At 46.0% G+C, this 55,711-nt stretch overlaps 4 protein-coding genes across 4 annotated transcripts; all 4 read left to right on the forward strand.

Moving 5' to 3' along the window:
• The first annotated feature begins 1,536 nt into the window (after positions 1 to 1,536).
• On the forward strand, positions 1,537 to 5,683 carry LOC132321528 (hydrocephalus-inducing protein homolog). Its single transcript, XM_059835027.1, has 4 exons — positions 1,537 to 1,650; positions 3,051 to 3,194; positions 4,049 to 4,273; positions 5,576 to 5,683. Exons 1-4 carry the CDS (start codon positions 1,537 to 1,539, stop codon positions 5,681 to 5,683), a joined length of 591 nt encoding a protein of 196 aa, XP_059691010.1.
• An 8,807-nt stretch (positions 5,684 to 14,490) lies between these two features.
• Positions 14,491 to 17,442, forward strand: LOC132321529 (hydrocephalus-inducing protein homolog). Its single transcript, XM_059835028.1, has 4 exons — positions 14,491 to 14,546; positions 15,088 to 15,297; positions 16,188 to 16,325; positions 17,368 to 17,442. Exons 1-4 carry the CDS (start codon positions 14,502 to 14,504, stop codon positions 17,440 to 17,442), a joined length of 468 nt encoding a protein of 155 aa, XP_059691011.1. The 5' UTR covers positions 14,491 to 14,501.
• A 4,404-nt stretch (positions 17,443 to 21,846) lies between these two features.
• On the forward strand, positions 21,847 to 25,711 carry LOC132321530 (hydrocephalus-inducing protein homolog). Its single transcript, XM_059835029.1, has 6 exons — positions 21,847 to 21,960; positions 22,354 to 22,503; positions 23,651 to 23,890; positions 24,171 to 24,339; positions 24,897 to 25,094; positions 25,599 to 25,711. The coding sequence occupies exons 1-6, from the start codon at positions 21,892 to 21,894 to the stop codon at positions 25,709 to 25,711; spliced, it is 939 nt and encodes a 312-aa protein (XP_059691012.1). The 5' UTR covers positions 21,847 to 21,891.
• A 1,113-nt stretch (positions 25,712 to 26,824) lies between these two features.
• On the forward strand, positions 26,825 to 28,615 carry LOC132321531 (hydrocephalus-inducing protein homolog). The gene is made up of 4 exons (XM_059835030.1): positions 26,825 to 26,843; positions 27,390 to 27,489; positions 27,986 to 28,154; positions 28,427 to 28,615. The coding sequence occupies exons 1-4, from the start codon at positions 26,834 to 26,836 to the stop codon at positions 28,613 to 28,615; spliced, it is 468 nt and encodes a 155-aa protein (XP_059691013.1). The 5' UTR covers positions 26,825 to 26,833.
• Positions 28,616 to 55,711: the final 27,096 nt, after the last annotated feature.

The following is a 55,711-nucleotide window of genomic DNA, read 5'->3' on the forward strand; positions in this document are numbered from 1 at the left end:
TTGTTGCCGTTGGTGTCAGCTGCAGAACTGCCACCGAGTGAGCTGTGGTGGGACCCCGGTAACATCTCTGATGAGTTGGGCTTTCCCAGAGCCACAAATTCTGCATCTCCCCAGAGCTGCTCTGAGCTTTCATCCGTTGCTCTCCACAACACACACCATTTCATACTAAACTTGTAAACCTCATTATTTTTTTTTAACAGTCTGTTCCACAGACTTGTTTGTTCTATAGTATATGCTTGTGTGTTTGTATTTAGCTGCTTATGGCAGACATGCATTTTGTAAGCCACATGTTCTGTACCTTTCAAAAAGACAATAACTGTTCCAGGAACGCTTCATTTCCTGGTCATGCTCAGCTTTATAGAGGGTAAAATAATGACTCCAGACTAGCCTGCGGTTAGTGTTTCTTTACCTGAAGGAATCAATTTCCATTGAATATTCATCTGGCTTTATATCTAGCTCTAGTTATTCATCTCTGGTTGTCGCTCCGTTCCCTCAGCAGCCAGAGCTGGTCTTGCTGCTGTGTTCGTATTGAAGAGGGAAAAAGGTACTAGAAAGGAAGGAAAATGATCAGGGTGTTGGTGAGGGTGTCTTGCCCAGAAAGGCCAAAGGGGATCTGTGAGCTCAGCTGTGGCTGCCTGGTTCGTGCAGTCAAAGCCAAGACCCTGGGAGTGGTCTTTCCACCTTACTTGGGGTCTTGGGAACTTAATTCTCTTCCGGTTGGTCAGAAGCCCAACTGCCTGCACTGCATGTGCAACACAGATGATTTTGGAGGCTGTAGACTCCGAGGAGTTGTTGGGTTGTGGTGTTGTACCAGAGGGAAGAATGAGGAATGACGGGAGGAATTTGGGAAAGTGAAACCATGAGAAATCAGGAAAAAGTCTTGAACATAAGAGCATCCAGCTTCAGCAGAGGGTTTTTGTGTGGAGTGCAAGACATCTCTTTCCTAGGGCGATTTCTTTTCAAAGCAGCTCTAGTAGGGCACAGTACAGCCTAGGAATGAGTGATCCCCTCTTTACCTGAAGGCAGGCTGGCTATTTGGGTTTTTGCCATGTATCCTTTCTACTAAGCTTCCAAGGGAGGGTTTGCTGGCGTTGGCCCTTCTACCACTTGTTTCCCTTAATATAGTTATATATTTTTTTAATCAGTTCCTACAGCTTTCTGTAAGGATTATGCTTAGCGATGGGGCACATCAAAACAAGAATCATTTGGGGCAGGGATTATTACGATTGTAGACAGCACGTGACTCAAGTGCCTTTTGTGGATTATGGGGTGTAGCGGTATGGATGTTTGAGTGCAGCATAAATAGGGTGTAGCATAGAAAGAGAGAGGGCTGTTGAGGAGACAAGTGACTGTCACTTTAGGGCAGTAATACCTGTTGATGTTTGATGGCCAAGATCCCATGGCACAGTTTTTATCCAGGCTATTAAAATCCTTTATGTCCACGGTCGGGGGTTTTCTGGACGCCCTGCTAGCACCCGCTGGGTGACGTGTGACTCTTGCATGCAGGTAGTGAAGGAGCGGCTGCTGTGTCACGCCATGGTGGGGAGCAAGGCAGGGAAGGCACAGATCATGCAAGTGGACGTCACCTGTGAGTTCGTTGCTCCCATTCTGCAAATATCCTGCAGAGAAATCACTTTCCGGGTGGAGAAGGTAAGTCTGCGGATTGCATGCTGGCATTGAATAGCTTGGCTGATGACTGAGAGCCCGTGGGGTGTGTGTGCTTGTGTTCAAAGGGGGAAGTTAAATATCTTGTCCGAGTCCTCAGGGTTTTGACTATTGATTTGAGCAGGACCAAGCTTTTGCCATTAACATGGAGATCATTATTTCGCTCCTCTGGGCTTGTGGACAGTCTCACCAGCCTTTCTTGATGTGGATACAGAATTGAGCTGCTGAGCCAAGGGCACAGGGTGAGACGTGTGGGACCCACGAGAACAGCGTGGGCTTTGCGCAGCCCCCTCGTGTGCTGGGGCTGCAGGTGGGAGAGCAGAGAGCTGCAGGTGAGCGATGCTAAACCTGCTCCTCACCCCTCCTGAGGTGCTTTGTAAAGTAAGTGAGGATGTTTTTAGGGATGGGACTGGTTTTTAACTTCACCGAAGTAAAACTGAGATTACAGCTGCTCTGCTGAAGGGGGATCGTGGCCACTTGTAGAGAGACACCAGTTTCTGTACTCAGTATAAAGGGAGGTTTTTGAGGATCCTCCTTCAAGGCACAGTGAAGTCTGAACACTGATCCTGTAGGGGAGCTGAGAAAAACTGATTTAGCTGTCAAGTCCTCAGGCTGATGAGGAAAAACTGTCATCTCTTGTCTCTCTTTGCCTTCTCTGCTCTTGGTATGCTCTTTGCATTTCCCCAAGCCTCACTTTCTTCAAAGGACCTGCAGGTGTCCTTCAGCTGCAGCGATGGTAATATCAACACAAAGCAGGAGCCCTCTAGTCTCTGGATCCTGACTCCTGCATCATCTTTCTCTCTCCCGTGAGGTGTCTGAAAAAGAGAAGATACTTCATTATTTAGTTTCTGTGTTTTCAGGTCTCTCCTCTGGTTCCCAGGCTTCCAGAGAAGCACAAAACCCTGTGAGCAGGGAGTTCAGATTTAATTAGAAGCTTTTCAGCTCTGCCTGATGTCTGCCTGTGGTCTGCTTGATGCCACACGCTCTGATTTATTGAGTACTATGAAGCTGCAGCTGATTGATGTCAATACACCCCAAAGTAGTTTCCCAAAGCCTGTCTAGTTTATATAAACCACGCAGAGACAAAAGCTCTGGGTTCACTTTCTCTTTTGATCTTGTTCAAGCAGCTGCCTCCTCTCGGGGTCCTATCCCCCCATCTGTACGTGAGACTGTTTCCCTGTCCCCCGGGGGATGCTGTAGTTTCTAAAGATGAAAAGCATCTGATCTACTTCAAGGAAACCTTTCTAGAAGGGTAGAAGTGAATAAAAATAGTAAATAGAGATGTATGCTCTTTTGGGGTTGAAAACCTTGAAATGCATCAGAAAAGGGAAGGAGGTCCGTAGCCGCTTCAGGTTGTTTTTTTTCCTTGTCTCCTGTTTCTGTAGCAACCCAGTGATGTCCTAACTCTTCAGTACCAGCCTCTTTCATTAAAAAACATGTCCTCCCTGCCGCTCAGCGTTGTCCTGGCCTTGGAGCAACCCTTCGTGATCTGCGATGCGGACCGGCAGCCCCTCCCCGCAGATGTTCAGGTGAGCAGCCGTGGACCTTGGTGCTGGTGGGGTTTGAAGAGGGAGGAGAGTGGTGGTGCATTTAAGTTGGGAGGTCCTCTGGTAGAGAGGTTTGTTCTTTAGAATCAGCAGTAGACTGGCCTGAACTAAATTAGATTTGAAACGAGTTGCTGAAGGAAACGAAATATCATCTGAATTGGGGAAATGTGTCCTGGCTCTAAGCCATGAGGAGAGGGGAGCGTGCAACCAGGTCTGGGCACGCCATGTAGTAAAGGTGTCTCCTGGAAACCATCCTAGCTCTCCAGCAGCCATCCTTGGATAACCTCAAGAGCAGCTTGCTCCCTTCAAGGGCAGCCCTGCTTTCAGGAAGGTTGAGGATGCTCCTCCAGCTGCTCCCTGGCACCTGCCCCGTTGTTGGTGGAAGGTGTTGGGTATGGACTCTGCTAAACGTGTTGTGGTAGGCACGGCCACCATTTCTGTGCCATGCCAGTGACTAGCACCTGCAAGGGTGAGGCTGCAATGCCATTGCACTTGTGCTGTGAGGAAAAAGATGTTCCTCTAGAGTCGGGGCAAAAGGCCCTGGCTTGCCAGAGTGCTGGTTTGGTTATGTATTTAGTGTATAGCTTCTGTGGGTCCAGAATTCAGGAGGACAATATTTCTTTCCCTCTTGTATGGATGCAGAGCCCAGAGGCATGAGCCTGAGATAGTCTCAGACCAGAGTGTTGTGGTGCTTGCGGCCCGCACACACTGTAAAGAAAAGGAAGGATGAACTGAGAAGGCCACGTTGGGGTCACACGTTGAATATTTACATTTTCATGCCGTCAGACCTTGGGACTTCATCACACTGGTGGTTAATACTCTTCATCTCCTTGCAGCCCATGAAGCTGGAGATAGGAGAGGAACTTCATCTCTCCATCAGATTTAACCCTGCTTATGAAGAGGGTTTGAATATCTGGGTAGCAGAGAAGGCTCTGAAGATATGCTTTCTTGAGCACCCTCAGGAGGAGCAGGTCACCGTTCGGGGAGAAGTCTACTTCCCCAATCTCCATTTCCCGACCATGGCCGTGGACTTTGGGTGCCTCTTGAATGACACCGAAGCTGTGCGTTATGTCAGGATGACAAACTGCAGCCCACTTCCTGTCCGGTACCACTGGTCATTCCTGATGGACAGCCACGTGAACCAGATGAGGTATGTGCGCCTCTACCCTCTCCTTGAAGCTCTTCTTCCCGGTGTCCTGTTTGTACTTTGCAAAGACCAAGCTGTTTGCCTGGCATCCGACAAATTGCTTTCAACTTTCCCTTGTGGAAAGAACACCTACCAGTTGTGGTCAGGCTAGATGCACAGGGAATAGGTGATCTCCACCAGTTTGATGCTGGGAAAGAGGCAGCATTCTCCAGGAAAGCTGGTGTGGAAAGCTGCTTTCTCAGACCTTCGTGGCCTGAGGCAATTACCACCTTGGTGAAGTGAGTTTTCATCTGCTCAACTGCACGTTACATTCGCCAAACAGCTCTTTAGTGTTTTACAGCGAAATGGCAGGTTCTGCTGCAGGTTTGGGTACAGCTGTAGGTGTTGGTGGGAGGACTTGTCTGAACATCCCCTGGGAGCAGGGCCACCCAGCGCTGGTCTGTGGTTTCCAAGCCAATCGTGCAGTCCTGCTGGAGCAGATCTATAAACACATTTCTAGCAGTTCCTCCTGCTGTGGCCTCTCTACATAGTACAAAAGTCTAGTCTGGGCAGTTTTGATTACAGTAGCAAATGGGTTTTCCATAATGCCCTAGGAAACCGAGCAAAGTTAGCCATTGTGCATTGAAGTGCTGCTATTACAAATAGTAGAGATCCTCAATAAACAGTTTTGTTTAGGGCATTGGGATCTGTCTCAGAGGAGACAACCTACTGGGAAGTGGAAATTAGCTATGGTTATGAGGAGGGCTTGGGGGAGAAGACCTGGGCATTGGGGTAGCCCATTCACAGCTGGCTCTTGGCAAGTAACAAGAAGTCTTTAGTGTGGCCCTTCTTGATGCACGGCACCTTCAAGAACAGACCCTAAAATGCAGAGGAAAGTCTGCAAAAGCAGGTGGAGAGAGGTGGGCAGGGGAAGAGGAGCAGGGCTGTAAGCTCTGCTTGGAGGGCCCTGTCATCTCCTGGTAAATGAGGTTAGGGTTTAATTACCATCTAAAGGGAAAATCTAATTTTGATGATCGAACAATGCATGTATTTTATAGTAAGAGAAACAAACGTATTACAGCAAAGCCTGTGTGGAATTAATTTCCTCTGGAGCCACTTGTTGGCCGATTGCCTGTTTATCTTGACTCTTCTTTTTTTAGAACCAGTTTAGGTTTTTGGAAATGTAAACGCTGAATCAGTTTTCAGCTTTTAATTACCCCGGTCTCCACCTAAAAAGGCTTTGCTGGACCTGAGCCTGCAGGTGCTCATTCTTCCAGTGGACGTAGAGTCACTCAGCTCTGCTGAGTTGGTAGCCGTTGAGGGTCCGGACCATCTGGCGGGATAGCAGCCTTGGCTCCAAAGGGTTTGGCATAGCCCCTTTGCGGGCTCGTTAGCACTGTGGACATTACGACAGCTCCCTTTTCTGCTCTGCGTTTTAATTAAGCAGTAAAGTATTCTCTCTGGGTCCCTCAGCAGATACCATGTGATCCTCTGTGGCAGAGCTGGAAATGAAGACTGTCTCCAAGCTATTCACACCTCAAATTGCTCATGAAGAGCCCTGCAGAAGGGCAACATGTCAGATGTTATTTCTGGTCCACATTAAGCACTGTTGGTATTCTAAATTGTCTGATCAAGGTCACTCAGTCTGACACTGAGGGAATCAAACACGAGGTCCCATGAAGGTGAGATCAATAGAATTTAACCGTCCATACATCTAACCTTGCTGGAGCCGATCATCAGAGACTCCCAGCGTCAATCAGACACACACACACATTTATTTTGGCCAGGATAGAAAAGTGTTGTTTCTCTGCCTGGACAAGATGCTGTGTGCTTAGATCTCTTTTCTTTTTTCTTCTAATTGTTCAACCCATTTTTTCCTCCTTACTCTTCAGTCACTGCTGCTACTTTGAGCAGAGCAATCATAGAAGCAGCAGAGTCCAACCGTTGCTGTGTGGCTGGACATGCCCAACTCACACCAACCCATGCCCCTTCTCTGACACTGCTGAGCCATAAATCTCTCCTGGTTACTCTTCTTCTCTGTGGTTAGAGACAGAGTGAGAATAGGCTCTCCTTACCTCTTGGACCTTTGATAGCTCAAAGCTGAGTTAAGCCTTTGCACCAAGATGTTTTCTGCGGTGTTGGAAAGGATCTCCAGAATGGCCCAGCAGGAGATAATAGATCTGGAGTCAATTTCAAACATTCCATCATCTTTCTTATCTTAAAGGTTTCTTCTTGAAAGACAGATTTGTCCCCCTTTTTAAGGGCAGTACCCAGCTCCTCAGCTTTGTTTGGGATTCCCATCAAAAGGAAGACATTAAATCCAAGGGGTATACAAGGATTTTCTTAGAGACCTGTGACAAAGGCTGCCAAAGGCTCAACCCCAAACTTAGCTGTTCTCTAGAGTTTTTATCCTTTATTAAGGATCCATGCCTTGTCACTTCCTTTGAGCATTGCTGTTCCTGCATCACCTCTTTGTCCCCTTCACGCGAGCCATGTTCCCTCCCTGGGATAGAGCTAACACATGCCTTGCACTCCGTGTGCCAGGATGGATCAGCAGGGGCTCTGCACCTCCGTGGCACGTGTCAGGCCCCCTCCATGTGTTGATCTGACGTCTCTGGAGAGTGGGAGAGTCTTGGCTACAAATCCAGCATAATGAATTGCCAGTAGATTCTTTGGGGAAAGGGATTGTTGGGCTAAACATGTAGAAGATGACTCTTTCCTGTCCATCCAGGATTTTTCAGCCAATTTGTTTTGAACAAACCAGCAGTCTTTCTCCACCCAAGTGGATCTTTCTATAGCATTAGTAATTCCTCATGCCTCTGCCCTCTCTCCGTCCATGTCCCCTGGCAGGTTGCACTGCAGGGACCCTGCGAGCCAGCTCCCAGCCTTGTTACTGACAAAAAACCCCCACAACCCCAAGTCTGTGTTATACTTGATGAGTTTTTTTGCTTTGTTGTTGGTTTTATAAGAAGGAAGAAATGGAAAACATAGAGAATGAGAAACAGTGCAAGGCAAAAATCTGACAGCAGTGCTGTCAGCCACCGGAGGGGAGAGGTAGCAACATGAGCAGCGAGAATATGCATCCAAAATGCCTACGTCCACCGTGCCCCTGATGGCGGGGAGTCTGGGATGGGTGACAGTAGAGCATCCCCCCTTCTCACCCCGCAGTGCTATCAGCTCCTTGGGGCAGTATGTTTTGGGCTTTGGTAGCCCTATGGGTGCTCTTTCTCCTGCTTCAATCCCATGGGTAACTCAGAAAAGGAGGACTGAGTCGTGATGGAAGTGTGCTGCTGAAGGTGTCCTTCAGCTGCGTGTGGTTTGGCAGCAGCCGAGAAGTGGTTTGCTCGGTGTAACAGAGAAGTGGCCTCTTATTTTTTGGAGACGGAGTCTCTTGGAGCAAGGGCTGGGTGCCGCGCAGGCTTTACTTCTGGGGTGGCAGTCCGGCTGCCGTGAACGGCTTACGGAGAGGCTCTGTACTCGTGGGCAGAGGCACTGGGGAGCTGAAGCAAGGGAGACTTGGGGAAATTTGCGACCTGTTCCCCTCCAGAAAGGATAAAAAGTAAATACAGTGAGTGCCAAGGAGGGGTTTGGAGCCAGGAGTAAGTGAGCATATGTTGTTACCAAGTCTGTATTAGAGACATAAACCCGTATACTAGGTGTGGTACAGTGATGCTTTATCAGAACAAAGGTTGGAGGGTGATGATTTCCTATTTGAAATGTGTCTGTAAACTTGCTTCTTCTCTACGTTCACCTTCAGCATGGTGACCCTCGCCATGTACCCTCCAGCCCTGTGCCTTCCAGCACGACACTGCTTTTTCCCAGCTCATTTGCTGGGAAGCTGCAGGTTTGAGACAGCTTCTGCTGCCCCGGGGCTTCTGACCAACGGTTTCACTGTTGAGCACCTGGAGGACTTTTACCTGGGCCATGGTGACGGAGGTTGGAGCCCAGAACGGCTGCGTGGGAATCACTTCAAGTATTACACTTGGGTTTTCTGAGGCTCAGGCTCCTCCTTTGTATGAGGGTGACAGACCCTGAGAGCTTTCCTTTGCCCTGGCAGATGGGGGAGCAGCCCCAGGGTGTTGGAGGAGTGGATTTAGGGCAAGGGAGGTGAAGGAGAACCCATTGCTTGGGTGAAGAGCGCTGCATGTCCCCACCAAGGTGCTGTCAGGCAGCTGATTCTCTCCCTGGCTTTGTCCTGTGCCATCAGGACAAAGCTTGGGAGATGTCCATGTGTCATCCACGCCCTGAGTGGGCTGAGGTTGGACGGGGGTTGCCTTCTGGTTTTACAGCTGGCCAGCAAATGCTGGCTGGAAGGTGACTTCTTGCTCTGCCAGCGATGTTCAGCTAGGGAACCTGGGGAGCAGCCGACTTCTCTCTTTGCTTTCTGAATGTCTTCATTACCCAAGGCACACAGTGGGAACCCAAGGTACGTTTGCACTGCAAACAGCATCCCTCTCCCTATAAATGCCATTACGCCTGTGCTGCCCGGATGGCTCATGCTTTAATTGCTGCTGGGCTGCTGCTCAAGGCCCCGTCTCCGCAGAGCTTTACTGTTTATGAAACAAAATGTTGATTTTTTCCAGACCTCATTTCTCTTAATCTCTCCAGCTGTTTCTCACCCATTACACTTTTCCTACAGCCTGCAAGCTCTGCATCACACAGCTTTCCTTAAGGGAAAACCCATCTGAACCCACTGGAATCACTCTGCCCAAGAGTGTCATTTCTAGTATTGCTGTGCTCTTTGCTGGTGCATCCCTGTCTTCACAGGGGAGCTGAGAAATCTTTGCACTCTTAGGAGTGGGAGCTCAAGCCAAATTTGAATCCCTGTGTCAAATCTTCACATGTTTTTGGGTATAAATCTGCACTGGGGATTTTTGTGCTGATTCCTTCTAGTCCAAGGTGCTTGCTAGCAGACAGGTGATGGAGAGCTCAGCTCCCTGCCAGTCCCATCATCTGCCCGGAGCTGGCTGCTGCCGAGACAGGGATTTACATCAAAAACCCTTCCAGAGAACAGGGATTTTGTCCTGTGTGAGGCTGGACTCTGCCAGGACAGTGAAGCTGATGCTCCTCCTTCTGTACAGCCCCTCTTTCCCTTCAAAAGGCTAATACTGGGATGGTGGATGGACAGCAAGGGTTTTGGGTTGGCTTCAGATCCCTTGCGGCTTACTGGCTGGTTTAAGGCAGACGAGGAGAGTACCAGTCAGGGAGATCATTTCCCAAGACATCATCACGCATTTGTGACCACAGTGTTGTGGTCCCCAATGGCTTCTTTGCCAGTGGTTTCTTTGGCCACAGCCACCAGCTCCATGTGCTGTAGGTGAGGAGCCACTCCGTGCTGCGATAGACTCTGTTAAATGACACTGTTAAAAAAGAAAAAAACATCTCTCATCCAGCTGGCCCATCTCTTCATCCCTGAAAATAGCCACAGTGTGAAGAACCACCATTCCTGCTGCCCTCGTAGCTGCCAGGAGCATTGATTCACAGAATCATAGAATATCTCAGGTTGGAAGGGATCTATAAGGTTTATTGAGTCCAACTCCCTTCTCCTCACAGGACTATCTAAAACTAAACCATATGCCTAAGAACATTGCCCGGACGATCCTTGAACTCTGACAGATTGCCGTGCTGCTCACAGAAGCAGGTGGATTGTCTTTGCCCACTCAACAAACAAGTAGCAATTGGGTTAAGAGAGTATGGCCCCTGTGTTCAAACAGCCCGGGTGAGGACTTTGGGATGTTGAGGAGGTATCACCATAAATCTACACCTCCTGACTCAGAGAGGGAGGCAGGCAGGGGCAAAGTGGGGGGAACCCTTTAGCTCTCTACAGCAGAGCAGCTTGGGGAGGACTTCAGCTCACAGGGAGATTTCATGGGGCTCTGCAAAGGAGCTGGAGTTGTTATTAACAACTCTCAGGAGTTGTTATTAACCCACAGTATTTATCACAAGCACTCTAAGAGCCACAGTTTCATTTCCTCGCTAGGATGGCTCACAGGTAGCAGTTTTGGGACAGCCGCTGTGATGATGGCCAGGCTCATGCGCTGAACTGGTGCGTGGCCTGGTGCGTAGCTGGAGGGCTTCAGGGTGCTCCTGGCCCTGGATATTTGTACTCCCATGCTGCAGGCATGTCCCTGCTCACCCAGGAGAAGTAGTGTTCAGTTGCAGGTTGCCCAGAGGCTCTGCTGTTGCAGCTGAGCTCAATTTATTTCATCCTTATGTAGATGCCCAAGTTAGTGGCTGCTGGAGGTGTTGAGCAGTTTGGTCGCCCATCGGTGCACCCCAACACATATTAAGGTGCCTCGGATGAGAGGAGCGAAGGTTGTGCAGATGGGCCTGGAGATGGGTGATGCTCTGCAGGGGCAAGCGAACGCCTTCGTCCCCTCCAGTCCTGGTTTGTTCTTCCACGCAGACAGTGCCCCAGTCGTCTTTGGGGTCCCCCATGGGGTCCCAGCAGGAGGCAGAGGGAGGGCTGGGGAGGGGTGAGAGCACCACTGCTCAACGGTCCCTGCTTGGGGAAGGTCGCCTGGGCCAAGCCTTGTTCTTGCATGTGGTTGCAGGAAGGCCAAGTCAGGTGAGACCTCCTGGGGGTTGTGAAGAGCAGAGCCTCTAATCTAGAAAAGAAAAGCAGCCTTAAATAATAAGCTACAAACTAAAGAGAAATACTCATTTGGGAGCATGTCAGTAAAGGCACCAAATTCCCAGCTGGGAAGGAAGCATCCAGACTGCTGTAAAAAAATCTGCCTTGTTTGCCTATGGGGAACACTTGCAAATAGGCATGGTGACAGGCAGGCATGGTTCGAGTGTGTGGCATTAGAAATAGGAGCAGAGTTACTGTGCGATTTAAAACAGGGAACATAATCTGAGTCACCTGGGAACGTTTGAAAAAGTTATACCATCTACTTTTTCCTGAGAGATGTTGGTCAAACCATAAACTCAGCTCTGTTTGTAAAACGAGCCGTTGAACTGCTTTGTGAATCATTTGCCAAATTGGTCCTCAACCGGTTTGCGTTTAGAAACTGCTGGGGAGGTAACCACGCTGTCAGTAAGTGCCACGTCAGTTCCAACCTTCTTTCAGTAGAGCTGTTGCCCTTTTAGCGCGAGGTGCTGTTGGAGCCCTTGTTTTGCAACCGGGGAATACCTGTGGCACAGCAGGGAGCTGAATGTTGTCATTGGCGTTTGCTGTGTATTGATTAAAAATGACCAGAGCTTCCTTCCCCAAAGCACTAATCGCTGCTGCTTTGGCACTCATCAGGGATCAATGGGCTGCTTACTTGCGAGTCTCTGCCTGGAATTGCTCGACGTGTCTTTCCACGTTGCCTTGCGCGTGCGAGGGTGTCCCACGCTGGGCTCCGTGGGTGCCCCGAGAGGTGCTGGGCTCTGTCCGGTCAGGGCACAGCAGGCTGCGGGCTCCACCCCTGCTCCTGCCTGATCACACTTTGAGAAAGCCACCAGCATCGCTGCTTGCTCGTAGTGACCTACAGCTGCGGGTAATTATCAGGGGAAATATTCAGGATAAAGGTGTAGTAGAGCTGCAAAATTTCTTGCTTTGGCCCTCTGGGTGAGGAAGGCATGGTCCGTGGTGGTGGGTGCTTTCAGGAGGGCACCGGTGGGTCTGTACTGGCTCCTCGCGGTCCAGATCTGCCCCTTTGCATCTCAGCCTCACCTTTTTGCACAGTTTGTGTCTCTTCCTTTCCTGCTGCGCTTTTTACCTCCCTACAAGCCGTTCCCCTCTGTCCTCTTCCATTTCTCCTTGCAGCCAGTTGCCAGCTGCCTGCACAGCCGCTATACCAGCATCATCCCTGGGCAGCCCCAAGCGTTGTCCTGCTCCATCCTGGTTTCGGAGCTGCTGGGTCAGACCCATCACTGAGCTCACACCACCAGTGCCCACCCAGGGGCCGCATCCTGCCAAGGGGCCGCTCGTGCAGGCTCCCCTCCCTCCCACTGCAGGTCCGTGACCAAAGTTATGTTCTTTTCCAGGTTCAGCCCTCCAGCACCTAAATTTTTCATCAAAGCCCAACCACCAAGGAAGGAGGGAGGCCAGTCAGAGCGCTCAGTAACTGCAGAGAGCAGCTCCAGGGATGGGGGTGCAGAGGAGCCAGCCAAAGCCCTGGCAGCAGCAGGGGATCCTGCCCAGGAGCCAGCAGTTGCAGATGACTCCCTGGAAGCAAAGGTAGATTTTCTTCTGCACCTACCACCTGCGTTGCCTCCCCCAGCTTACCACCAAAAAGCCGTGCTCGTGCCAACCTCCCTTTTTGCTGCCCTGCTGCCACATGCCCTGAGAGCGGGCTGGGCATCAGGGCCAGCGGCTGGACACGGGGCTTCTTGGGAGGGAGAAATAGGATAGTTTTGCTTGGAGAAGGCCACTCAGATTCTCCTGACTCACGTTGGGTTTGGGGTTTTTTTTTGTTTTTGTTTGGTTTTGGGGTTTTTTTGTTTACAACATCAAAGGAGGCTTTTATCTGCATCATGATGTGAGGGCTTCCGGTTTCCTTTCTGTCTCAAGCTGTGCCAAGTACTGATCTGCATGTAGCACCTTCTCAAGCCCAGCTGGAGCCACCCGCTTTCACGCTTCTGCCTTCCCCCAAGAGCCGGTGTTGCAGTGATGGCCGCAGAGACAACTTTTTATAAAAAGAAGGCTTTGCAGACAAAGTTGCCTTTGATGTGCTGACCTTCCTGGTGAAGCTCACTGCTTTGGAGCTTGACCTTGGTACTAGTGGGAGCTGGCACCTTGTTGAGAAAAGGGTGTAAGAGAGCCCGAGAGGCTCTGAAAGAGCCAGTGTTGACATTAAGTTCAAGGAGGGGAGCTGCACCTGCTTACATTCAAATATCAGCAGTTTTAATGTTGTAACTCTGCACATTTTTTCTGAATCAGGAGAAATGATACCCTGTAGATGTAAAGAATAGTGTGGCTGAATGTTTTGGATAGAAACATGAAATCATCTTTATTTCCTGCTTTGTTGCCATGTATGCCCAGGAAGTAAACCAGGGAAATACAAGGGGACCTGTCTAAGTAGGATCCAAAATTGCTTCAAAGGATTCTTCTGGATTCAAAGGATGCTTCTAGATTGCAGTTTGGTCTTCTGCTTGTGTCACTCTCTCAAGGCAATCTCCATATAACCTTCATGGGGAGGTGGGGGACCACAGGCCTAGGAAAGATGTGGGTTAGCATCTTTGGGAATATACGCTTGGCAAAGCTTTGCTAAGTTTGAAAATGTGGAGACAGTAGAAAGAGCATTGAGATGAGAGAAAACTCTTCCCTCCCCAGTGCTTTATCTACTGGGGAGATGGAGCCTCTGACTAGGTCCAAGGATGTCCTGTAAATATTCTTGCAGATTCTGCTGAAGTCAAGGCCACAGCACAAAGCACTTCTTGACATTAGTGAATAAGGGGGTGATCTTAAACTTCAAGAGCAGTCACAAAGCCCTCTTTTATAAATAGGGGTCAGAAGCCCAGGGATGAGGTTCCTCTTGAGACATGGTGCCTTTGAGGTTCAATACCAGCTCTCGGCTGCTGCAAGACAGAAAAACATCTCAGCTGCTTTCTTCAGGAAGGCGCTGTTGGAGAAGAATGATCGAGCAGAGATCCTCAGCTCTCCAGCACTGATGAGTGCGTGAGATGAAACCTAAGCACCATCTGAAACGGGATAGTTGTGCTGAGCACTTTCTAAGTCCTTATTTTCCTGTTTTTAATACACCTCACTTGCAGTTGTGTTCCTCTTTTTGTCACAGAAAACCAAACCTGTCCCGGCATGGGGTTCTCGGTGTGTTCCTCGGGCAGGAGTGAGCAAAGTCAGGCTGGCACGAGGGTGCAAAGTACCCTTGAGGTCTCTGCCAGGACTCAGTGCTGGGCGCACGCAGCTTCCTCATGCAAGCTTGCGTGTAGGAAGTGCAGATGGAGCCCGTGTCTCATCTGTGGGTGGGCTTGGACCCATGCTCAACTGATGGCATGGGCATACCCCTGCTTGATTTGCGCCCAGGTCCCATCTCAGCTGCTCCTGGCTTGGTGAGGTGGTGGAGCCTACAGCAGAGTGGTCTCACCCAGCCTGCTTTCTGCAGCTCATGGTGCTTGTTTTCCAGTTGCTACCGTCCACTGCTGCGGAGCTGGAAGGCGCTGCAGAGATGGAGGGTGCCGCAGAGACTCAGAGCCTGGTGAAGATCAAGGAGTTGATGCCGTTCATGGAGGCAGAGCCCCTCGCCTTGGGAGTGGAGGAGGTAAGTGGGAATCTGACTTGCTTATGTGACCCCCGCTCCCACTGGTGGCCCTCAGCTGCTCGCAGAGTAGCCTCACACCCCTCCCAGCACGTCACACAGCACTGCTGAATCAACCGGTCATTGGAGAAGCCATGCAGGACATGTCGTAGGGTTGGCCAAGGACGTTACCTGTGCGGCACCTATGGAGGGCATTATTCATCCTGCTGTTACTAATCAAGTGGTCGATAGGAAATTTTTGCAGTAAATTTTGCTGTGGCATCTTGAGAGAGCAGCATGCAAATGGGCGAGAGAGAGAGAAGAGACCTGCCAAGTTACTTTGATGTAGTGTATTAATGAATGTATTAATTGGTGAGTATGGGAGATTTTTCCCATGGTTTCTCCACTGGAAAGTGTCATGGATGCAGGATGAGATGAGGATGATTTTGTCTGTGTTTGAGGAGCAGGCCCCTCCAGTCATGTCTGTCCTTTGCTTCAAGCCACGGCTCTTCTTCTGCATCAATTTGGATGCTCGACATCTTGATTTCTCCTCCCCTCCCTCCAGGTTTTTGACATCCTGCCGCTGTATGGTGTGCTGCAGCCGGGCGAGAGCCAGCGGGTCACATTCACCTTCTTTGGCCACACAAACATCGTTGCCAGCGTCACGGCGCTGTGCAAGGTGGAGGGAGGCCCGACCTACGAGATCGCGCTGAGTGGGGAGGCTTCGCTCATCGACTACCTCCTAGACACCACGGAGATCGACTGCGGGCTGAAGGTACCGCGCACTTCTCTTGGCAGCGGTCTTTGAAACCATCACCGGCGGGTTGCTGCCCACCTAGGTCTAGGGCTCTCTCCCCTTCCCAGCTACTTTATCAGCTGTATGGCTTGGAAGTACAACCTTTGAGTGATACGTCCTGCATCCAAGGTGGTTTTTAATGGCCACCTCCATCCGCCCCAAAGTTGGGAATTGCTCCTCTTCAAGGTTACTAACGCTGCCTCCTGGGGCAGGCAGGATCCCAGCAGTGATCTCGAGAGGGACATGTCCCAAGACATCCACACACTGATCTGCTCCTAAAGCCTGAGGTGCAAGGAGATGCTCTTTTTCAGTGCTCTTGACTAATCAACAAAATAAACCAGGGAGGGAGTTAACTTGGACTTCCTGTCGCTGAAGCTGGAGAGAATGTCCCAGAATAATCCCCACTTTACTTCTTTTGGGTTAAAAACCCCACAGATACTTCCAGCTCTTGGCCTTGCATGTGTTGCACCATTTGTCTCCCTTTTTGCTGGTGTTTTGCTTGCAAGTACTTGTATGCAGGTGGCTTTTCCTCTGAAGTGCCTTGATGCCTCCTTCTTTGTTTCAGCTAGCTGTTCGATGACGCCTTAAAGCGCAGAGGGCTTGTATCCCCTGGTTTCTTTGTTACTGCTCTTTACATGGTTGTTATTGCACCTCCGTGCTGCCGTAAATATCTGTTCCTGTGTCGGGCTAAGAGGTACCCAGCAGCTGTGGGTTCCCCGGGTTAACCCGGGAGAGTCAAGTGCCCATATGTCCTCTGCGGTCCCTGCTGCGGCGCTGTGTTCATTTCCTTTCAAGCCAATGAAAGAGGAAGGAGATTCCCAGCATCAGGCCTGTGTCTGTAACTTCCCGCTCCTCTGTCCTCTCTTCAGCTGTTTAACAAAGTCACCGAAGCAGAGGTCACCCTGCAGAACAGCGGCAAGGTGGGATTCACCTACGCGGTGCTCAGCCCCAGCGCGGCCACTGCCGACAGCCCTCTGCCCGGCGTGCCCCTGGTCGTGCCCAGCACGGTGAGTACGGAGGTAGCACAAGCGATTAACCCTGGCCCTTTGTCAGGCTGCCTAGGAGAGGGTTGTAGGGGAAAAAAGAGAAAAAAGCCATGAAAAAACCCACAGAAGCAGCCAGGAGAGAGAGGGCTGTAAGCAATTGCTGCTGGGGGGCAGAGAAGGTCAGGCAAGCGCGGTCCTAATAGACTGCCTTGAATGGCCTTTGCTGGTGGGTGGCTCTGCTGTCATTCATCAGCCACGGGCGGGAGGCAGGAGTGCTTTGGTAGCTCTCCGGACCCCAGCTGCTGAGCTCTCTGGTTGTGCCGGCACTGGCGCGGGCCGGTGCAGGCTCTCCCGAGGGTCACCGTACCCAGGTTGTGTGATCGGAGAGGACTTAGTCCTCATCCCTGCCTGTAACAAACCCTGCCTGCCCCCTGCCAGCACTGACTGGGTGAGACTTCAATACTCTCTGGCTTGGGCATGAAGCTCTTTGGCCAGAAATTGTAACAGCCCCTGTAGCGGTCCCTCGCTCCTCCAGCTTTGCTGCTCTGCAGCAGCTTTGTGGGGCAGTGAGGGGGCCAGGGAGGAGCAGGGCTGGAATAGCAAGGAGAGGAGTTTGCAGCATCCCACCATCCCAGCTTCTCAGTCCTGCATGGATGTCTTTGAGCTGAAGCAGTGTTCCTATCTTGGACACTTTTTGCAATGGGAAGAGGAAGCCAAATGGCTTTCACGTTCCCCCATGCCTGTCTCCTACAAGGGATGACACGCTGATGCCCTCTTCCTGCAAGCTTCCGAAGAGACAGCTCTGCTCGGACCCGCGCAGTTGTTGCTGTAACAGCATTGTCAGCCCTGGCAGCTTGACAGGGCTCGCTTTCGCTGGAGCTGTGTTGTGTGCTGGAGTAAGAGCTCGGGGGACCAAGTGGCAGGATCCGTCCCGCTCAGTAGCTTGTCCCTGCAGCGTGGAGGGGAGCGGGGAGCCGAGGGTCCAGCCCCGCGTGCAGAGGGCGAGCTGAGGAAAGCTGCGGCTGTGTCCTGTCACCCCGAGCTGTGTTGCCGTCTGCTTGAGTTTGCTCTCGACCTGGCTGGCGTGAGCCCAGCCCGGGGATCGGACAGTCCTTCTGGAAGCCCGGAGAGGAGGTGACCTTCCTGGCAACACCTTCTTCCCTAGATCTCATCCTAGTCCCTGCTCCTGCGTTTCCAGAGATGTATGTTTGCAGGTCATCGTGAGCCCAGATAGGCTCATGCACCCTCGATGTAACCGCACAGGCAGGAGATGTTTGGTTGGGGTCGTTAATAAGGGGTGAGGCCCTTCGACAGCAGCCTGGGAACCACCGACGTGCTGTGAGAGTTGCTGCTGGCTCTGCTGAGAGCGCAGGCACTTCACTCGTCTTCCACAGCGGCTGGTAAAAGAGCTTTTATTTCTTCGGTCTGGCTCTTGCTAGCAGACGGTAAACACCGTTAGCAGAAGAGCTGTGCTCCTGCTGAGCGCAGGGCAGTCTGTGCTGTGGGAATGCATCCCTCCAGGCCCTCTGAAGGACACAGTGCATCCTGGTGTAGGAGACTTGAGCTTTTGGGTAGAAGAGAGCTAGAAGGCGATGTTGTCTGATGCTTTCTTATCTTTGAGAACCTGCCTTCTCTTCTCAGCGTGTCTATCGTCTGAGCCATCCCTCCACCAATCCCTCTTTGGTTTGCATTCCCTCCCTCTTCTCTCATGCCCTGCAGGGTTACATTGGACCAGGCAAGGAGCAAGTGCTGAAAGTGTACTACCTGCCAGGAGTGCCGGGAGTCTTTTGCAGGACTTTCCAGGTCCAAGTGGGTCACCTGGAGCCGAAAGCGATCTCCCTCAAAGGAGAGGGGATCTTTCCCAGGACCTACTTGGACCTGCCCAGGAACACCAAAGGTGAGCACTGCCTGTCTGCTCCCCAGGTAGGTCCCTGGCTTTTTCCCCCATGTCATATCATATGGCCATAGGGCAGCTCCCACTCATCTCCAGCAAGCCTGGAGGTTTCAGGGCTGTCAGACCAACACTCAACCCTCTGCTTGCTTCCTGAGTGTCTAGCAGACGAGCCCATGTGGGCTTTGCCCCGGGAACCATCCTGCAGAGCTTGCCAGCGTATCTGTTGGTGGCCTGCAAAGATGATGCCTAGACAGAAAAGCTTGGGAAAGCTGTAATGCAGGCTGGCAGGGATTTTGTCAGGGTTGGCTTTGCATCGCATTGCAGGGGATGAGATGCTCCTCTGTGGGGAGGAAGATGGGTGGGAGTGAACATCAGGATTCAGAGAGGAGTAGCAGCATAGATTGCTAGAGGGGTTTGTTTCTGGGAGAGGCCAGCATCCGGGGAGTGGGACTTCCCAGCTTAAATGGGCATGGTGCTGTGCCCACACTTCTATTTGTGGATGTTTTCTTCCTTCAGGAAACAAACAGTATGAGAAGATCCTCAGAGGCAAGAGCAAAGATGGACTAAGACAGCCAGAGGGATGAAGCAGTGGTTCTGGGGGAGGCTGCGGCTGTGGAGCCACCCACGGACAACTCGGGCACCGTGGTGAGAACGACTGCTGCCCCGTTTGTCATGTGCCACCCTCCTGCCGTGTCACTTGGGCCCCTTGCACCCTGCAGCAGGCTTCCCGGGGCCCTGCTGGCACTTGGGACCTCCCTGCCCGCATCTGGCCATGATCACGCATCAGCTCAGCGTTGCCCCGGGGGCTGCCCACCTCTGGTAGTTGTCCCTCCTGTAGATGCACCAGCTTCCTGACTACCCCAGGGAGAGATCCTGAAGACCATGCTCATGTGATTGAATTTATGGTACTCTGTGAATGGAGACACAGGTCATCGCTGGGGTGTTTGTGGCTCACACCCCAAGCCCTGCCAGGTTTACAGAGCTTCATAGCAGCAGCCTGACTGCACCCTGGGACCGTGCTGTCAGTGTTTGTCTCCAAGAGGCACCAGCTTTGTCGTGGTTCCTTTTTGGAGAGAGCTTTTGTCCAAGCTGCTTTGGCAGTGGCTGGGGGCAGGCAAATACTTGGAGCGCTGGAAGGTTCCTGGCTTGTCTGTCTGTTTGTCTGGCCAGATCAGCTTTTATAACAGTGACCGGACAGGCAAAGATGCTGGAGTTCATTTCCCCCCAGATAAGGTCCTGTCTAAGAGAGCAGGAGGTGTCAGAGACACTGAGCAGGGAGACAGGAGGACCCCATCACCCCTCTCAACAAGAGCAGGGTGGGATCCTCTTTCAGAGACAAGCCTCTCCCTTGGGAAGGACCTTTGCTAACCAGCCACCATCTTTGCTTTCCTCAGTTCGACACTCGGCTGCAGATGCAGATGGAGCAGGTGCTGATAGAGGAACACGCCCTGGAGCAGCAGAAAGCTCTCGCCTCTGGTCCCTCAGAGGACACTGCCTTTGACCAGCGTGCTCGTCGGAAGCTTCTCAAGTTAGTGGGGACTCCCGTATCCTATCTCCAGGCACCCTGAGGGCAACACCCGGTGGCACACCCCTGCTCCTGAGAGCTCCTTGTGTGCCTGCAGAGCTGGGAATAGCTGGGCACTCAGCTCCCCACCGATGATGGGTTCTGTTCTTAGAGCTGAAGGGGTCCAGTGCTGACCGTCAAGCCCATCCAGACAGCACAGACAGCATCCCTGCTGACCACCTCTGAAAGAGGGAACTCAAAGCTGGCATCTTTGTTCCAACTAACAGATCCCACTAAGCAAAAAGAGCCGGGAACGGCACAGGTTGACAAAGCCTTGACAAGCCCTACATCAGGTGGCTTGGGTGCTGGTGGGACTGCAGGGCTTGCCTAGGTAACTTGGTCCTTCCTTTTGCTCCTTCATGAGGAGGGACGGGCACCGTAGGCTCCAGTTCAGGAGGAAGAGGGTCTGCAAAACAGATTGTTTAGGTGTTTTCCTGAGTGGGATTGCTCTGGCAAAGGACCTTCCCATGAATCTTGTAGGTGTTGATTACTGCATTTACCGGTGCTCCTCTGGGGACAGATCTGGTTGCAGAGCAGTACAAATGAATTTTTTGTTAAGGTCCCATTGGTAGCTGATAAAACCTAGGACATACCCTCCCCATGACTTACCAAAGACTTATTACCAGGTGGTCAGGCTTGGGTTTCACTGGCTAGAGTTGAGCTTTTACAGCAGTGAATACAGAAATATCCATTTTATTTGCATCTTCCATCCACTTGGAAACATAGCCAGGCTGTGGTTTAAGGGCTCTCCTTACTCCTCCTTTCAGAGCTGAGCTTCCCGAGTATGTCCTGGACTTTGGCTACGTCATTCTCGGGAACATCCACACACACATCATGAAGATCACCAACACCAGGCAGTTCCCTGTGTCCTTTCACACTGACGGACGTGTCCTGTGTGACACAGGTAACCAGTGCTGGGGAGACTTCACGTGGGCTTGAAGGAGCTGTCTCTGACAGATTAGCTTAAGCCACTGGACGTGGGGAGTTTTCCTGAGTGCTTGTTTGTATAGCTTTGTCCTCCTTAGTACGCCCTGCTTGGTGCCTCGGAGCCTGAGTTCTCCTGGCCAGCAGTGCCCAGAGACCTGGCCTGCCTGTGGCTGCCCTAACACGTGATTGCAGGGGCGAGCTGTGCTGATCACCGTGGTCACCTCTCAGCATGTTCTGCTCTTGGCTACCGTGAGCATCATCTTGAGTTTTTGTGCATGCGGTGGGTTTGCATTGCAAACAGATGGCTCCTTGGTGTTTTGGAAGTGCTTTGGTTTGGAGCTCGTAATGTCACAGCACTTCTGTTCAGCCTTTATTAAGAAAACAGCCTGTGAGGTCCTCTGGTGTATCAAAATAGGCTTCCGAAACAGGCCTTGAGGTAAGGCTGCAGTGCCATCAAACGGTGACTCGCTGTGTCTGAGGGCTGGTCAGGTGTCTCCTCTAAGTTGTTTTCCAGGGAGCACCACAGCACAGGGGAATCATAGCTGCAAGTTCTCCTTTGGAGAGGTCTGCACATCCTTCCCTGGGATGCCTGATAAAGGAATTACCAGCGCTCCTCAGCTAGTATGTTTCCTTTTGACCGTGCGAACCTTGGATTCTGGCTGTGAAAAGCCTTTCTCCTGGAGCGGTGACATGGGAGAAAGAGTGGCAGGCTTCTCTGGAGAGGCAAAGAGCCCTCTTCTTCACAGACCTGCCAGCCAGGACACCCGTATGGCCTTAACGTGCTTGCGACGCATTTCATGTCGCTTGAGTGTCTCAGCTGCTTTATTTTCATCTGTTCAAGGTTTCAGCGTGGACCTGGACCATGTGAAGCACCTGCCCTGCTGCAAGACCAAGACATTCGAAGTGCGCTTCAACCCAAGTGTCAACCTGCCACTGGGAGCAGTGGACGTGCTCCTGCCCATCAAGGTACCTCGTGGTCCCTCACCTCCCTGTGCCTGCACCACTTTTTGGGGCAGGCATCAGGTTGGGGACAGCAGTAGATGTCACTTGGGCTCTCAGCTGGATGCTCTGTCCTTCACTAGGCAGCCAGAGGCCCCACGTTTCATGTCCGCCTCCGTGCCAACGTGACTGTGCCGTCCCTCTGCCTCTCCAGGGACAGACCGGAGTTCACTGTCCAGTGTGGGCAGTGCCAGGAAGAAACCATGCAGCTCCACAATCACCTCCAGGTCCCCTGTAAATGGTTCATCACCATGAATGAGCCTGTTAAGAAGGTAAAGCACAGACAATGTGTAGCGCCTAACTTCTTGGTTGGGTTTTCTTTGCCTCTCTTGCCTTTTCTGCCCCTGTGGCTGCCTGAGCACTTGGGCTACAGCTCGTGTGAGGAGGCTTTAGAGAGTACAGAGCAAATCTGGTTTGCCTGGACCTGTTCACTAGCTGATGCTTTACTTCTCTGCCACCTTCCCCCATTCCTCCTCCAAGGACAGTGCCTCCCCATCTGCCTGCCCTGCCTATATGTCTTCCCTCCAGTTCTAGAGCAGTGGTGGCCACGGCTGGTCTGGATGCGGATGCTCTCAGCACCGTGACAGTATCTCAGAGCACTGCAGGACCCGAGGGTCTGTCCTCGCAGACCAAGGAGACCTCCCACAATTGTTTTTTGTGCTCAGGTGGACAAACCTTTGCCAGTGAGGGTGCATCAGAAGCTGCTGCAGGAGTTGAAGGCCAAGCCCTGTGTCTTCAAGGGGCTGCCTTCGGCTGGAGCCCTGGCCCCAGGACAGCGCTGCAACGTGCGAGTCAGGCTTTCCCTGCCAGAAGAGGTGAGATCAGCAGGTGTCACCCCCAGGAGATGCGGCAGGGCAGTGTGATAACAAGAGCCCAGCACAGGGAGGAGGAGATGAGGTCTGCCTGCACATGGAACTTTCTGCAAGCCCCGCACCCATGTTGCCTCAGTTTCCTCTGCAGCGCACTCTTCTGAGAGGGGCTTTGAAATGCCAATGGGGAGCTGGCACAGAGAGCATCAGGGCACTGCGGTGTGGCTCCCTCTCGGCGCATGGGGGGAAATCTGCCTGTTTCCCCTCATCTTCCCCCTTGCATGGGCGTGTTTGCAGGCTGCAACACCCTGGTGCAGAGCAGCTGGCACGCTCGCAGGGGATAACAAAATCTGGAAGGGCCAATCTAGGCTAATCCTGCTGCTGGTACCAGCAGACAGAACAGCCACCAGACCCCTTCCTGGGCACGGCAGGACAGTCACCTGTAGTGGTATGCTGCCAGCAGTCCCTGTGGCTCTGGCCCAGCCTGCCTGCACGTTCCCAGGCAGTTTGGGAGTCAGCATAAAAGATGGAGCATTCCCAAAGGCAGTCTGTGTGTAGCTACCATGACTTCGAAACTGGCAGTGGGTAACAGTATGGACACGAGTGCTTCCACACCTAGGAAGCGTCCCAGGGATGTTTGAATTGCTAGTAGAGCTGTAACCATCTTGTCTCTGGCTTTAATCAGAGCCAAGCATTGAGCAGAGAGGAAGACCCTTATCTCTAGCCAGTGAGAGCTCATCTGCCTCCTTCATGTAGCTGATGTTTGCCTGATGCATGAGTTCCAGGACTGTGTCTGGGCAACATCATAACCCTGAAGAAGGAGGTGAAGCAGCCCCTGAGTGCTGTGGGAGCTGAGTCCACCCACGAGGGCCTTTCTTATGAGCATTGTGCTCCCTCATGACTAGTGGAAACATGTGGTAGTCTGTTTTAGATCCATCTGATCCCCAAATATGCAGTTCCACTTCACAGCAGGATTCATCCCCATTACTCAGAGCCAGCATGCAGGTGCCATAGCCCCTGCTATAAGTTACTATCTGTTTTCCATTCACCTTACAGGTGCTGGTAACATCCCTGACCTTGGGGCAAGGGTTAACTTTGAGGCCCTGTCACCTGGGACTTCATGGAGGAGCTCTCTGCACTTCTCTCTTTTCAGAAGTCCTACAGAAGCAAGCTGAAGGTTAACATTTGCCAGAGCAGCCAGCCCCTCCAGCTGCAGGTCTCGGGGCAGGGGCTGGAGCCACAGCTGGAGTTGAGCCCCGCAGTGCTCGAGCTGGGAGCGGTGCTGCCGTACAGCCGTGGGGCGGAGGGGACGGTGGTGGTGAAGAACCCATGCGAGTTCCCCATCGAGTTTTACTCGCTGGAGTTCGACCAGCAGTACCTTGCTGAGGAGCAGGTGAGAGGGAAGGTCTGGTCCCCACGTGCATGCTCCCATAGCTCCACAGGGCTCCAGCATTCCCAGGCTTGTGCCGGGGAGAGGGAGGCAGTCCCCAGGGCAAAGCCTGGTGGCATTTCAGGGTTAGCCAGCTCGGCTGGCAGGCTGTGGAGGGGCTTGGGTAGTCCATGTTGTTGGGAGGAAGGAATGAGGGAGAAGATGGGTTGGCTGGGGAGTCTGTTCATGGGATGGAGGTCAAGAAACACATCCCATCTATGGTTTCTCTTCCCTACGCACAGAGATCCTGCGGATGCTCAAGGACTATGATTGCCACAACGCCTTCTTGCTGCCTCCGCATGCCCCGGGTGAGAAGCTGCCCCCAGAGGTGCTGGAGTACTATCAGGACCAGAAAAGACTGCAGGATGAGCAGGCAAAGCACAAGACTGGGGAACCAGCAGGCCAGGACAACGGTGAGGGTTTGGCATTGGCTGTCCTGAGTGTGGACACAGCAGGGAGTCCAGCCCACCTCCCCTGAGCTCTCCATGACCTCATTCTCCATGGAAAGCCCATGCTTTTAGCAGCCACCTGTTGCCCAGCTTGGTGGAGGAATTCCCGGGTGAAAGTCTGTGGCTTGGAAAGCGCATCCTCTGCCAGCCCTGCGTGCAGTCTAAGCAAGCTCATATCTGCCTAGCATGGACTGGGGAAATAATCAGGTTATCCCCTTGTGTCCCTCATCCACAAAGAGTAGGACTGGATGAGTTCTTCATCCGGTAGACCCAGGTCTAATATCACTAGCTCTTTTGTGTTTGCTCCTTCCCAGCAACAAAAGCACAAGCTCAAAATTCTCCTGAGAGCAGAGACAGCCTGGGCAGGCTTCCCTGGGCAGGGAAACTCTGCCTTGGGCGTTTGCTTTCTTGGGAAAATTTTCTGTCTTTTGCATGTGGCCATGCAACGTGGCGAATGGCAAAGAGCAGGTTGCCTGGCCATGTTCACCCTCTTCTTCCCTCCCCATGTCCTTCCTCCTCAGCAAACTTTGAAGATGTCCAGTCTGTGTCAGATCAAGGAGGAAAGCACTCTGCTGGGATTGTTCACACCATCTCATCCCATAACTCAGTCATTCCCTCCTCCATTTTTGAGGAAAGCCAGTCCAGCAAGGTGGACTCTGAAGTTGAATGTGGAGAGGAGGAGGAGGAGGAGGAAGGTGCTGAAGAAAGATGTGGAACAGGTAATAACGCAAAGCCCTTCACCTATTTTATGTCTGTTGTGGCAGCAGGGCCTCAGTGGAGGACTTCATTGTCATCTCCATCACTTCACTGCAGCCTGGTGCCATCTTCGCTCCTGTGGGCCCTGAATCCACTCTTGCATATGAAGTCTGTAGGATCCTGAGAAGCGTCTGGGGCAGGGACAAGGGAGAGGCCAGGGAGGTTTTGCCCAGCTGGCTGGGCTAGCATCCCTTTTTCTCCCAGCAATTCCCAGTCTCTTGCTCAAGCATTCCTCGCTGGCTTCGATATCCTATAACAGCCACGAGCTCCATAGCCCCGCAGCAATGCTGTGCCATGGGCGTCTCGATGCATTTGTATCTTGTCTGCTGGTTGTAGAGCAGTCCAGTTGTTCCTCATCTGCCTTTTGTTGGATACACTTGTAACACCAAGCTGCCCCCCCGGGACCTCACCTCTCAGACTTGTGACATAGAGAAACCGTTAAAATGTGGTTTCATACACATGGCTAGGGCTGCTCCAAGTTGCATTCAGTTGCAAGGCTAGCACGACCGTTGAGCAACTGGTGCTGAGTGTCATCTTGTCTCTACAGGAGGGACAGCAAGACCCTGGTGCTGCAAAATAGCGCCCCACTGCCCGTGGCCTGGCGGGTCAGTGGGCTGGAAAACCTCGGCGAGGAATTCTCTGCGTCACAAGATGAGGGCATCGTTGCTCCCTGCATGGAGTTTGGTGTGCATCTCTATTTCAAGGCCACGAAGGCTCTAAGCATTAAGAAGATGATCCGACTAGAGGTGAGGGGGACTGTGCCCTCCCTGGCAGAGCAGGGCAGAGTGATCGCTGTGCTCCTAGGGAGGGAGACTGTGCTTGAAGGGTACCCTGCCAAGAGGGCAAAAGGATGAGCCTTCCTGAGATTCCTTTCTACCTGCATTGCCGGGGGCCAGGCCCTTAGCAGCAAGCAGCTCTCACTGAAGGACAACATTTTGGAAACTAGGTGACCACTAGGGTGCTCTTGTAGCTGAGCTTCACAGGGCAAGTACTCTGTGGAGTCTGGAAGAGATGTACTGCTGTACAGCACCTCAGGAGGAGGTGCTGCCTCTGCGTGGCTGACGTCTGGGTTACAAGGCTTCATCCTGAGCCCGTGCATAAATTTGCTGCTGTGCATGGTTGAATGCTGTCGTTTGGTTGTCCAGACTTGGGCATGCTCCCTGCAGCCATCCTGGAGTCTGTCTGGGGCTCTTAACATAGAGCAACAAACTCTCAGCCTGGGATTTTGTTCCCCGTGGTTTAGGGGCTGTGTTTCAGTGAGGGTGCTGGGTGGTTGAAGAGGAGAGGGTTGGTCATCAATGCCAGGTGCTCTGGGACACCTCACACTTTGTGTGGTTGCTCTAACATCACCTTGCTTCCCAGGGCGCTTTAGCAGCAACACTGCTGCTAGAGGAGTGCCGAGGTGGGCTGACAGGGTTTCTTACTGCGTCAGAATCTCGCTGGGTCAGCCCATGAGATGAACAGGTTAGGAAAGCTTAGGAGTCCACAAATGCTTGTCAAGCAGGGGAGGCCATGGTGGAAGCAGCCGGCAGAGGCAAGGCCTCCTCGTATGTTGTCTAGCAAAAGAATTGAGGAGAATGGTCTAAGCAGTGTTTGTTTCCTGCCACCTCAGGTTTCAGGTGCAGAAAACATGCTGGGGATCGTTCAGATTGAAAATATCCAAATCCTTGCGGAGGTCTATGGTGTTGCTCTGAGCATCAGCATGTCTAAAGGTGAGTGGATGCCCCCGAAGCCAAGTAGTCCAGGTGCATGGCATTGCCTTGGCAGGTGGGCAACCAAAGCACTTGGGACGGGATGGGGTACCATGCAAGCATGGCACGGATACGTAATGCACGTATCCTGCAAGCTGCGTGGAGTGAAGCACTGTCAGGGCACAGAGAGAGCCTTGAGTCTCCCACCTCCAAACTTTGAAGTGTGCAACTTCATGTGCAGATGGATTTGGGGGCTTTGGAACAACAGTGATGTGAACAAGCAGTTGGCAACTTCTGAGGGCTTGGCATGGCACATAGAGTGGTTGGATCTGTGCTTGGAAGCAAAGAGATGGAAAGCGAGCTCCTTAGCTGCTAAACCCTAGAGATATTCTCTGAGGAAGGGAAAGGGCAGCAAAGTAGCTAGAGAAAACTTCCCAGAAGGGAAACTTGCTGAGAAGGGGTTTGTGCCACCTGAGAACTCCAAATCTGTATCTTGTCACCTGGTGTAGTCTGCAGCAGCTCACAAATACTCACCATTTCTTACCTCTCTCTGCGGGTTTTCTGCAGGTGCAGGTGGCAGCGTGGATTTTGGGATGCTTAAGGTCCTGGATGATGCAAAGCAAGTGCTGACTCTGAAGAACCAAGGGAAGTACGAGATTGCGTGCAGGTGGGTCCAGCTGCCTGGTCCGTGAGTGCATGGTGCCACCACCTGCCCAGGCCTGCATTCTCCTTCTGTCCATGGTTAGAACCTGTTCCCATGCTGGCTACCTCATGGTGCAAGTAAATACAAAACCTGGGCTCTCCAATCTCAAATACTTTAATAGAGCATCCAGCCATGCACCAGCAGTTCTTCACAGCTCAGCAGGAACCAGAAGGAGAGACCCTGAAATGTAAGCCCCTCACTGCTGAGATTCATTGCCGCCTTTGAGGGTCAGCTCATTTCTCTTTATGAGACTCTTGAAAGGAAGGAATGAAGAACTTTGGTGTCAGTTAGCTTACAGCACTGCTGATTGTCTGCTGTCTGTGTCAAGATCTGGGATTCCCTGAGCAGAGCTGGACCCTTTACCTTGTATTATTTTTTATGGTCCTATGCAAAGTCCCGGCTGTGCTGGTGGCACCGGTATTTTTAACTGCAGAGGTCTGTTCCTTCCCTTTCACCCCAGTTTCAAGCTGGAAACCGTGGATACCGACATACGCGACTTGGCATCCCACTTCAGTCTCCAGCCGCAGAAGGGCATGCTGACTGCCTCCGGGCACCCCGTGCAGGTCCGGCTGCTCTTCCACCCCAAGATGGAAATGAACATTGAGGACAAACCCATCCTGCAGTGCCAGGTGAGCTGCCTGGGCCAGGTGGTGTTAGCACACCGTGTCTTGGGAGTGTAAGCAGGACCCGTGTCTTCGGGAAGGAATCCTCTCTCATCCATATGCAATAAAGTCTTTCAGAAACCATTTGTGATGCTTCCTAAGCAGAGCTGAAGCTCTGGCTCTGGAGGAGGCATTTAAGCAGGGAGGGTGAGTTGATGGGGACAGAGATGGGGTGGCATCAGGGGACAGAGAGAGAGGCTGGCCTCTGCTGCATTTACCAGCCCCTCCTCCGGTTGCAGGTGATTGAGCCCAGCATCTGTGAAGGAGGTGAGACCATTGCCATCGTCCCAGTAAGGGTGACAGCGAAAGCCCTGTTCAGCAAGTCCAGCACTTACCCTGCCTCGCTCATCAACTTCAGTGCCATGATGAACGGCAAGAGGAAAATCTGCACCTTCTATCGCAAGCCGAGTCCTAAAGCCCGGGGTTAAAGGACAAGTTCTGTTTTGGTTTTGTGATCCCCTGCAGAGAAATAAAGGCGAGCTTAACACCAAGTGACCGGGAGAGTCAATAGAAATCCTTTATTAGTTGCAGACAAAAGTGATAGAATATCCCTAACTCCCTGTATAGTTATATAATTCTCAAACAAGGGGTAAAAGGAAAAAGAAGGAAGAGTCAGCGTAAAGAAGGAAGAGTAAGTGTGAAGAAGGAAGAGTAAGGCGAGTGCATCCTCAGGTAGTTTGCACACCACACCAAGTTGGGCAGGAGGGTAGGAAGGCTCTGCAGAGGGATCTGGACAGGCTGGATCGATGGGCCCAGGCCAATTGTATGAGTTTCAACAAGGCCAAGTGCCGGGTCCTGCACTTGGGTCACAACAAACCCACGCAACGCTACAGGCTTGGGGACGAGTGGCTGGAAAGCTCCCCCGCAGAAAAGGACCTGGGGGTGTTGACTGACAGCCGGCTGAATGGGAGCCGGCAGTGTGCCCAGGTGGCCAAGAAGGCCAACGGCATCCTGGCCTGTATCAGAAATGGTGTGGCAGCAGGAGTAGGGAGGTGATTGTGCCCCTGTACTCGGTGCTGGTGAGGCCGCACCTCGAATGCTGTGTTCAGTTTTGGGCCCCTCACTCCAAGAAGGACATTGAGGTGCTGGAGCATGTCCAGAGAAGGGCGACGGAGCTGGTGAGGGGTCTGGAGCACAAGTCTTGTGAGGAGCGGCTGAGGGAGCTGGGGTTGTTCAGTCTGGAGAAGAGGAGGCTGAGGGGAGACCTCATCACTCTCTACAGCTACCTGAAAGGGGGTTGTGGTGAGGTGGGTGTTGGTCTCTTCTCCCAAGTGACTAGCAACAGGACAAGAGGAAACGGCCTCAAGTTGCGCCAGGGGAGGTTTAGGCTGGATATTAGGAAAAACTTCTATACTGAGAAAGTGGTGAAGCACTGGAACAGGCTGCCCAGGCAGGTGGTGGAGTCACCCTCACTGAAGGTGTTCAAGGAACATGTGGACGTGGCATTGTGGGACATGGTTTAGTGGGCATGGTGGTGTTAGTTGATGGTTGGACTTGATGATCTTACAGGTCTTCTCCAACCTTAGTGATTCTGTGATACGGGATAAACATGTTTTCCAACATTAAAGAAATTACCATTCATGGGGTATAACAGTCAGGTATCTCAACTCCATGTATCGCCCACCTGGGCCATGGTGTGGGGTTATTACCATGTTCTATGCGTGTTCTGTGGCGGTGGGATGTGAAACTAAATACTCTAGAGGGACACAAAGAGGGGATTCCAACACCCACACTTCAATCCTGCACGTTGTTCCAATGTTAAATATGAATAAAACTTTCCATCGGAACATCCCCAAGCCAATCCCAGAGGAGCCGTGTATACAGCTGCCTTGCAATTATAATGGTCAGCAAACCTTACGACAGTTATTTGCGGCTCCGTCTCCGGGGGGTTCCCTTTATAGGACAATGCGTATGTGGGATGCCACCTGAGGGAATGTAGGAGGTATTGGTGGTGTTACAAGGTGAATCTTGATTTTGCCACCCTTTTGATGCATATCCCCAACAGGTGCACATATCTCTGATCAGGGTCCTGAGCCTACTAATCAACCATGTTTCAGGAGGATCTCCAGGTCCAGTGTCACATGTCATTACCTTGGTACAGTTAAAAAGAGGACTGGGTGCCCCCCTAATGGGTGGTTTGAATTGAGGGTCTTGGGGTGGTTGTGTTGTAGTAGATCCAGACCAGGCCCAGATCAAAGCTCCATTTCATGCGCAAGGGCTGTTGCAGCAGCAGCTGTGATGACTGAGAAAGCAAGAAATACTGTCCTGCGGCTCCTCCTAACGCTCATGGTTCGTTCCTTGCTTTTTAGTCCTCCTCTCCAGCGTTGAAGCAACTGTGGTTGTGCCACACTTGGGAAATACATTGGTTTATGGCACTAAACATAAATGGTCATTGGCTTCTTTGACTGAGCTCTCCATGAATGCCCCAAGATCCACTCAAACACCCTGAGACGTCCCCTCCCTTCGCTGGCCCTGCGGCGCGGGAGCTGAGAGACCGAAGGCAAAGCCCACTGCATCTCCCCCAGGCTGTCTTGCCCAGCTGGCTGCTGAGAGGAGGGGAGAGCGGGTGGTGACAACCTGGGGGGTGACAGGAGGGACAGCGGGTGGTGGCAGCCTGGGAGATGACAGGAGGGACGTTGGGCGGTGATGGGCCCAGGGCTGTTGGGAGAGCCACCACAGGCCCAGGGGCTGATGGGAGGTGACGCAGGGTGGTGAAGGCCCAGGCGGTGACAGGAGGGACACCACAGTCTCAGGGGGTGGCAGGACAGCGGGTGGTGACAGCCTGGGGGGTGACAGGAGGGACACTGGGCGGTGACAGGCCTGGAGGGTGACAGGACACCGGGCGGTGACAGGCTGGGGGACAGCAGGGACACCAGCGGCCCAGGGCGGTGACAGGCCCGGTGCTGACGGCTGGTGACGCCGACCGGTAACGGCTCTCCCCTAGGGGGTGCTCGGCATTAGGATGAAGAGGGTGGGGCCTCCACGCCCACGTGACGCGGTCCTTTTGTCATAGTGTGCTGGGTTACGTGGGGCGGGGGTGGGTGCGGTGTGCCTTTGCAGGGATGCGCTGGCGGCGGCCCGTGTGGTTGTCGGCCGGGAAACCCTTCAGTGGAACGCTGGGGGGCCCCAAGTCGCCATGGCGAGCGGTCGGGCCTGGGAGAGCTGTATGCGGGAGAGAGAGCAGAGGCCGAGCCAGGGCCGCGGGGACCTCTCCCAGTTGTCTGCCTGCCCGACCCCGCTGCGAGGAGGAGCTTGATCTCAGCCTGCGTTGCTTGCCCTGATCCCCTCAGTGGGTTTTTTCCCCGAGCCGCTGTGGGTCCTAACCTGGCGCAGAGGCCACGACGCCATCTGCCGCGGTAGATGCCTTCGTGGAGCCGGCACCGCCTGGCCCCGACCACGTTGTGCATCCATTACAAGTTCTCCCCCAAGCTGAACTATGACGCGGTCACCTTCAACGGCCTCCACATCTCCCTGTGTGACCTCAAGCGCCAGATCATGGGCCGCGAGAAGCTGAAGGCGGCCAACTGCCACCTGCAGATCACCAACGCCCAGACTACAGAAGGTGCGTGGGGGTGGCGGGCACGGGGCCTCAGGCACCGCCCGGCTGGCGGCATCGCAGACCGCCCTGCGCTGGCTGCGTCTGCAGGAGCCACGCTCTGCTCTTTATGGCTCGTCCCCACGCAGCGTGAGTCAGCCTGGGGCCCATCCCGCCGGCATGTGGGGGGCAAGGGGCTCCAGGGATTAAACGGTGTGGGAAGCCATAATGCGATTTGGCCACGATCGGTAGCTGTGACTTGTGTTGGGGGCCTCACAGAGCTGTTCCTTCGTAGCTGCTGTTCTGACAACTACCTTCAGATCCGTGTTTTAGACACAGTGCTATGCGTGGAAGAATACATCGTTGATGTGCGACAGGTAGTGCTTACAAACGTTTTGGTTTCCTGGAATTCTTCTAGGTAAAATGATAAGGAAACATGGGAGAATGCCTTGTAATAACAAACTTGCCAGATTTCTTTGAAATCTGGCAGAGAAAGCTGAAAGTGATAGAATAGATGGCTAATTGGAAGAAGAAAAGTGGTTTGAGTGACTTAATTTTGTCTTCAACTTGTTTTACCCCACTGCACTGGAAAAGTGGTTTTGTGGCTGTTGCAGAAAGTGCTCACTATCCCCATTTTGGGGCCATCTTGCACGTGAGTGTTCTCTGTATCTAAATTATCCTTTGGAACTTCATGTTAATGTAACTGCTTTTCTACACCAAAGACATTGCCATTCAGATGCTATTGAGCATCATTTTCTCATTGATTTCTAACCTTGTTTTTCTTTTCCTGGCACCACGTGTTAACCACCTCAGGGCAGTACTGAAGTTTTATGGCAGAACACTTGTGGTGAATATACGTAAGAAATGTTCTTAGAGAAGTCATCAATTCTTCAATATGAGGCAGCAGTCAAAGTAGCTGTTGTTTAAGTTGCCTGCCTCCATTCATTCGTTGAAATACTTCTTCCCCTTGACTCTTTCAAGCCTACTATTTTCTTGTAGAATAGGTAGCAAGTTTCAGACCCTTGTGTCTCTTCTGCTCTGGACTTTAATAGAACACCCAAATCTTCCTGTGCTCTTGTAAGCTTTCTGAGTTAATTGAATCCTTATTTTTAATCACAGGTCAGATTGACAAAAGCCCAGTAGCCACGTACTGGCCATCACTGACACTAAAACAAGTGTTGTGCTGCTAGGGAATAGGAATCCACAATGTTGTTACCTCCAGCTTTGTTGAACATTTCTATTGCAGCTCTGCTTGGACACGTGTGAAAAGTAGCCTTGTTGAGCATGATGTCACTGCTCACTTTGCAGATGTTGAGTCATGCGTTGAGGCAGAGTGATACTGCTTTGCAGGTCCTAGTAGTTGCCAGGGGATGTTGCTGCCTGCAGGGAACAGGTTCCTGATGGGAGATGCCCGTTTAGTCTGAGAGCTGTTAGACTAAGCTGGCATCTGTTAAATTCAAACTGAGCAAACAAAAATTTCCAGGGACTTCAGGAATAGCGCTCCAGCTTTAGTCCTTTCCTATTAAAAAAAAAAAAAAGTTAGCTTTTTAGCCTATGTTTTTTCACTTCACCTTTAATAAAAGCTAAAGAGGGGAAATGCCCCTTTAGTTTGAGCCAGTTTTGCCCTGCTTGTGAAATCAAGCTCAAAACCCCCCCAAAACTTCTGTGATCCAAATTCTAGCCCTGCCAGTTTTGTTTCCATTTAAATGTAAAGCACTGAGCAGCTGAGAAGTGTGGTTGTTGATGGATTAAGCTCCAAGAACTAGGCAGCGGTGGCAGGCTCTCTCCTGTGTTCTGTCAGCCTGGAGTACTGGCAGCAGAGGTGCATCGTTTTTAGTTAACAGCTATGAAAGCGACGGCGTGGAGTTTTCATGCTTTAGCTAAGTGCCTGGTTTGTTGCAGGGCAAGCTAGTCAGGCTTTAGAATCTGGCTTACGCAGGTGAGACTTTGCTGTGGTTTGTTTTGCTCCGAAGTTCTATTGGTTTTGTAGCCTAACGGAAGCAAAAGCAACTTAAGCTAGATCAGGAGAGAACCTCGTGCATTAGCAGACTCTTCTTTAGTGACCTTTGAGACCATTTTGCTGTTAGCATTCAAACTATTGTAAAAAAAAGAGAAATATTTTGCTGCTTGTGTTTGATTATCAAACGTGAAGATTTCTTGAAATGTACTGTTAGCATGTTGAGATGATAACGGCACGATGTTACCTATAAAGTTTTGCTTTAATGTCTGTAAAGGGATTCTCTGAAGGGCTACGCAATTACATATTAATATACATTCTCATTAATTGACTAATGTTTTTGTCTGTATTTATGTTGTTTTCAGAATACCCACATGGTAATGCCCCGATTCCTAAGAGCTTGTCGGTAATTGTTAGAAAAATCCTTGCTGGAGGAGTTAAAGCTACCAGCAAAACCTATGTTCCATAAGTATCCATAATGTACTGTATTCTTTGTTAGGGGTTTCAGTGTGTTAACTTTTTTGTGGCTATTAGTTTACAGAGGCATTCAGATTGTCTCTTTCTTGTTAAAGCTGCTGTTAATTTTTGTTGTCATGGGGTAGATTTTAACATATCTGTCCCAAAGTAGACTGACATTTTTCAGCCTGCGGGGACATGGAGTTCCATCTCCAACAATGGTAACTTGTAAAATGAATCTGTTTGGTTTGTTCTTGGGGTTGATTGTTCTGAGAGCCAAGTTGCAGATCCTGTTCCCTCTCGGTGGAGAGATTCCTTATTATATGTGTTTGCTTTTATAGTAAAGACAGATTCGCATTGTAGTGTAAACTTATAATTTGTTCCCATCTCAGAAGAGTCCAAGTCTGAGTGTTCGACTATTTCTTGCATTTGGGGAAGGGGGGGCGGGATACGGTAGGTATTCGTATGCCCCAAATATGGCTGTTTTGCGTACCAGCTATAAAGACCAAGGGCTACCAGCTGGCGAACCATGCAAACAAGAAGTTCCATTCATAAGTGATTCCTGTTAGTTTCCTAAAGACAACGCCGGTTTCAGGCAAGAGAAAAAGAACAATATGCTAAAGTGGATTGCCTTTTGTGTGAGTACGATGAAGGAACAGTTAATCCTTTCCAAACTTGAAACTCAGTAAGCAGTGCAGCACCTTACCAAATGTTAGGAGTTGTCTTTCTATGTCTGTTTTTACCCTAAGCTGATTATCTGTGCTCCAGGTTTTAATTCTGTGTTCCTGAGGTTTACAGAGGACAGAGAATCAGGTGTATTGATTAAAATTACAGCTATGCAAATGCAATCCTGACTACAGGATTATGGCTGTCATTTACATATTCCTACAGTCCCATTCTGTAGCAGCTACATTAGCATTGTTTGAATGGCCATGTTTTCCAGCCACCTTAAAGATATGCCTCTTCACCACAATCAGTAGGTATTACTAGCTTGTGGTTTTGCCGTGCCTTTCTGATGTTGATTCTCAAGAAATAAAGTAGACTGATGAGTTACAGTGTGTCTCGAAGAAACAGTACAGCAGCATCCTGGTGCCCATGAAGCATCTGCAAGCAAAAACCCATGAATTTATGTGGCTCTGCATGTAAACTTTGGGCATATGACTGCAGTAGTTGCTGCAGTGCTTTCAGGCACTCCCTAGCAATTCTGGATGCCACAGCATGGTTCTTATAAACATGGCTTTGTTTGGGAGATTAATTGAAATATGTATGCTTAGTACTGTCTTGTCAGTGCATCCTCCGTTTCTGGTTGGATGGCACCCTCTCCTGCTGTTGTAATGCTGCCCTAAAAGGAGAGGATAGGTGCTGCTAGCATCAAAGATCAAAGAAATAGCTGGATGTGGGGATAAGGAAGGAATGGCACCGCTGTTCTAACGTTGAAAATTAACCAGGCAGATTAGCTTTCTATTCCTTCAGCTGAAAACATTGCAGAAACAACTGGTAGAGTGGTTAACATTTGGGGATGATGAATGTGGGCTGTAATGGTGGAGAGGCTTTCAAAATGCGTTACTCGCCTTGGAGTATGTTCTTCAAGGTCAATGGATGAAGAAACCATCGTGTGGCAATCTAAAGTGTTTCCTCATACTTCCTCATCTTCAGGAGGTACGTGGCTGTAGCTGCGAGCCTGGTGGTGTTCTAGCAGTGGCAGGAAGCATGAGCCTTTCTATTTGTACATCAGGTCCATAGGAGCCTTTGAATTGCCTCTGCTCATGGGATGCTTTGGATGATGTATGAATGGTTTGTTAACTGTATCAATGGTTGCATGTCCGATTCATGATGAGCAGCATGCAAATAGAGATCAATGAGTATGTGGAAGCTCAGCAAGGTTTCAAATGTAGTAGATATTTCCTAAGATATTGTAGCATTTTCAAGATTATCTTAAAGCACATTCTGGCAATTAAGACCTTTTGTGTTTTTGTCATGGGACTCCTAAATTGCACAAAATCCTAGGAACTGCTTTCAGGTGACATTTCTACTACTATTTTTAGCCAATATAGCATATGTAACACATGTAGCATTTGGCACTTTCATGGCTAAGTGCAGTCGATATCTGAACACAGTGCTTAGGCTTCCACAAAGAAACACTGTTCTAAAGACTCTGCTGCTGACATTGTTGTTATTTCTCTGTCAAATGACTGATTTTTTTCCCTTAAGTAAACTTGCACTTCAAAGGGTCTCGACTACCCCTGTTCTTTCTTAGAGACTAAAGTACTCTCTCTGGTACCTATTTGTAATACTGGGGATATACAGGTGGCTAAAGTTACCTTCATATGTTGATGGCTGATTATTTAAGAACACAAAACTGTGGTACAGACTTCATATTTTCGATACTTACGCAGCAGAGACAAAATATCTGAGGACTTTGTCTTGCACTGTTGTGTTCTACATCTGTAAGTCTTAGAGTAATTTGTGACAAAGCAGAAATGGGATTTTTGGGGTTTTTTTTTAGTTGCACTGAATGTACGAAGAGAGAAGTATTTATGTATATGAATAAATTTCCACAGTCACTAGACTATCAGAACAGAATGTTTTGATGTTGAGGTTTTATAATCTGTTTTCACTGCTTGATGTTGGGTACAAGTACTTTAGTTTAAGTTCTGATCACCTTTATTTCTTCTTCTAGAAGTCGAACTGAGCCAGTGAGTGGAACACCAAAAGCGGTATGTAAAAACAAAATCTCAGACTTTTTTCTACACGCTGCACTTAGATCTCAACAATGAAGCCTTGTATTAATTTTCCAAACATTAACTTAATGTATTTCCCAGTAAAACATAGTCTGTGTTGTAAATACCATGTAGTTGATTCAGCAAAGGAAAAACTGAGTCATGCCATTGCACAGTTGTAAAGTGAATCTTGGTGCTTGTGCCTAGTAATGCATTGTATTTCATATTGAATATGCCAGAATAGTTCCTGAATGACTTTGTGCTCTACGGATAACGTATGATCGTTTGTAGATCACGTAGGCTCAAGGTTTGCACAACTGAACATGGCGCCACGTTCTACAGCTGTCTGCCTACAGCTAGTAATATGGATGTTGGTATAGGTGGTTGTGTGCTTTTTGTTTCCTGCAATAAGAATTGATTGGAGTGTATTTTTTGCCATTTTGACATTGTATCACTTAGCTTTTGTTTTTAAATACTTTTTTTGCCTAATGGTTTTTGAGAATGTTATCAAAACCCACTGAGAATCCATGATTGTTAAACTTGGTACTGTTTCTTACTTTTGGCTTGGGGGTTCAAAGAAATACCCAAACGAACATATCCCATACCTCTTGAGGGCAGTTCTGTGGAGCTAAATGATTCCTTCTGATGTCCTTAAATACTTGGGTCTTTGTTCCTAAGACTGTATCATTGAAGCGATATTGTTTGGGCCCCTCTGAGTACATAAATGCCTTTAATAGATTGCTGTGAATTTAAATATCGTTGCTACACAAAGTGGTATTCTGAAGGCCTGCCTTTGATCTTTCCACGTTACCTGACAAAGCAGTTTAGTTTAGTAGTTTGCCTGCAAATGAAAATGTCTAAAACCTGGTATACAAATTCTGGCACAAGGTTGGAGCCTGGTGCATTTGTGGGTCAAATCGCTGCCATTTCTCTTAACTTCTGCCTGCAGTTCATGTTTGGATCTGGGTGACTCAAGGGTTGGATGTTGCTTTAATTTCCCAAAGGTTAAGCCTTTTTTAGTATACCACCACTCTGAATTTACATTTGGAAAAGGGTTAGCATTTTTCTTCAGGTTTTAAAACGCTCTCATTCTGCTCCTAAAATATGAATAAGTAACACAAGGAAATACTTGACTGGTAATGGTCTCGATCTTGATTTGACACTTGGCTCGAAAACAGTGTGTAACTACACATTTCAAAATAGTGCCGAGAGGATAAAAATTACCATGTAGCGGTTTTGACTTTTCATCTTTATTTTAAGGATCTAGAATTGATGCTAGGAATTTTTTACACTGTTGAACATTTAGAACTTCATGCTCTGAATTCAAGACCATATTCACCCATTAATCATATATGTGTTTTTATGATTGATTAGAACCCCCCAAATTTCCTTTGTTTGGCTAAAAAGTATTTTGATGATTCTAATGATTCACAGGTATTAGAACAGCATTACTGGAATCCGAGGAACATACATGCCCAGCGGGTAATCACACAGATGTTTCTCCTGATGCTTTAATCGCCAACCAGTTCCTATGCAAGGTAACACGATGACTTTTACGTCAACTGTAAGAAAAGGCTATTTGTAAAAAGCTGAAAGGGAAGAAAATATTAATATAAATCTCCTTCAGCAAGGCTGAGTTGAATAAGGCTAAATTCACTGTTCAAATACATTCTCTGTTGTTACAGAAGCTTACAGTTAGAGACAACCTGGCAAGTTCAGGTCACACTTTTGTTTAACACGATTGCCTCACTTTCAAGTTCAGAGCTAACACTGAAGTACTTTAAATACAGATACTCTGAGTTACCCATCATTAATATCAGAGTTTAATGTGATGTATTCATAGATCTGTATGGTGATTTATTTTAGGCTTGATAGCATTTACAGGAATACACAAGGAATTTTACTCTGCAGGCTTTTTTTCATCTATCTACTGTGTTTCGTATTACATTTTGTCAATGTTTTTCTGCCTCTAGGCTGTGAACAACTTCAAAAATGGAACTGGCTACACAAAAAGGCTCCATAAGCTGATTCAGCAGCAAAAGCAGCAGCAGCTGCCACCGCCACCCCCTCCACCACCGGTCATGACTCTTACACCTCCTGCTGCTCTGGTGAGTGCCGCTGAACTTCCTAAATTTTCCTCTCTGTCAGTTAGCAGTTTGTTGGAAGAGAAGGTAAGTTTTATTTCCACATACGCAGTGCTTCATGTGTTTCAGCAGAGCTCATTGTCCCACTGTTTTCATTGGTTCACAGGGGAACAGGAAGGCCCGAGAGCGCTTTTCATGCGTCACTGGCCAAGAAGGACAGCGGAGCAACTTTTGGAAGGCAGAAAGTGTGCTTGTCATCGATACGTGTCAAGCTTTGGAAAATACCCCACGGTACCACACACCTCTGCTTCTGCTTCTGCTTCTTCATCTTTTCCTGCTTGTACTTGTACTGCTGCTTCTCCTTCTTCTTCCTCTGCTGCTTCTTCTTCTTCTTCCTCTGCTGCTTCTTCTTCTTCTTCCTCTGCTGCTTCTTCCACTTCTTCTGATTCTTCAGCTTCAGCTTCTTCTGAGTCTTCTGCTTCTTATTCTACTTCTGCTGCTTCTTCTGCATCTTTAGCTTCTTCTGCTTCTTATTCTTTTTCTGCTTCTGCTTCTCCTTCTCCTTCTGCTTCTTCTTCTTCTTCTTCTCCTTCTTGTGCTTCATCTGCTTCTGCTTCTTCTGTTTCTTCTGCTTCTACTTCTGCTTCTTCTGCTGCTGATTCTTCTGCTTCTACTTCTGGTTCTGCTTCTTATTGTACTTCTGCTTCTGTTTTTCCTTCTCCTTCTACCACTTCTGCTTCTTCTACTTCTTCCTCTCCTTCTGCTTCTTCTCCTTCTGCTTCTTCTCCTTCTGCTTCTTCTCCTTCTCTCTCTTCTTCTCCTTCTCTCTCTTCTTCTTCTTCTTCTCTCTCTTCTTCTTCTTCTCTCTCTTCTTCTTCTTCTTCTCTCTCTTCTTCTGCTTCTCTATCTTCTTCTTCTCTATCTTCTCCTTCTTCTTCTCTATCTTCTCCTTCTTCTTCTTCTTATTCTCCATCTTCTACTTCTTATTCTCCATCTTCTACTTCTCTATCTTCTTCTTCAATTTCATCTTCTTCATCTTCCTCTTCTCTATTTTCTTCTTCTTTTCTATCTTCTTTTCTATCTTCTTCTCCATCTTCTTCTTCATCTTCTTCTTCTCTATCTTCTTCTTCATCTTCTTTTCTATCTTCTTCTTGTTCTTCTTCTTCTTCTTCTTGTTCTGCTTCTTCTCTATGTTCTTCATCTTCTCATTCTCTATCTTCTTCTTCTCGATCTTCTTCTTCTTCTTCTCTATCTTCCTTTTCTCTATCTTCTTCTAAATCTTCTCTATCCTCTTCTTCTCTGTCTTCTTCTCCTTCTTCGCTATCTTCTTCCACTTCTCTATCTTCTTCTTCTTCTTCCGCTTCTCCATCTTGTTCTTCTACTTCTCTTCTTCTCTTCTTCTCTATCTTCTTATGTTCTTCTCTATCATCTTCTTCTCTATCATCTTCTTCGTCTTCATCTTCTTCATCTTCTCCATCTCTATCTTCTTCTGTATCTTCTTTCGCTTCTCTTCTTCTGCTTCTCTATCTTCCTCTTTCGCTTCTCTTCTTCTTCTGCTTCTCTGTCTTCTTCTTCTTCTTCTTCTTCTACCGCTTCTCTATTTTCTTCTTCTTCTCTATCTTCTTCTTCTTCTTCCGCTTCTCTATCTTCTTCTTCTTCTTCTTCTTCTTCTTCTGCTTCTCTATCTTCTTCTTCTTCTTCTTCTTCTGCTTCTCTATCTTCTTCTTCTTCTTCTGCTTCTCTATCTTCTTTTTCTTCTTCTGCTTCTCTATCTTCTTCTTCTTCTGCTTCTTCTTCTACCGCTTCTCTATTTTCTTCTTCTACCGCTTCTCTATTTTCTTCTTCTACCGCTTCTCTATTTTCTTCTTCTGCTGCTTCTTCTGCTGCTTCTTCTGCTGCTTCTTCTGCTGCTTCTTCTTCTTCTCTATCTTCTTCTTCTGCTTCTCTATCTTCTTCTTCTTCTTCTGCTTCTTCTGCTTCTCTATCTTCTTCTTCTTTTTCTGCTTCTGCTTCTCTATCTTCTTCTTCTTTTTCTGCTTCTGCTTCTCTATCTTCTTCTTCTTCTTTTTCTGCTTCTGCTTCTCTATCTTCTTCTTCTTCTTCTGCTTCTGCTTCTCTATCTTCTTCTTCTTCTTCTTCTTCTTCTTCTTCTTCTGCTCCTGCTTCTCTATCTTCTTCTTCTTCTTCTTCTGCTTCTGCTTCTCTATCTTCTTCTTCTGCTTCTGCTTCTGCTTCTCTATCTTCTTCTGCTTCTGCTTCTCTATCTTCTTCTTCTTCTCTATCTTCTTCTGCTTCTTCTATCTTCTCTATCTTCTCTGTCTTCTTCTGCTTCTTCTATCTTCTCTATCTTCTCTGTCTTCTTCTGCTTCTTCTATCTTCTCTATCTTCTCTATCTTCTTCTTCTCATTCTTCTTCCCTTTCGTCTTCTCGTTCTTCTTCTCTTTCGTCTTCTTCTTCTTCTTCTTCTTCTTCTTCTTCTTCTTCTTCTTCTTCTTCTTCTTCTTCTTCTTCTTCTTCTTCTTCTTCTTCTCTATCGTCTTCTTCTTCTGCTTCTTCTCTATCATCTTCTTCTTCTTCTTCTCTATCGTCTTCTTCTTCTTCTTCTTCTTATCTTCTTCTTCTTCTTCTTCTTCTTATCTTCTTCTTCATCTTCTTCTTCTTCTTCCGCTTCTCTATCTTCTTCTTCTTCTTCTTCTTCTATCTTCTCTATCTTCTTCTTCTTCTTCCTCTATCTTCTCTATCTTCTTCTTATTATTATTCTTCTTCTTCTCTAACTTCTTCTTCTTCTTCTCCTCCAAGTTCTTCTTCTTCTTCTCTTTCGTCTTCTCGTTCTTCTTCTTCTTCTCTATCTTCTTCTTCTTCTCTTCTTCTTCTTCTTCTCTATCTTCTTGTTCTTCTTCTTCTATCTTCTCTATCTTCTCTATCTTCTTCTTCTTCTTCTTCTTCTTCTCTAACTTCTTCTTCTTCTTCTCTTTCGTCTTCTCATTCTTCTTCTCTTTCTTCTATTTCTTCTTCTTCTTCTTCTTCTCTATCTTCTTCATCTTCTTCTTCTTCTTCCGCTTATCTATCTTCTTCTTCTTCTATCTTCTTCTTCTTCTATCTTCTCTATCTTCTTCTTCTTCAAGTTCTTCTTCTTCTTCTTCTCTTTCTTCTTCTCCTTCTCCTTCTTCTTCTTCTTCCGCTTCTCTATCTTCTTCTTCTTCTGTCTTCTCTATCTTCTTCTTCAAGTTCTTCTTCTTCTTCTTCTCTTTCTTCTTCTCCTTCTCCTTCTTCTTCTTCTTCCGCTTCTCTATCTTCTTCTTCTTCTGTCTTCTCTATCTTCTCTATCTTCTTCTTCTCCAAGTTCTTCTTCTTCTTCTTCTTCTCTTTCTTCTTCTCCTTCTTCTTCTTCTTCTCCTTCTATCTTCTCTATCTTCTCTATCTTCTTCTTCTTCTTCTCCAAGTTCTTCTTCTTCTTCTTCTACTCCAAGTTCTTCTTCTTCTTCTTCTTCTCCAAGTTCTTCTTCTTCTTCTTCTTCTCTAACTTCTTCTTCTTCTTCTTCTTCTCTAACTTCTTGTTCTTATTCATATTCTTCACCTTCATCTTATTCTCTATCTTCTTCTTCTTCTTCTTCTTCTTCTCCTTCTTCTTCTCCTTCTTCTTCTTCCCACCTACTTCTTCTTAACTACTTCTTCTTCTCCTTCTCTATCTTCTTCCTCTCTATCTTCTTCTTCCTCTCTATCTTCTTCTTCCTCTCTATCTTCTTCTTCTTCCTCTCTATCTTCTCTATCTTTGTATTCTTCTTCTCTATCTAGTTCTTCTTCATCTTCGTCTTCTTCTTCTTCCGCTTCTTCTCGATGTTATTCATCTTCATCTTCTCCTTCTCTATCTTCTTCTTCTCGATCTTCTTCTTCTTCTTCTCTATCTTCCTTTTCTCTATCTTCTTCTAAATCTTCTCTATCCTCTTCTTCTCTGCCTTCTTCTCCTTCTTCTCTACCTTCTTCCACTTCTCTATCTTCTTATTCTTCTGCTTCTCTATCGTCTTCTTCTACTTCTTCTTCTTTAACAACTTCTTCTTCTTCATCTTCTTCATCTTCTTCTTCTTCTCTGTCTTTTCTAACTTCTTGTTCTTCATTTTCATCTTCTTCATCTTCATCTTCTCTATCTTCTTTTCTATCTTCATCATCAACTTCATCTTCTTCTCTTATTTTCTATCTTCTTCTTCTCTTCTTCTCATCTTCTCTATCTTCTTATCTTCTTCTCTGTCATCTTCATTTTCATCTTCGTCTTCATCTTCTTCATCTCTATCTTCTTCTTTCGCTTCTCTTCTTCTGCTTCTCTATCGTCTTCTTTCACTTCTCTTCTTCTGGTTCTCTATCTTCTTATGTTATTCTCCATCTTCTCCATCTTCTTCATCTTCTTCATCTTCTTCATCTTCTTCATCTTCATCTCTATCTTCTTCTCTATCTTCATCTTCTTCATCTCTATCTTCTCTTCTTCTCCATCTTCTCCATCTTCTCCATCTTCTCCTTCTTCTCCTTCTTCTCCTTCTTCTCCTTCTTCTTTATCTTCTTCTTCTTCTCTATCTTCTTCTTCTTCTTCTTTATCTTCTTCTCTATCTTCTTCTTCTTCTCTATCTTCTTCTTCTTCTCTATCTTCTTCTTCTCTATCTTCTTCTTCTTTATCTTCTTCTCTATCTTCTTCTCCTTCTTCTTCTCTATCTTCTTCTTCTTCTCTATCTTCTTCTTCTTCTTCTCTATCTTCTTCTTCTTCTCTATCTTTTTCTTCTCCTTCTCTATCTTCTTCTTCTTCTTCTTCTCTATCTTCTTCTTCTTCTTCTCCTTCTCTATCTTCTTCTTCTTCTCTATCTTCTTCTTCTTCTTCTCCTTCTCTATCTTCTTCTTCTTCTTCTTCTCCTTCTCTATCTTCTTCTTCTTATCTTCTTCTTCATCTTCTTCTTCTTCTCTATCTTCTTCTTCATCTTCTTCTTCTTCTCTATCTTCTTCTCCTTCTCTATCTTCTTCTTCTTCTTCTTCTTCTTCTTCTTCTTCTCTATCTTCTTCTCCTTCTCTATCTTCTTCTTCTTCTTCTTCTCTATCTTCTTCTTCTTCTCTATCTTCTTCTTCTTCTCTATCTTCTTCTTCGTCTTCTCTATCTTCTTCTCCTTCTCTATCTTCTTCTTCTTCTTCTTCTGTATCTTCTTCTTCTTCTTCTTCTTCTTCTTCTTCTTCTTCTTCTTCTTCTTCTCTATCTTCTTCTTCTCCTTCTCTATCTTCTTCTCCTTCTCTATCTTCTTCTCCTTCTCCTTCTCTATCTTCTTCTTCTCCTTCTCCTTCTCTATCTTCTTCTTCTTCTCCTTCTCTATCTTCTTCTCCTTCTCTATCTTCTTCTCCTTCTCCTTCTCTATCTTCTTCTCCTTCTCCTTCTCTATCTTCTTCTTCTTCTTCTTCTCTATCTTCTTCTCCTTCTTCTTCTCTGTCTTCTTCTCCTTCTTCTCTATCTTCTTCTCCATCTCTATCTTCTTCTTCTTCTTCTCTATCTTGTTCTTCTTCTCTATCTTCTTCTTCTTCTTCTTCTCTATATTCTTCTTCTTCTTCTTCTCTATCTTCTTCTCTATCTTCTTCTCTATCTTCTTCTTCTCTATCTTCTTCTTCTTCTTCTCTATCTTCTTCTTCTTCTCTATCTTCTTCTCCTTCTCTATCTTCTTCTCCTTCTCCTTCTCTTCTTCTCCTTCTCTGTCTACTTCTCCTTCTCTGTCTTCTTCTCCTTCTCTATCTTCTTCTCCTTCTTCTCCTTCTCTATCTTCTTCTCCTTCTCTATCTTCTTCTCTATCTTCTTCTCTATCTTCTTCTCCTTCTTCTCTATCTTCTTCTTCTCTATCTTCTCTATCTTCTTCTTCTTCTTCTCCTTCTCTATCTTCTTCTTCTTCTCTATCTTCTTCTCCTTCTCTATCTTCTTCTTCTTCTTCTTCTCTATCTTCTTCTTCTTCTTCTCCTTCTCTATCTTCTTCTTCTTCTCTATCTTCTTCTTCTTCTTCTCCTTCTCTATCTTCTTCTTCTTCTTCTTCTCCTTCTCTATCTTCTTCTTCTTATCTTCTTCTTCATCTTCTTCTTCTTCTCTATCTTCTTCTTCATCTTCTTCTTCTTCTCTATCTTCTTCTCCTTCTCTATCTTCTTCTTCTTCTTCTTCTTCTTCTTCTTCTCTATCTTCTTCTCCTTCTCTATCTTCTTCTTCTTCTTCTTCTCTATCTTCTTCTTCTTCTCTATCTTCTTCTTCTTCTCTATCTTCTTCTTCATCTTCTCTATCTTCTTCTCCTTCTGTATCTTCTTCTTCTTCTTCTTCTTCTTCTTCTTCTTCTTCTTCTTCTTCTTCTTCTTCTTCTTCTTCTTCTTCTTCTTCTCTATCTTCTTCTTCTCCTTCTCTATCTTCTTCTCCTTCTCTATCTTCTTCTCCTTCTCCTTCTCTATCTTCTTCTCCTTCTCCTTCTCTATCTTCTTCTTCTTCTCCTTCTCTATCTTCTTCTCCTTCTCTATCTTCTTCTCCTTCTCCTTCTCTATCTTCTTCTCCTTCTCCTTCTCTATCTTCTTCTTCTTCTTCTTCTCTATCTTCTTCTCCTTCTTCTTCTCTATCTTCTTCTCCTTCTTCTCTATCTTCTTCTCCTTCTCTATCTTCTTCTTCTTCTTCTCTATCTTGTTCTTCTTCTCTATCTTCTTCTTCTTCTTCTTCTCTATATTCTTCTTCTTCTTCTTCTCTATCTTCTTCTCTATCTTCTTCTCTATCTTCTTCTTCTCTATCTTCTTCTCCTCCTTCTCTTCTTCTCCTTCTCTATCTACTTCTCCTTCTCTGTCTTCTTCTCCTTCTCTGTCTTCTTCTTCTTCTTCTCTATCTTAATCTTCTTCTTCTTCTCTATCTTCTTCTTCTTCTTCTCCTTCTCTATCTTCTTCTCCTTCTTCTCCTTCTCTATCTTCTTCTCCTTCTCTATCTTCTTCTCTATCTTCTTCTTCTCTATCTTCTTCTCCTTCTTCTCTATCTTCTTCTTCTCTATCTTCTCTATCTTCTTCTTCTTCTTCTCCTTCTCTATCTTCTTCTTCTTCTCTATCTTCTTCTCCTTCTCTATCTTCTTCTTCTTCTTCTTCTTCTTCTCTATCTTCTTCTTCTTCTTCTCCTTCTCTATCTTCTTCTTCTTCTCTATCTTCTTCTTCTTCTTCTCCTTCTCTATCTTCTTCTTCTTCTTCTTCTCCTTCTCTATCTTCTTCTTCTTATCTTCTTCTTCATCTTCTTCTTCTTCTCTATCTTCTTCTTCATCTTCTTCTTCTTCTCTATCTTCTTCTCCTTCTCTATCTTCTTCTTCTTCTTCTTCTTCTTCTCTATCTTCTTCTCCTTCTCTATCTTCTTCTTCTTCTTCTTCTTCTTCTCTATCTTCTTCTTCTTCTCTATCTTCTTCTTCGTCTTCTCTATCTTCTTCTCCTTCTCTATCTTCTTCTTCTTCTTCTTCTTCTGTATCTTCTTCTTCTTCTTCTTCTTCTTCTTCTTCTTCTTCTTCTTCTTCTTCTTCTTCTTCTTCTTCTTCTTCTTCTTCTTCTTCTTCTCCTTCTCTATCTTCTTCTTCTCCTTCTCTATCTTCTTCTCCTTCTCTATCTTCTTCTCCTTCTCCTTCTCTATCTTCTTCTCCTTCTCCTTCTCTATCTTCTTCTTCTTCTCCTTCTCTATCTTCTTCTCCTTCTCTATCTTCTTCTCCTTCTCCTTCTCTATCTTCTTCTCCTTCTCCTTCTCTATCTTCTTCTTCTTCTTCTTCTCTATCTTCTTCTCCTTCTTCTTCTCTATCTTCTTCTCCTTCTTCTCTATCTTCTTCTCCTTCTCTATCTTCTTCTTCTTCTTCTCTATCTTGTTCTTCTTCTCTATCTTCTTCTTCTTCTTCTTCTCTATATTCTTCTTCTTCTTCTTCTCTATCTTCTTCTCTATCTTCTTCTTCTCTATCTTCTTCTTCTTCTTCTCTATCTTCTTCTTCTTCTCTATCTTCTTCTCCTTCTCTATCTTCTTCTCCTTCTCCTTCTCTTCTTCTCCTTCTCTATCTACTTCTCCTTCTCTGTCTTCTTCTCCTTCTCTGTCTTCTTCTTCTTCTTCTTCTCTATCTTAATCTTCTTCTTCTTCTCTATCTTCTTCTTCTTCTTCTCCTTCTCTATCTTCTTCTCCTTCTTCTCCTTCTCTATCTTCTTCTCCTTCTCTATCTTCTTCTCTATCTTCTTCTTCTCTATCTTCTTCTCCTTCTTCTCTATCTTCTTCTTCTCTATCTTCTCTATCTTCTTCTTCTTCTTCTCCTTCTCTATCTTCTTCTTCTTCTCTATCTTCTTCTCCTTCTCTATCTTCTTCTCTATCTTCTTCTTCTTCTTCTCTATCTTCTTCTTCTTCTTCTTCTCTATCTTCTTCTCCTTCTCTATCTTCTTCTCTATCTTCTTCTTCTCTATCTTCTTCTCTATCTTCTTCTCTATCTTCTTCTCTGTCTTCTTCTTCTTCTTCTTATCTTCTTCTTCTTCTTCTCTATCTTCTTCTTCTTCTCTATCTTCTGTATCTTCTTCTCTATCTTCTCTATCTTCTTCTCTATCTTCTTCTTCTTCTCTATCTTCTTCTTCTCTATCTTCTTCTTCTGCTTCTCTATCTTCTTCTTCTTCTGCTTCTCTATCTTCTTCTCTTTCTTCTTCTTCTTCTGCTTCTCTATCTTCTTCTTCTCTTTATTCTTCTCCTTCTTCTTCTTCTTCTTCTTCTTCTTCTTCTTCTCCAAGTTCTTCTTCTTCTTGTTCTTCTTCTTCTTCTCTATCTTCTTCTTCTTCTTCTCTATCTTCTTCTCCTTCTCTATCTTCTTCTCTATCTTCTTCTTCTCTATCTTCTTCTCTCTCTTCTTCTTCTTCTTCTTATCTTCTTCTTCTTCTTCTTATCTTCTTCTTCTTCTCTATCTTCTTCTATATCTTCTTCTTCTTCTCTACCTTCTTCTCTATCTTCTTCTCTATCTTCTTCTCTATCTTCTTCTTCTTATCTTCTTCTTCTCTATCTTCTTCTGCTTCTCTATCTTCTTCTTCTGCTTCTCTATCTTCTTCTTCTCTTTCTTCTTCTTCTTCTGCTTCTCTATCTTCTTATTCTCTTTCTTCTTCTCTTTCTGCTTCTCTTTCTTCTTCTCTATCTTCTTCTTCTCCTTCTTCTTCTTCTTCTTCTCCAAGTTCTTCTTCTTCTTGTTCTTCTTCTTCTATCTTCTCTATCTTCTTCTTCTATCTTCTCTATCTTCTTCTTCTTCTTCCTCTTCTTCTTCTTCTTCTCCTTCTTCTTCTCCTTCTTCTTCTTCTTCTTCTTCTTCTCCTTCTTCTTCTTCTTCTTCTCCTTCTTCTTCTTCTCCAAGTTCTTCTTCTTCTTCTTCTATCTTCTCTATCTTCTTCTTCTTCTTCTCCTTCTTCTTCTTCTTCTCCTTCTCCTTCTTCTTCTTCTTCTTCTCCTTCTTCTTCTTCTTCTTCTCCTTCTTCTTCTTCTTCTCCAAGTTCTTCTTCTTCTTCTTCTATCTTCTCTGTCTTCTTCTTCTATCTTCTCTATCTTCTTCTTCTTCTTCTCCTTCTTCTATCTTCTTCTTCTTCTTCTTCTTCTCTAACTTTTTCTTCTTCTTCTCTAACTTCTTCTCCTTCTTCTCCTTCTTCTATCTTCTTCTTCTTCTTCTTCTTCTTCTCTAAGTTCTTCTTCTTCTTCTCTAACTTCTTCTTCTCTAACTTCTTCTTCTTCTTCTCTAACTTCTTCTTCTTCTTCTTCTTCTCTAACTTCTTCTTCTCTAACTTCTTCTCTAACTTCTTCTTCTTCTTCTCTAACTTCTTCTTCTTCTTCTTCTTCTTCTCTAACTTCTTTTTCTTCTCTAACTTCTTCTTCTCTTTCTTCTTCTTCTATCTTCTCTATCTTCTTCTTCTTCTTCATCTTCTCTATCTTCTTCTTCTTCTTCTTCTCTATCTTCTTCTCCTTCTCCTTCTCTATCTTCTTCTTCTCTATCTACTTCTCCTTCTCTGTCTTCTTCTTCTTCTTCTTCTCTATCTTTTTCTCCTTCTTCTCCTTCTCTATCTTCTTCTCCTTCTCTATCTTCTTCTCTATCTTCTTCTTCTCTGTCTTCTCTATCTGCTTCTTCTTCTTCTCCTTCTCTATCTTCTTCTTGTTCTCTATCTTCTTCTCCTTCTCTATCTTCTTCTCTATCTTCTTCTCCTTCTCTATCTTCTTCTCTATCTTCTTCTTCTTCTCTATCTTCTTCTTCTTCTCTTCTTCTTCTTCTGCTTCTCTATCTTCTTCTTCTTCTGCTTCTCTATCTTCTTCTTCTCTTTCTTCTTCTTCTTCTGCTTCTCTATCTTCTTCTTCTTCTTCTGCTTCTCTATCTTCTTCTCCTTCTTCTTCTTGTTCTTCTTCTCCTTCTTCTTCTTCTTCTTCTTCTTCTTCTTCTTCTCCAAGTTCTTCTTCTTCTTGTTCTTCTTCTTCTTCTATCTTCTCTATCTTCTTCTTCTTCTTCTCTATCTTCTTCTTCTTCTCTATCTTCTTTTTCTTCTTCTTCTCTATCTTCTTCTCCTTCTCTATCTTCTTCTCTATCTTCTTCTTCTTCTTATCTTCTTCTTCTCTATCTTCTTCTTCTTCTTCTCTATCTTCTTCTCTATCTTCTTCTCCTTCTCTATCTTCTTCTCTATCTTCTTCTCTATCTTCTTCTTCTTCTCTATCTTCTTCTTCTTCTCTTCTTCTTCTTCTGCTTCTCTATCTTCTTCTTCTTCTGCTTCTCTATCTTCTTCTTCTCTTTCTTCTTCTTCTTCTGCTTCTCTATCTTCTTCTTCTCTTTCTTCTTCTCTTTCTGCTTCTCTTTCTTCTTCTCTATCTTCTTCTTCTCCTTCTTCTTCTTCTTCTTCTTCTATTTTCTTCTTCTTCTTCTCCAAGTTGTTCTTCTTCTTGTTCTTCTTCTTCTTCTATCTTCTCTATCTTCTTCTTCTTCTTCTCCTTCTTCTTCTCCTTCTTCTTCTTCTTCTTCTTCTCCTTCTTCTTCTTCTCCTTCTCCTTCTTCTTCTTCTTCTACTTCTTCTTCTTCTTCTTCTGCTTCTTCTTCTTCTTCTTCTCCTTCTTCTTCTTCTTCTCCAAGTTCTTCTTCTTCTATCTTCTCTGTCTTCTTCTTCTTCTTCTGTCTTCTTCTTCTTCTCCTTCTTCTATCTTCTTCTTCTTCTTCTCTAACTTTTTCTTCTTCTTCTCTAACTTCTTCTTCTTCTTCTCCTTCTTCTATCTTCTTATTCTTCTTCTTCTCTAACTTCTTCTTCTTCTTCTCTAACTTCTTCTTCTTCTTCTCTAACTTCTTCTTCTTCTTCTTCTCTAACTTCTTCTTCTCTAACTTCTTCTTCTTCTTCTTCTTCTTCTTCTTCTTCTTCTCTAACTTCTTCTTCTTCTTCTTCTCTAACTTCTTCTTCTTCTTCTTCTTCTCTAACTTCTTCTTCTTCTTGTTCTTCTCTAACTACTTCTTCTTCTTCTTCTTCTCTAACTAGTTCTTCTTCTTCTTCTTCTCTAACTACTTCTTCTTCTTCTATCTTCTCTATCTTCTTCTTCTTCTCTTTCTTCTTCTCTAACTACTTCTTCTCTTTCTTCTTCTTCTATCTTCTCTATCTTCTTCTTCTCTTTCTTCTTCTATCTTCTCTATCTTCTTCTTCTTCTTCTCCAAGTTCTTCTTCTTCTTCTCTTTCTTCTTCTTCTTCTTCTCTTTCTTCTTCTCCTTCTCCTTTTTCTTCTTCTTCTATCTTCTCTATCTTCTTCTTCATCTTCTCTGTCTTCTTCTTCTTCTTCTCTGTCTTCTTCTTCTTCTTCTCTTTCTTCTTCTCCTTCTCCTTTTTCTTCTTCTTCTATCTTCTCTATCTTCTTCTTCTTCTTCTCTATCTTCTTCTTCTTCTCTATCTTCTCTATCTTCTTCTCTATCTTCTTCTTCTTCTCTATCTTCTTCATCTTCTTCTTCTGCTTCTCTATCTTCTTCTTCTGCTTCTCTATCTTCTTCTCTTTCTTCTTCTTCTTCTGCTTCTCTATCTTCTTCTTCTCTTTATTCTTCTCCTTCTTCTTCTTCTTCTTCTTCTTCTCCAAGTTCTTCTTCTTCTTGTTCTTCTTCTTCTTCTCTATCTTCTTCTTCTTCTTCTTCTTCTCTATCTTCTTCTCCTTCTCTATCTTCTTCTCTATCTTCTTCTTCTCTATCTTCTTCTCTCTCTTCTTCTTCTTCTTATCTTCTTCTTCTTCTTCTTATCTTCTTCTTCTTCTCTATCTTCTTCTATATCTTCTTCTTCTTCTCTACCTTCTTCTCTATCTTCTTCTCTATCTTCTTCTTCTTATCTTCTTCTTCTCTATCTTCTTCTGCTTCTCTATCTTCTTCTTCTGCTTCTCTATCTTCTTCTTCTCTTTCTTCTTCTTCTTCTGCTTCTCTATCTTCTTATTCTCTTTCTTCTTCTCTTTCTGCTTCTCTTTCTTCTTCTCTATCTTCTTCTTCTCCTTCTTCTTCTTCTTCTTCTCCAAGTTCTTCTTCTTCTTGTTCTTCTTCTTCTTCTATCTTCTCTATCTTCTTCTTCTATCTTCTCTATCTTCTTCTTCTTCTTCCTCTTCTTCTTCTTCTTCTCCTTCTTCTTCTCCTTCTTCTTCTTCTTCTCCTTCTCCTTCTTCTTCTTCTTCTTCTCCTTCTTCTTCTTCTTCTTCTCCTTCTTCTTCTTCTCCAAGTTCTTCTTCTTCTTCTTCTCCAAGTTCTTCTTCTTCTTCTTCTATCTTCTCTGTCTTCTTCTTCTATCTTCTCTATCTTCTTCTTCTTCTTCTCCTTCTTCTATCTTCTTCTTCTTCTTCTTCTTCTCTAACTTTTTCTTCTTCTTCTCTAACTTCTTCTCCTTCTTCTCCTTCTTCTATCTTCTTCTTCTTCTTCTTCTTCTCTAAGTTCTTCTTCTTCTTCTCTAACTTCTTCTTCTCTAACTTCTTCTTCTTCTTCTCTAACTTCTTCTTCTTCTTCTTCTTCTCTAACTTCTTCTTCTTCTTCTTCTTCTTCTCTAACTTCTTCTTCTTCTCTAACTTCTTCTTCTCTTTCTTCTTCTTCTATCTTCTCTATCTTCTTCTTCTTCTTCATCTTCTCTATCTTCTTCTTCTTCTTCTTCTCTATCTTCTTCTCCTTCTCCTTCTCTATCTTCTTCTCCTTCTCTATCTACTTCTCCTTCTCTGTCTTCTTCTTCTTCTTCTTCTCTATCTTTTTCTCCTTCTTCTCCTTCTCTATCTTCTTCTCCTTCTCTATCTTCTTCTCTATCTTCTTCTTCTCTGTCTTCTCTATCTTCTTCTTCTTCTTCTTCTCTATCTTCTTCTTGTTCTCTATCTTCTTCTCCTTCTCTATCTTCTTCTCTATCTTCTTCTCCTTCTCTATCTTCTTCTCTATCTTCTTCTCTATCTTCTTCTTCTTCTCTATCTTCTTCTTCTTCTCTTCTTCTTCTTCTGCTTCTCTATCTTCTTCTTCTTCTGCTTCTCTATCTTCTTCTTCTCTTTCTTCTTCTTCTTCTCCTTCTCTATCTTCTTCTCTATCTTCTTCTCTATCTTCTTCTTCTTCTCTATCTTCTTCTTCTTCTCTTCTTCTTCTTCTGCTTCTCTATCTTCTTCTTCTTCTGCTTCTCTATCTTCTTCTTCTCTTTCTTCTTCTTCTTCTGCTTCTCTATCTTCTTCTTCTTCTTCTGCTTCTCTATCTTCTTCTCCTTCTTCTTCTTGTTCTTCTTCTCCTTCTTCTTCTTCTTCTTCTTCTTCTATCTTCTTCTTCTTCTTCTTCTTCTTCTCCAAGTTCTTCTTCTTCTTGTTCTTCTTCTTCTTCTATCTTCTCTATCTTCTTCTTCTTCTTCTCTATCTTCTTCTTCTTCTCTATCTTCTTCTTCTTCTTCTTCTCTATCTTCTTCTCCTTCTCTATCTTCTTCTCTATCTTCTTCTTCTTCTTCTTATCTTCTTCTTCTCTATCTTCTTCTTCTTCTTCTCTGTCTTCTTCTCTATCTTCTTCTGCTTCTCTATCTTCTTCTGCTTCTCTATCTTCTTCTTCTGCTTCTCTTCTTCTTCTTCTGCTTCTCTATCTTCTTCTTCTCTTTCTTCTTCTTCTGCTTCTCTATCTTCTTCTTCTCTTTCTTCTTCTCTTTCTGCTTCTCTTTCTTCTTCTCTATCTTCTTCTTCTCCTTCTTCTTCTTCTTCTTCTCTATCTTCTTCTTCTCCTTCTTCTTCTTCTTCTTCTTCTTGTTCTTCTTCTTCTTCTATCTTCTCTATCTTCTTCTTCTTCTTCTCCTTCTTCTTCTCCTTCTTCTTCTTCTTCTTCTTCTTCTCCTTCTTCTTCTTCTCCAAGTTCTTCTTCTTCTTCTTCTACTTCTTCTTCTTCTTCTTCTGCTTCTTCTTCTTCTTCTTCTCCTTCTTCTTCTTCTTCTCCAAGTTCTTCTTCTTCTTCTATCTTCTCTGTCTTCTTCTTCTTCTTCTGTCTTCTTCTTCTTCTCCTTCTTCTATCTTCTTCTTCTTCTTCTTCTTCTCTAACTTTTTCTTCTTCTTCTCTAACTTCTTCTTCTTCTTCTCCTTCTTCTATCTTCTTATTCTTCTTCTTCTCTAACTTCTTCTTCTTCTTCTCTAACTTCTTCTTCTTCTTCTTCTCTAACTTCTTCTTCTCTAACTTCTTCTTCTTCTTCTTCTCTAACTTCTTCTTCTCTAACTTCTTCTTCTTCTTCTTCTTCTTCTTCTCTAACTTCTTCTTCTTCTTCTCTAACTTCTTCTTCTTCTTCTTCTTCTCTAACTACTTCTTCTTCTTCTTCTCTAACTAGTTCTTCTTCTTCTTCTTCTCTAACTACTTCTTCTTCTTCTTCTTCTCTAACTAGTTCTTCTTCTTCTTCTTCTCTAACTACTTCTTCTTCTTCTATCTTCTCTATCTTCTTCTTCTTCTCTTTCTTCTTCTCTAACTACTTCTTCTCTTTCTTCTTCTTCTATCTTCTCTATCTTCTTCTTCTCTTTCTTCTTCTATCTTCTCTATCTTCTTCTTCTTCTTCTCCAAGTTCTTCTTCTTCTTCTCTTTCTTCTTCTTCTTCTTCTCTTTCTTCTTCTCCTTCTCCTTTTTCTTCTTCTTCTATCTTCTCTATCTTCTTCTTCATCTTCTCTGTCTTCTTCTTCTTCTTCTCTGTCTTCTTCTTCTTCTTCTCTTTCTTCTTCTCCTTCTCCTTTTTCTTCTTCTTCTATCTTCTCTATCTTCTTCTTCTTCTTCTCTATCTTCTTCTTCTTCTCTATCTTCTCTATCTTCTTCTCTATCTTCTTCTTCTTCTCTATCTTCTTCATCTTCTTCTTCTGCTTCTCTATCTTCTTCTTCTGCTTCTCTATCTTCTTCTCTTTCTTCTTCTTCTTCTGCTTCTCTATCTTCTTCTTCTCTTTATTCTTCTCCTTCTTCTTCTTCTTCTTCTTCTTCTCCAAGTTCTTCTTCTTCTTGTTCTTCTTCTTCTTCTCTATCTTCTTCTTCTTCTTCTTCTTCTCTATCTTCTTCTCCTTCTCTATCTTCTTCTCTATCTTCTTCTTCTCTATCTTCTTCTCTCTCTTCTTCTTCTTCTTATCTTCTTCTTCTTCTTCTTATCTTCTTCTTCTTCTCTATCTTCTTCTATATCTTCTTCTTCTTCTCTACCTTCTTCTCTATCTTCTTCTCTATCTTCTTCTTCTTATCTTCTTCTTCTCTATCTTCTTCTGCTTCTCTATCTTCTTCTTCTGCTTCTCTATCTTCTTCTTCTCTTTCTTCTTCTTCTTCTGCTTCTCTATCTTCTTATTCTCTTTCTTCTTCTCTTTCTGCTTCTCTTTCTTCTTCTCTATCTTCTTCTTCTCCTTCTTCTTCTTCTTCTTCTCCAAGTTCTTCTTCTTCTTGTTCTTCTTCTTCTTCTATCTTCTCTATCTTCTTCTTCTATCTTCTCTATCTTCTTCTTCTTCTTCCTCTTCTTCTTCTTCTTCTCCTTCTTCTTCTCCTTCTTCTTCTTCTTCTCCTTCTCCTTCTTCTTCTTCTTCTTCTCCTTCTTCTTCTTCTTCTTCTCCTTCTTCTTCTTCTCCAAGTTCTTCTTCTTCTTCTTCTCCAAGTTCTTCTTCTTCTTCTTCTATCTTCTCTGTCTTCTTCTTCTATCTTCTCTATCTTCTTCTTCTTCTTCTCCTTCTTCTATCTTCTTCTTCTTCTTCTTCTTCTCTAACTTTTTCTTCTTCTTCTCTAACTTCTTCTCCTTCTTCTCCTTCTTCTATCTTCTTCTTCTTCTTCTTCTTCTCTAAGTTCTTCTTCTTCTTCTCTAACTTCTTCTTCTCTAACTTCTTCTTCTTCTTCTCTAACTTCTTCTTCTTCTTCTTCTTCTCTAACTTCTTCTTCTTCTTCTTCTTCTTCTCTAACTTCTTCTTCTTCTCTAACTTCTTCTTCTCTTTCTTCTTCTTCTATCTTCTCTATCTTCTTCTTCTTCTTCATCTTCTCTATCTTCTTCTTCTTCTTCTTCTCTATCTTCTTCTCCTTCTCCTTCTCTATCTTCTTCTCCTTCTCTATCTACTTCTCCTTCTCTGTCTTCTTCTTCTTCTTCTTCTCTATCTTTTTCTCCTTCTTCTCCTTCTCTATCTTCTTCTCCTTCTCTATCTTCTTCTCTATCTTCTTCTTCTCTGTCTTCTCTATCTTCTTCTTCTTCTTCTTCTCTATCTTCTTCTTGTTCTCTATCTTCTTCTCCTTCTCTATCTTCTTCTCTATCTTCTTCTCCTTCTCTATCTTCTTCTCTATCTTCTTCTCTATCTT

The sequence above is a fragment of the Gavia stellata genome, unplaced genomic scaffold (genome assembly GCF_030936135.1).
Source record: "Gavia stellata isolate bGavSte3 unplaced genomic scaffold, bGavSte3.hap2 HAP2_SCAFFOLD_105, whole genome shotgun sequence".
NCBI lineage: Eukaryota > Metazoa > Chordata > Aves > Gaviiformes > Gaviidae > Gavia > Gavia stellata.

What these genes read in the sequence shown, in the direction of transcription:
- LOC132321531 (XM_059835030.1), top strand. An exon ending in AAGTACGAGATTGCGTGCAG is followed by an intron (nt 27,490 to 27,985) that starts GTGGGTCCAGCT and finishes CTTTCACCCCAG; the next exon opens with TTTCAAGCTGGAAACCGTGG. An exon ending in AACCCATCCTGCAGTGCCAG is followed by an intron (nt 28,155 to 28,426) that starts GTGAGCTGCCTG and finishes CTCCGGTTGCAG; the next exon opens with GTGATTGAGCCCAGCATCTG.
- LOC132321530 (XM_059835029.1), top strand. Translation starts at nt 21,892, where the DNA reads ATGCAGCTCCACAATCACCTCCAGGTCCCCTGTAAATGGTTCATCACC. An exon ending in AGTACCTTGCTGAGGAGCAG is followed by an intron (nt 23,891 to 24,170) that starts GTGAGAGGGAAG and finishes CTACGCACAGAG; the next exon opens with ATCCTGCGGATGCTCAAGGA. An exon ending in ACCAGCAGGCCAGGACAACG is followed by an intron (nt 24,340 to 24,896) that starts GTGAGGGTTTGG and finishes CTTCCTCCTCAG; the next exon opens with CAAACTTTGAAGATGTCCAG.
- LOC132321528 (XM_059835027.1), top strand. Translation starts at nt 1,537, where the DNA reads ATGGTGGGGAGCAAGGCAGGGAAGGCACAGATCATGCAAGTGGACGTC. An exon ending in TCACTTTCCGGGTGGAGAAG is followed by an intron (nt 1,651 to 3,050) that starts GTAAGTCTGCGG and finishes CTGTTTCTGTAG; the next exon opens with CAACCCAGTGATGTCCTAAC. An exon ending in TCTTGAATGACACCGAAGCT is followed by an intron (nt 4,274 to 5,575) that starts GTGCGTTATGTC and finishes CCACCTAAAAAG; the next exon opens with GCTTTGCTGGACCTGAGCCT.
- LOC132321529 (XM_059835028.1), top strand. Translation starts at nt 14,502, where the DNA reads ATGCCGTTCATGGAGGCAGAGCCCCTCGCCTTGGGAGTGGAGGAG. An exon ending in AGATCGACTGCGGGCTGAAG is followed by an intron (nt 15,298 to 16,187) that starts GTACCGCGCACT and finishes TCCTCTCTTCAG; the next exon opens with CTGTTTAACAAAGTCACCGA. An exon ending in CCCTGGTCGTGCCCAGCACG is followed by an intron (nt 16,326 to 17,367) that starts GTGAGTACGGAG and finishes CGTCTGCTTGAG; the next exon opens with TTTGCTCTCGACCTGGCTGG.